The 72089-nt window shown below is 38.4% G+C and overlaps 1 protein-coding gene across 4 annotated transcripts; it reads right to left on the bottom strand.

Moving 5' to 3' along the window:
- Window positions 1–14746: 14746 nt before the first annotated feature.
- spef2 (sperm flagellar 2) lies at window positions 14747–57847 on the bottom strand. 4 transcript variants are annotated; one of them, XM_034034604.3, is made up of 36 exons: window positions 57622–57847; window positions 57079–57181; window positions 56430–56682; window positions 55775–55945; window positions 55277–55417; window positions 54425–54504; window positions 53335–53536; window positions 52599–52787; window positions 51407–51594; window positions 50867–51035; window positions 47101–47320; window positions 46213–46331; window positions 40638–40741; window positions 39939–40198; window positions 39406–39541; window positions 38673–38830; window positions 38010–38141; window positions 37323–37433; window positions 35983–36119; window positions 33322–33449; window positions 32766–32904; window positions 31472–31609; window positions 30005–30165; window positions 28151–28234; window positions 25688–25829; window positions 25013–25160; window positions 24594–24716; window positions 22414–22552; window positions 20522–20751; window positions 19797–19903; window positions 19339–19521; window positions 19091–19177; window positions 18474–18647; window positions 18043–18225; window positions 17508–17630; window positions 14747–14965 (listed from the first exon to the last, which is right to left on the bottom strand). In XM_034034604.3, exons 1-36 carry the CDS (start codon window positions 57677–57679, stop codon window positions 14900–14902), a joined length of 5286 nt encoding a protein of 1761 aa, XP_033890495.3. In that variant the 5' UTR covers window positions 57680–57847; the 3' UTR covers window positions 14747–14899. The 4 variants fall into 4 exon arrangements, with proteins under 4 accessions (XP_033890495.3, XP_033890496.3, XP_033890498.3 ...); XM_034034605.3 differs by lacking the exon at window positions 28151–28234; XM_034034607.3 differs by lacking the exons at window positions 56430–56682; window positions 57622–57847 and having other exon boundaries at window positions 57079–57134.
- Between the last annotated feature and the right edge of the window lie 14242 nt (window positions 57848–72089).

Raw genomic sequence — 72089 nt, 5'->3', positions numbered from 1 at the left:
CCTCACCCCAATCCTGTTCACAAAGTATTATTGTGACTCATACACTGCTTCTGACAAGAGGTGCAATTAGAAACCCATTTTCTAATCAAATATGGACAGTAATCAATGGGTTGAGAATCATTTATTATTTTAAAACAAGAAGCAAAAAATGTCTAGACACTTCACAGAAGCCTTCAACTACAACAAAAATGTGCATGTCCTATTAACATATATTATACTTTTATTGAGTGTGCGACTAGCCCTGACTCCAAAAATAGGAATAATCAATGAGGTTTGCTTGGATCGTTAATTCACCATTACTAAGAACTGTTTTATGACATCATGGAAACATTATATATGTATGCAATTTGGGAATTGCCTGACTGAAAACTGATGACAAAAAAACTAGCTAGAAGCAGAAGTGAGCCCATGTTTCTTAAGGGAAACTTTGTAAATCATGTTGTATTAGTTTATTAGGCGAAAAATATGATTTACTATAACAGCACAGTATCACACACATTTACTCATCCTGAACTGCACAAGTCTGAGCCACATTTTTGGCAGATTTGTAAAAAAGATTAAGACAGAGTTTTAATTTATGCTGTTATTATTTAGGATGTGGAAGGCAAGTTTGTGCAGCAAAGGTGTATAGGCAGAGTCATCGGTTGCATTCTTAACAGCTTGCATGCCTTCATTTCCTGGCATTTAACACACTGAAACCTCATTTAGAAAATGATCTTCTGCAAAATTTGATGCATGAAAGGTTGATCACCTGTGCTGATTACAGATAATAAATAATTATAAGATACCGCTGATGGAACCAATATAATAGTTTGCCATTGTAAAAGCACAGCACAGCACAGTGTAATAAACATGGTAAAGTATATGAACAAACATGGCAAACCAGGGTAAACTATGGTAAATGCAAAGTATAGCCATGGAGAAAGCATGGTGAAACTGCAAAAATATAGTGCAAAAATACTGTGGTCAACTATAAGGGGACCAACGATGCAAGAATCTGTAATTACCGTATTTAAGTTACATTCTAAGTTATAGGTACTGATCCTTTTTTTATACATTCAGACGTTCAAAGTCAAAATAAGAGAGACTAGAAATGTGTTCCTTGAAAAACAACCCAGTTCTATTCTATATCACAGAGTCTTAAAAAAAATCCAAATGTTTCACTGTGATTTATTTACACAACAACCCTGTCTGTAATCGCATTGCATTTTACATTTTTTCAGTTCAGTTTTTGTTTGAGTCAGATCCAGTATGGGTCTGTTTTGACAGTTTGAACAGCATATCCCAAGCTGTTAAGATGATTTGACTCATCAATAACTGTTTGAAAGCAGATACAGACTGAAGCACATCTGACAGTTTCCATGACCTATCTTCAATAAGTCATTTGACACAATAGACATATTACCCATGTGAGATTGCAACATTACTGTCAGTTAGGATCTCTGTAAGCCAAAGGCTTCTTACATTTTGCAGTCATGTAGCTTTATTGTCACTTTCTTTCAAAATAATGCAGCAATCCTCAGTGGTGGAATGACCTTCCTACAGATGTCAGGACTGCCCAGTCCCTGACCACATTCCGCGCCTCCTTAAGACTCACCTCTTCAAAGAGCACCTGTAGAACTCCTCTGTTTGTATCCTGGGACACTATCACCCTTCATGTAAATATGCTTTATTTTGCTCTTATCAGCCCCTATTTTACTGCATTTAATCCTGTACTTCAGAATACTGTAATCTGCCAAGTTTTTAACCTGTAGTACTTTGTATTTAATCACATCCTGATGTAACTATCACTATTTAATCATATCCTGATGTAACTATCACTATTACCTGCTGTATTATTGAATTGTGGTTTGTCAAACTTGTACTTTACTTGAACAAAAGTTATTGTATTTCTTGCTCTTATTGTATTACTTGTATTGTAACGCTTGAAATGTTTTTGCCTACGATTGTAAGTCGCCCTGGATAAGGGCGTCTGCTAAGAAATAAATAATAATAATAATAATAATAATAATCTTACTTTAGGTACAGTTTTACACTGCTCATGTTTCCAATGATTTCCATAGAACAACAGATTGAACTTTGCTATAAACAACGATAAAGAATAATAAAAAAGAACAAAATATATATATTGTTTGAAAAATATAGTAAGTCTTTGTAGACAGTTTGAGACAACTTTTTCTATAGCAGTCAATGAGACTGTACTGGTTATATTTGTTCTCATCTCTAATAAACTGCAACTCCTGTTGCCGCTAAAAAAAAAAAAAATGAATGCACACACCTTTACAGTTCATTTTAGAATTATATTATATTATTATTTGTTTATTTAGCAGATGCCTTTATCCAAGGTGACTTACAGAAACTAGGGTATGTGAACTATGCATCAGCTATAGAGTCACTTACAACTACTTCTCACCAGAAAAACAGAGCACAAGGAGGTTCAGTCACTTGCTCAGGGTCACACAATGAGTCAGTGGCTGAGGTGGGATTTGAACCGGGGCCCTCCTAGGTACAAGCCCTTTTCTTTAACCCATGGACCACACAGCCTCCTATACAGTCACATTAATCTTCCACACTGTTAACTGAGTCACATTATACAACACAAAGCTTATTGCATGTATTACAATGAATAAGAAACTTGAATCCTGTATCACCATAAATTAGTCATGTGACGCAGGAGAAAAGGAAATATGTGAATAAAATGGGACAGTTTTGATCCAGTTTATTTTTTATCTGGTTTTATAACTCAACATTTTGTGGCACCAACTTGAGACTAGAGAAAATCATCTGTCCTAAATTAAAAGAGACCTGACAAGCTATCTGACAAGCTACTGGTGGCTCCAATCCAATTTGGAAGACATATTCATGGCATCTCTTTGCAGCTGCACACTGAGGACAGGAGGAAACAGGGCAGCCATTTGGGTCTTATTAGTGGACCCACTCTCTGATAGGCTGTCACTCTTCCTGGGTTCCACAGTGGAAGCCCTGCTTGACCCTAGGCTTCGACGTTCATGGCAGTTTTGAGTACCAACAATCCCACTTCTGGAGCGATACCTGCCTGGGTTCTGCCCTGAACACAACAGAAAGAATGTCAAAGCATGTTCAAACTGCTAACAATGGGGGGATGCATGTCTAATGCATTGACATGACTAGAGAGGAAGTATTTGTTTAGACAAAGGGTATACAAAACGTTTTTTCCTACAGGATTTCTAAAGTGCAACTAGTTTATCACAGGTGGATATAAAGATGACATCTGAATTCAGGAAGTGTGAGTCAAATACAAAGTCAAATACAAAGAGTCTGTGGTGTGTCGCAGAGAGATGTTGGTTCACGGTTCAACACAGATACAGACTCAAACATCCAAAACAGGTTTGATAGGAAGCTTGCCGCTCTAGACTGTACCATAACTAGACAGCATGTTCATTTTGTAAATACAAGTTACATTATTTTTGCTTATTCTTTAAAAATACTATAGGAGGTTTGGACTTAATATAAAGCTTGTGAGATTTTCAGGCAGGAGATCTACAGTACAAGTGCCTGGTACATTAATTGGTTAATTTACAAGCCTATTACCGGCAAGTTCCCATCAAACTCAGTCTTGCCGTGCTTTCGAATTACCACCTCCTCCCCAACCACCACCACCTCACTCCCAGCCTTGCCCGGAGGGGTGGTATGTATGATGCTCCTCTGCCTAATATTTTTGTTCACCGGGATAACAATAATAATGTGATATCTTGTAACAATTGTAAGTTGCCCTGAATAAGGGTGTCTGCTAAGAAATTAATAATAATAATAATAATAATAATAATAATAATAATAATAATAATAATAATAATAATAATAATAATAATAATAATAATAATGAACACATTGCATAGATTTATTATTTTATTGTTTGTTTTTTAGCAGGCAGCACCGGGATGCTCTGAAGGATGAGGCTGTGCTTCAACTATTTTTGCTGTATTTATTTTTCTTGACCCATTGTTGGGTCAATGTTTTTTGGAAACCTATAAGATTTTGTATTCTAATAAAGGTGGTTATTTAACGCAAGCTTGTCCTGACTGAATCGCTGAAATAGGACTTGTGTTTTGTTTCTACTTCTGTCTCCTTCTGAATGCTTTATTTTTGCATTTTAAAAAATGTAATCAATTTTCCATTTTTCAGTTTCAGTTTTTTTTTTTCTTCTAGGTGCAAAACATTTGAATTGCACCCAAGGTGTGGGTTGATAGGAAAATAAATGGCCAATGTTTTTTTTTTTTTTTATGTGTATCAGTAGACATGGAAAGAATGAGTTCTGTTAATTACATGCAAGTAAGGAAAATGCTGTCAGTCAGCAAAACGATCAGCAAAGTTAGTTTAGCAAAATGCTGGCTTTGTATCGAAATACCCCAGGTCACTTTTAAAGCCATTGCTATACAGTACACACATTAGCAGTAAACATTTAATTACTGAGCCTCCCTGAGGATGGATTTAGACCTGATTTATGTCTATACCCCCCACTTCCCTGATAACAGATACAATATTATTGAAATGATATTCTGCTATGAAAAACCTAAACTTAATCTCAACCCTATGTTTTACCTCTTGCAAGATTTTTCTTAACAACACATGTTAACTTTAAAGTGGGGTTCGAGGGCAGGAGCTGGAGTTGCTCTCCTATTTTTCTCCTGCCTATCAAAGCTATCTGCCTATTTAAGCCACGTCACAATCTATGGTCCTTCTCTTGCGTTTTGTTTTTTCTTCCTCCTCCCTCCTTCTCCTCTATATTTCAGTTGCTGCATTGCCTCTGCGCCAGTCTCCTCTACGGGGGGATAGTGAGTCTCACTTTGAGCCCTCAAGTCAGCCGCAGCTACTCATGTCTTTGTTAAAAAGGGGGGTCCTCGCCACAGCGGGTCAGAGGGGACCACCGGCCACACTGTTCTTTCGCAGCTCATGCGCTATTTCTTGTCTCACTCAGATACTATCGTTTCTCTCTCACTGTACCAGTAGGAGTGGTGTTATTCTACAAGTCTTAAATACTAAAACCAAATACTAACAAAACTTTATCTTTCAGATACCCCTGCAGGCACACTCCAGTGCCTGGCCTTGGAGGACTCGCCTCACTTCTTTGAGGGCGGCTCCTGGAGACAGGGATTCTCTTTCCTTCCTTCTTTCCAGGTTATGAACCTTTCCGTCCTCTGGGGGCATGGCCCGGTCCACGAGGCAGCGCCTCCAGGATTCTCTGCAGAGTCAGAGGATTTCTGTTTTCAGGGGGTCCCGGGGGCCCATGGGGCTGGCCTCTGCAGTAAGAGGTTCTTGCGGTATAAAGTTCGGACCCTGTCCTTTGCCCTGGCCCGAAGGCCATCATCTCAAGCACTCCTGGCCCGCAGGCCAGCATCACTCCCTCGAGGCTAAGCCTCTAAATACTAACTCATATTCTTCACGCAACCCTAGCTCCCGCCCGTGAAATGTCAAATGTCATTTTACTTTTACTAAATAACATTTCATTTACTATGCACCCGTTAACAAATCACTGGTCCCCAACCCCCTTATGAAGATTTTCAAGTTCTACACTTCAACAAAAAAGTGTAACTTTCTTCCTCCTGTTACCATACAGTATACAAAAACCATATAAGGTAGCCCCCTGCATCTGGAATTATGTGTTATTGTATGCTGCCGTTTATTGTACCAAATCATGCCAAAACATGTTTGTTGGTTCAGGTGTTAACCCTTTAATACTGACTGTTATAAATCACCTTTACTTTCTGATAGGAAAAACCTACAGTATTTAAGCATCAAGACTATTTTATGGAGTATTTATATAGAAACTGGATCTGAATTCCCTTTTTTTGACAAATCCTGTCATTAACCAAGGCTAGGTCTGCCATCCAGGGATACAAACATACAGTAAGGGTACCAAGAGCGTCCGCTTTTTTTGTGTTGATTTTTAAAAGTATTCTAATAAAATGAAAGGTGCAATATGTACTTAAGCACAGCCTTCTCTGCAAGTCTTGTAAGCCTGTAAAGAAGTCCTCAGGTGGTACAAAGGAGAAATGCTTCTCTTGGCGCTGATGAGCTGGGAAAAGTTTCCTAATTATTTCTTGGCCTTGGCCTAGGCTTCCTGCCAGCTGCCAACTCCCCTCTAAGGAGCTTCCCTTCCAGCTGTGGCTGTGTTAACTGGGGGAGACAACTAGTCAGAAAGACTGGGGTACAAACCACCGGGATGAGTTCCTGCAGGTGGACTGGAGAGGCACTGCACCCAAAACCGGAAGCGATCTGGGCTCTGCAGAGTGTACAGCCCTGTACCTCTTGGTCTGGCATCAGGCATCCCAATTCACTTTTCAGGGAAGTCCTTTTCCTTGGCTGCCTTTTGAATGTTGTGTGTCTCTTATTTTGCACAACTCAGATTATTGCTCCACTGCTGTATGTTTGTTCTGGAAAATCTTTTTTTTTCTCTTCTTTATATGAAACTCAAGACTGCAAGAATGAAGCAATGGTGGCCCTGTGCAGCTAACAAAATAAATGAAAATGTAATGGCCGTGCCAAAATATTAATTTTGGTTAGCAGTGAAACATCTCAATAAATATCATGTTTCACTTGATGGCTAGGACACGTAAATGTTTCAATTACAACATGTATTAAAAAAATTACCAAAATCTTGATATACATTTCCCCAGTTAAGATCCCATTGTGTCTGCTGTATGTCTATCCTGGAATACTGTATATATAAAAAAACTAAAAATGTTGATATTCTAATCATCTATATACATGCTGTATTGTACATTACAGAACATTCTGTAAATGGACAGTCACATCGTAATAAAAGGCACAGACAATTGTATAAACCCGGCTTGAACAAATTATTTGGTAATGTATAGCTTTAAAGTCAAAACAGGCTGGTTTCAATTCTCATTGCTGCATTTTCATGTTTGATGATGCTTTTATAAATAAAAAAAACCCTATATAAAAAACAACAAATCCTATTTCCCCTTTTTAACCTCCACCCTTACCACTTGACGCATTTTCATTTTAGTTCTGTTTTTATTATCCAAAGAAGTAAAGGATCCCTGCTTACTCCACTTTGCTTTGCTTGATAATCTGTAACAAGTTTATGGATTTTGCTCCACGTAGTCTGCCTAACTGTTTGTCTCGCCTCTCTATTTATTCCCCTTCTATCTGTTAACAAACCTGGGGTTTAAAGTTGAACATTGGCCTTTCATTATTGGTACAACTTCAGGTTTCAAACAAAGCAGGAACTTTTGTTAGTCCTCATAACAGATTTGATTCACAAATGTGTTTTCTTTAGAGTCCCATACCATACCTCTTTCTTATTGGGGCCCAGTTTCCACCTGATCAGTCAATGCATGCAGATTTGATCTTTATATGGTGAGGTGACAGACATGTTTTTTTTCTGTGTTGCGTCATATGCATGGTCGATTCCACACAAACAGTCAATGTAATTGTGATAGAAACATGTATGTCAGTAAAACACATCCTCGTCACTGCTGTAAATCCAAAAGTAGAGATATCAGAATGTTGAAAAAGTCAATGACATAGATCAACGATATAAGTTCTTAGAATCATGTTTTATAAACGTTTACAAATTATTTGCAGAATGACAGTTGGAGTGTTTTTGGTTTCTGGTTAGGAATAGGGCACAAGATGACAAGCAAGCACTGGTTCTGCTGTCAGCTCACAACCAGACAGGTCTTGGTATTTAGTTTACTGTATGCAATTACCGATGCAGAAGGCGTCTAACAAAAATTTTAAAATTCATTTTATTGAGTTAATTCATCCCAGATGACAATGCTACACGTGACACCAGACAAACCTTCTCCTTGCAAGCTCAGTAACTGTCTGTAAATCGTTAGCTCGGGAGGACTCTTGTATGAAATCAATACATGCATCTGCTGACTTTTATGGCGGTGCATCTGCTACTACCTGATAGAATGCAGACACTAATTTAATGACTGTAGCCAAAAATGTAAATGTAAACAACCAAGCTTTGGGATAGTTTGGAGTTTCCCAAAGAAGTTAAACATGCCAAGAAAGTACTGAAAGTTATTCCAAGTGCTCTGGGAAGATTGGAAGCAGCAGATTAAGTTCCAATACATCTTACAGGTATTGTTATAATGTATATGGATGTGATACTGGCTGTTTAATATACAGAGCATCAAAAGAAACTTATCACTATTATAACACATTTATTTTCGAAAAAAATAAGGTATATAAATGATGGCCATTGACGAAATGTTTTTTTTTTTTTTTTTTATCACTTGATCATTCATCCTTGACCATGACACGCTTGAGTGACTATGACTGAAGCATATGCACTTAATCACCTAATTAGTGAGACAGTTGATTGGACCCTGGATATGGAGTGATTTCAGCTGTTGAATTGCAAGCTTGAATAAAAGCAATAAAGAAAATCACAGGAAAAATCCAATATGCCACGTCTGTCAAGCGAGCAGTGCCTTAGTGCAATCAGCATGTTGGAGGCTGGAGTGGGACAGCGTACTGTGGCTCGTCATATTGGGTGCTTACAGCCAGCGATTTCAAACCTGGCGAGATTGTATAATCAGACACACTCTGTCAATGACAGGCCAAGAACTGGGAGACTAAGAGTCACAACACCTGCCCAAGATCGACAGCATCTTCATGATGTCAATTGTAATCAGCACAATAAAAAGGTCACTGCACCTGCTCTAAAACAGGAGAATGAGTTTGTCATTTTTTGATCACATCTAGTGAATTTTATCCAAATATAAGTGATACGTTTCTTTTGATGCTCAAATATAACTGATACATTTCTTTTGATGCTCAAATATAAGTGATAAGTTTCTTTTGATGCTGTATATAATTACATTTAAGGAGTTATTCCGTTGTTTCCTTGCATTACCTGTTGGGGGGACCACATTGTTGAGTCTTAGGGGCCCGTGTAGCCCACAGGCATCAGGTTGCAGACCCCTGTTTTAGGTAGATATGCAAAAAAAAAAAAAGTTGTTATTTAAAAAGTTGGGTTTTGAAATTGCAATCAGGTGTGTTAAAACAGCTTACTTTGGAAGATGACTTTTTTCAGATGACTGCAGCATATCATATACTGTATCACTACAGTGTTTGTGTTGACTTTCATGTCCATACAATTGGATAACAGATATGAAGTAATCTGTAACCTGAAATGAAACCGAAAGACTAAAAGCTTAAATAAAATAATAAAAAAATCAGTTCCTGTGACTGTACTTATATTGATCAAGCACTTACGCTAAAAGACAAAAAAAAAAAGAAAAGAAAATGATTATATAATGACATCTGCAGGCTGTGTTATTCAGTTCATTTAAAACATATGATGCCTGGAGTGAGTCCTGGGCTTCCTGGTGCCTCTTAGAAGATCCCTAATTCCAATACCTTTGAGTTGTCTTATTGTATTGAATTCATTAATAAACTACTTCCACTATTACAGGACTTTGACAATCTGAAATGCAAAAATTTAGTTAAACTGGGTTTATGTTTTGGCAGTCCCCACACAGAAATGAATATTCATGCAGGGGCGTGTTTGTTCAGATACGTTTACATGGGAAACAATTATTTGAGTGTAACTCAAGGTATGTGAACATAGATTTATATCAGCAAGTAACCAGGTACACAAAGTACTTAACATAAATAACCACCTTAGTAAGATACTATAAATGCTGTAGAATGTAGAAAAGGATGTGCGCAGTTTCACTCTGGACTGATAGCATGGTCACCACTTTGACAGTGTGTGTGGTTTCTCACCATAAATCCAGATAGTTTACAATTAAGCTTAATAATTCATTAGTTTACAATTAAGCTTAATAATTCATTATTATGTAAAAATGAAACATGTCAAGGTCTTTACGTAAGAGTGCAGCTTGTACCATTTGTTTATGAGCCCTATTACTAATCTTTAACTCACATGTTATTCAAAGAACATTCTAACAAAGATTGTTTTGAAGGATTAGATAAAGTTTGCTATTCATGGTTGGAAATGTTGCTTGTTTAACAGTTGCTTTAAAATGTAATACAATGATGAAAAAGATCTCCAAACGGACATTCTTTAAGTAACATTGGCTTGGTTTACATGCACTTGAAAATCGACTCTACAGTCATGACTGTGTGACGTTGTCAAGGCTCTACTTCAAGCAATTGGTTGCGCAACTGCTCGCACCTGGTTGCAGGGACGTCCACATATAAGCGACTCGGTTGCATGCAAATAAGTTGCGCAACTGGTCGCTCAGTTGTGGACCCAGCTTTAAACACCATCAAAATTAAAAATAAAGACAAACTATTGGATACAACTCAAATGTTTTATTCAAGCACATCACAGCCGAAAAGCCATATTTAAATGAACAATTAAACATAAAATAGTTTATTTTCTAACTTACCGTATATAAAGCACCACTTCAAAAAATGAAAAACTATAATAAAATAAACATTTCAAAAGAAGCTAGTGTGTAAACAGGTATATGCACATACAGAACTGTAAAAACAAAAGTAGTTTTTAATCTAAAACTAAAGTAACATATGATTTATCTTGCATGTGTGTCACTCGCAGCACAGAATCCAGGTTGAGCTGCTGCAGCCTGCAGCTTTGCAGTTTTCTGATCGAAATGTTTCTGCTGAAGTGCTATGGCTAGCTTCAAGATCAAATCTCTCCTACCTTGTACAAAACTAAGGAATTGATGGCTGCCAGGTTCAGTAGAGATAACAACAGGCTTGTGTGTGTGTGTGTGTGTACATATATATTGTAACAACCCAAGCATTTGTGCTGCAAAAAGGACTTGGTGACTGTCCTGTTTGTTTGTCCTTTTATGTTTGTTTCACATGTAGTACTGTTTTGCTGTGCCACACCATGAGCTAACAAGGAGAGGGGGGAGTGTTGCTTGTCTGTCCGGCCTCACCAATTCTGGACATACAGTGTGGAGTAGTGGTTAGGGCTCTGGACTCTTAACTGAAGGGTTGTGGGTTCAATCCCAGGTGGGGAACACTGTTGCTGTACCCTTGAGCAACGTAGTTTACCTAGATTGCCCTAGTAAAAACCAGGGGTGGAGAGTTGGAAAGTGAGTTTGTGACAGATAGAGACAGAGTGTAAGACAGAACCGGAGGTTGCCTGAGTGAGAGTGACAAGGAGATAGGTTCAATTACTTTATTTTACTTGCCGGGGTTCACGACAGACAGTGGTCTGTATTTGTTACCATGTTAAAATAAACAACTTGCTGAATCGTCCTACCTGTGCGGTCAGCTTTATTTTACACGCAATGCTACAACATATATATATATATATAGTACTGTGCAAAAGTTTTAGGCAGGTGTGAAAAATGCTGTAAAGTAAGAATGCTTTAAAAAATAGACATGTTAATAGTTTATATTTATCAATTAACAAAATGCAAAGTGAGTGAACAGAAGAAAAATCTACATCAAATCAATATTTGGTGTGACCACCCTTTGCCTTCAAAACAGCATCAATTCTTCTAGGTACACTTGCACACAGTTTTTGAAGGAACTCGGCAGGTAGGTTGGCCCAAACATCTTGGAGAACTAACCACAGTTCTTCTGTGGATTTAGGCAGCCTCAGTTGCTTCTCTCTCTTCATGTAATCCCAGACAGACTCGATGATGTTGAGATCAGGGCTCTGTGGGGGCCATACCATCACTTCCAGGACTCCTTGTTCTTCTTTACACTGAAGATAGTTCTTAATGACTTTCGCTGTATGTTTGGGGTCGTTGTCATGCTGCAGAATAAATTTGGGGCCAATCAGATGTGATGGTATTGCATGATGGATAAGTATCTGCCTGTACTTCTCAGCATTGAGGAGACCATTAATTCTGACCAAATCCCCAACTCCACTTGCAGAAATGCAGCCCCAAACTTGCAAGGAACCTCCACCATGCTTCACTGCTGCCTGCAGACACTCATTCGTGTACCGCTCTCCAGCCCTTCGGCGAACAAACTGCCTTCTGCTACAGCCAAATATTTCAAATTTTGACTCATCAGTCCAGAGCACCTGCTGCCATTTTTCTGCACCCCAGTTCCTGTGTTTTTGAGCGTAGTTGAGTCGCTTGGCCTTGTTTCCACGTCGGAGGTAAGTCTTCCATGAAGGCCACTTCTGACCAGACTTCTCCGGACAGTAGATGGGTGTACCAGGGTCCCACTGTTTTCTGCCAATTCTGAGCTGAATGCACTGCTGGACATCTTCCGATTGTGAAGGGAAGTAAACATGATGTGTCTTTCATCTGCTGCAGCAAGTTTCATTGGCCCGACCACTGCGTCTACGGTCCTCAACGTTGCCCGTTTCTTTGTGCTTCTTCAAAAGAGCTTGGACAGCACATCTGGAAACCCCTGTCTGCCTTGAAATTTCTGCCTGGGAGAGACCTTGCTGATACAGTATAACTACCTTGTGTCTTGTTGCTGTGCTCAGTCTTGCCATGGTGTATGACTTTTGACAGTAAACTGTCTTCAGCAACCTCACCTTGTTAGCTGAGTTTGGCTGTTCCTCACCCAGTTTTATTCCTCCTACACAGCTGTTTCTGTTTCGGTTAATGATTGTGTTTCAACCTACATATTGAATTGATGATCATTAGCACCTGTTTGGTATAATTGTTTAATCATACACCTGACTATATGCCTACAAAATCCCTGACTTTGTGCAAGTGTACCTAGAAGAATTGATGCTGTTTTGAAGGCAAAGGGTGGTCACACCAAATATGGATTTGATTTAGATTTTTCTTCTGTTCACTCACTTTGCATTTAGTTAATTGATAAATATAATCCATTAACATGTCTATTTTTGAAAGCATTCTTACTTTACAGCATTTTTTCATACCTGCCTAAAACTTTTGCACAGTACTGTGTATATATATATATATATATATATATATATATATATATATATATATATATATTGTGGGTTATATTTAAAATAAAAGCATGTATTGTAAAAGGCTGTTCTAGTGTTAATGTAAAGTAGCTAATGCGCAGCGTAATTCAGAATGTGCGCGACAACACGTGAATTAATTTCTCTTGATAAACGTTTTTATCTTCTTGGCAATGGATAACTGCAAAGCATACGACATTTAGATTTCCAGAAAGCATTTGACAAAGTCCCACATAAAAGATTAATCCTCAAACTGAACACAGTAGGGACTCAAGGAAATGCATGCACATAGATTAGGGAGTGGTTAACATGTAGAAAACAGAAAGTACTGATTAGAGGAGAAACCTCAATATGGAGCGAGGTAACCAGAGGTGTACCACAGGGATCAGTATTAGGTCCTCTCCTATTACTAATCTACATTAATGATTTATCTTCTGGTATAGTAAGCAAACTTGTTAAATTTGCAGACGACACAAAAATAGGAGGAGTGGCAAACACTGTTACAGCAGCAAAGGTCATTCAAAATTATTTAGACAGCATTCAGATCTGGGCAGACACATGACAAATGACATTTAATAGAGAAAAGTGTAAGGTACTGCACGCAGGCAATAAAAATGTGCATTATAAATATCATATGGGAGATACTGAAATTCAAGAAGCAATCTAAAAAGACCTAGGTATTTATGTTGACTCGGAAATGTCTTCATCTAGACAATGTGGGGAAGCTATAGAAAAGGCCAACAAGATGCTCGGATATATTATGAAAAGTGTTGAATTTAAATCAAGGGAAGTAATGTTAAAACTTGACAATGCATTAGTAAGACCTCATCTAGAATATTGTGTTCATTTCTGGTCACCTCGTTACAAAAAGGATATTGCTGCTCTAGAAAGAGTGCAAAGAACAGCAACCAAAATTATCCTGGGTTTAAAAAGCATGTTGTATGCAGACAGGCTAAAAAAGAATTGAATCTATTCAGTCGAACAAAGAAGACTACACGGTGATCTGATTCAAGCATTCAAAATTCTAAAAGGTATTGACAACGACCCAGGGGACTTTTTCGACCTGAAAAAAGAAACAAGGACCAGGGGTCACAAATGGAGATTAGATAAAGGGGCACTCAGAACAGAAAATAGGAGGCACTTTTTTACACAGAGAATTGTGAGGGTCTGGAACCAACTCCCCAGTAATGTTGTTGAAGCTGACACCCTGGGATCCTTCAAGAAGCTGCTTGATGAGATTCTGGGATCAATAAGCTACTAACAACCAAACGAGCAAGATGGGCCGAATGGCCTCCTCTCGTTTGTAAATGTTCTTATGTTCTTATGTTCTAATGTGATGTGTTGCCAGATGAATTTGTTCACTGAGAATCGCAGAAGAGGATTGGATGGCAGCGGTTCGTTGACGGACTGGTGGGTGGAGCCACTGACACACCTCGTTGCTACGAGCCAGGACCATATACCAGTCTGTATAATCAAGAAAAGCCTTTCTGTGTGGTTAGCAGCCAAGAAGCTTTTGTTTCAACCTCTGGACCACCGTGTGTTGAACAAGTTTATTAAAAAGGAAAAATATATAAATGATGTACGTCTGTGCGGTGTATTAACGCCAAGTGCTACCTCCATCTGCCATTGTTTGCCCAGCTAACAACCCACACCTTATCCTTATCACACTCCCTCTTCAACCGCATCTGCTTCTCGGCAGCTCACCTCATCAAAGGCGTCTCTCAGAGACACGAAGGTGGGGCCCCGGCTAATTCCATACAAAACACTCAAGTACAAAACCACCCAAGTCACAGTCCTATCTGACACTTTGCAGACATTGTGTCTGCCCACAGCTATTTAACACCTCCTGGAAAACACATTAAACACCAGACAACAAAATGAGTTACATTTTTCATTTTATTTTATTAATTTCCGTTACAAATGCTACTTTTGAATAAAGCAAGACAATATGTTTCAAGTAATAACTAAATAATCAAATACATTTGTATAATATTGTTTGTTTGTGTTATCCCAGTACTGCTTCTGGGCTGTTTAACATGCACTTGAAGACTGGGTCACCCCTTCATTCTGCTGGATTTGCAGAACTCTGTGAATATCCTGCAACAAAGTAAAGGAAATCTCATCTGTAGTTATCAAGCATTTGACTCAAATGCACTAGTATGTTTTAAATGAAAGAAAAAAGCTGCAGCATAACAATATGGAAATTGGGGAAAGAGAGCAGATTTATTTAAAATTCCACATTAGAGAAAACATATATTTTGAGGCAACTGACAAATTAAATGTAGTTTATTTGTATGTATGGTCATGAGATCCCAAAAGAAATGACAGCATGCCATCTGTAGAAACTAGTAAACAACTGCAGTATAAATAGAGCTTTTAAGTACAATGTACAGTCTCTCACATTTATCTCTACTTTCAAGCCTTTAATAAACTTTCTGTGGTGTTGTATGTGAAAGTGGGAGTCCAGCTCTGAAATCGTTGATCATTATGGCTAAAGAGGGTCAGAACCTTTTGTAATGATTTTGTTCCAGCCATAATGTTTTTGTTCTATCCATATCAGGGAGTAGCGTTTGTAATTACATTTTTGTGTGAACAATAAAAATAGCAAAAAAATAGCAATAAAAAAAGAATAAACCACTTATATTTAAGTAGTACTTTGCTTATGAGAGCAAAGGCAGACATATTGCATTGGTCTGACAGCCTCCTGTGGTAGTGTAAACTGTTTATGTAGAGGGAATACACAACTATAGGCTGTTAAATGAACCCAGAAATTGGTAATATATTGAAAAACATTTGATTTGAAATACAACTTTCAATTAAAGATATCCAATTAATATATGGCAAGCATCTGGGCTTATTTAGAACATGTTTTTTACACATTTTTGTATAAAGGACAGTGATTTACTGTCAGAAGTAGATGCTAGTGGTGTTAAAATTCCCTTGAATAGGTTACTGCTGAGAAACATAATTTACAGTTCTGCATGCACTTCTACTTAACTGAAATATGTGTGCAAATTCTGAACCCTTAAACCGCATATGATCACATTTGCTTTCCCTATCTTGCAGCAGATCTTAAAACAACATCAGTGTGGTTTTAGATTCTTTTCTTTTTATCTGCTAAGTGAAACCTATTGGGATTTTTTTTTAAAGTCAGGACCATTTTGTTCTATATTTTTGTTTCCTTTCGTGATAAGGGAAGTACATTTCATTGGATGATTTATTATCAGTATTGTAAAGTACCTGTAGACCACTACCCACATGTGGTAGCTTGGTGCCACCTCAGGTTTGCATTCTGTATATTTGTTCTAGACGTTGTCTGCTAATGTTGTCTCTCTAGTGATATCATTATACCTGCTTAAGGTTTTGGTTAAATATGTGGCACCAAATATATTAAATCTAAAACTTTAAAGTGTGTGAAGGTTGCATTAGTATTGTTGTTATTGTTTTTGTTATTGGTGTTATAATTGTTCAAACATAACAACAGAACAATATTGATAAACCAAAACATTTTCTTGCAATGAATGTGAAATTACTGCTGGCTCATTCTTTTATTCTGCCCCTGCTGTTTTTTATTGCTTAAGGTCAGTATACTTGTCAAGCAACTTGTTGAAAAGAGGACATCAAGCAATTTTCACTACGTTGCTCGAATCAAGATTGTTTAGACTTTGTCTTGATCTATTCACATGCTTCATAAGTTGCCAGTTAATGTTGCCCGAAAGTAGCCTTGTATTTAACAGACTTTAGGAGCACTGGAGTGTGTGGGTGTATTTCTTTGTTTCTAGCAGAGGCTTTAAGGATAGGACTTATGGTATGGGACAAATTGACACATTGAGCATGATTTTCAAAAGGGGCAAAATATGAACGAGGTTGCAAAGTGATTTCTAAAAGCTGATTTGGGCCACTAAGTATATGGCTTTCAAAATTGTGTATTCACTTGTCAATACTTTAAAAATATTAATCAAGTGACATGGTTACATTAATCAGGTTTTAAAAATCACTTTGCGACCTAGTTCTTATTTTGCCCCTTTTGAAAATCTTGCTGTTTGTATCCAACACCATGGCAACTGATGTCTCATTGAACTGCTGACAGAATACAGTAGAGCAAAAGAGCTCATCTGGGAGAGGCAGAAGGTCGATGAAGTGGCCAGTGTGTTACTTGACCATCTTTATTCTTGGAATAACCACAGTACTCAACAGCTATTTGTGGAGTTTCTTCTGTATATCTGTCAACGTGCATATTTATACAGGAAATATTTTGACCAAAATAGCAGAACATAAGTGATGCCATTTATTGTCTCTGTAAAAGACCACCAATTGTTATGTACTAGTGAGATTCTAGGTTAAGATAATAAAAACACACACAAACAATTCGAATAAATGTTTATGGTGGAATAACAAGACCAGAGAAAGTTATTCTTAGAATTTATTTTTAAATGACACAGTAGCTCCTGGCCTAATAGATAAAACAGCTAATAAAAACATGCAAACCTTGACATAAAATTGTATTATGTTTGGTATAATTAACTCACCAAAACACCCAATGAATTCCAACAATTATCTAAAATATATTGCTTTTATTAGACTAATCATTTCATTTATCATATTATTTTACTGTTTTATTTTTTTAAGAAACACTTACTGTGAGTTTGTATCGAAGGTTGTTCTCAATCAGGTCCAACATGAATGGATGCTGTGAAAGGATATTATATGGAATTGCTTCCGAATCCTCATATCCAAGCTCTTTGTAGATCTGACTGATGTTCTGATTAAGAAAAAAAAAAATCTTAACATGCTGTAGGTTATAGGGCTACCAGATTTGCATAGTATCAGACACAGGCTTGTTCATAATTAGTTCATAACTATATAACTTGTAATTTAGTTATGTACCTGTACATTTCAAAGAGTCAGAACACAAATACCCTTTTGTTAAATCATATACAATTTCTATATTATTCTTATGAAGCTTATACATCAAAACAAAATATTTAAATCATATATACCCAGGGCTAATTTGTAAAGCCTATTCATTAGAAAGGAACACATCAGAAATTCTCGGCATACAATAAATCAGCAGGAAATATCGCCTGGCAGTGAAGGGGAAATAAAAATGCTATATTTTAGTCCTAAGATATTATTAAAAGAATAAATGACACAAAAGTGTATTTTTAGCTTACCTCATAGTATTCAGCCAGAGTCTTGTCCTGTGAATGAAATCTGTTGTGATCTCCAGTCTTGAAGTCCCCATGACAAAGAGCTTTGAATAAAGCACCAAGTGACACTCTCCCTCCATCCGTTGCAGGTGGGGTTTGACTCCCTGGTGGTTCATCTGAGGGTATCTCATCCATGTTTGGCACTGACTAAAAACAGCATTAGCATGGTTCATATTGTGCTGTTCTTCATACAGAAAGACATTTAAAATAACATTGTATAACATTAATAAAGGATAAAGGTGTCTGCTAAATCACAAACAATTAACATGAATACATAAATATGTAACAAAATGTTGAAAGTAACTGGGATGTGATTAACAGAGATCGTCAGTGGGCTTCAATGTGTCGTGTATTAAAACAAAAAAGGTATTTAAGAATATTTGCATTCAAGGTACCTTAAGGAGGTTAGAACTGGTTTTCCTTCCAGTGATGTATTCTCCTGTAGTGACACTTAGTGCTCTGTAGAACCCTTCAACAGGATCAGGATGTGCAGCAAAGTACAGCAGCATGTTTACATAGTCAAGCTGTTTCACTGAGGTTTGGTGATCAGAAAACAGCATGAAGAAAAACTGCAACAAACGTTTTTTTAATTAAAAAAAAAGAAAATGATTTGTGTATTATTACAAGATATTGATACAAATTGCAAACAAAATCCACACTACAATTGAGATGTCAATGATACTTATTCTGAACAAGAATATCAAGAGGCCCTCTAGATTTCAGACTAAAAAACATGTAGAAAATATACCGTATATGTTAGATTATTTTATCCACTGTTTATCAGTACATTTGAGTGTCCTGAGGATTCCTATACACAAAAATAGAGATATAAATGCATATTTTATTGAAATAAAACCTGTACTTTTGGAAACTAAACAAGTAATGCAACTAAAACATGAGGCTGCAACCTCTTGCTTTCATATGCAACCCCTATACATATTTATTTCTACAAAATAATGTATTAGTGGTATGTTGTTGCTGAAGATTCTAGTACAGTATTTACCATCCATACCTTTTTCAGATTTTCCATTCTGTCATAAGGAATTGGTTCTGTTGGATCATTAAGGATTTGAATGTCACTTGTAAACCATACATCAGTCTGCAATGAAGGAACATATAATGTACCGGTAGATTGTACAGTAAGAAGGCATGTGACATACTTGTTCATACAAGACAAGCTGTTTGAACAAGATAGGCTATACACATCCTTACCAAGGACATAAACAACACAAAACAACACTTTTCATGAAAAAAACCTGCCTTGTTAAATTGTTCTTCTGTTACAAATCCTGATCCATCAGTATCGAGACCCTTGAACCTCTCCAAAGTCTGAAGGAGCTGTCTCTGAGAGGGGTATGGCCATGGCTGAGCTGCTAATAACAGGAACTTGTGCCAGTCAATGAGCTCAGAGTCCAGGGTTAGCAGTGCCATCAGCTCCTGTATCTGTTAGAGGGGGAGCACATCTTAGTAAATCACTCTGTATGGCCTGGTTGTTGCAGAAAGGTGTTTGTTTGAATACTGGATGGCCAGTTTTATTCTCGGCAATTCATGAAAGATTGACATCAAGCAAGACCATAAAATAGACACAGCTTCTCAATATGAACACAATTACTGGGGTATAACAAATACACAGAGTATACAAATACAAACCATGTAAAATGTACTGTATTCAATATTTATTCAATATCCTTTGTTAGAAAACAGTAAATTACACATGCCTGTGTTGCAGAGAGGTGCATCCAGATGTCAGGAAGTAAGTCATTCCCCAGGCTCAGAGTCGTTAGCGCTTGCAGAATATCTGTAAAATCTTTACTGGACACCAGACCTAGAATAAATTTGAAGGGGCTGATATAGTGGATTCATATGCAGTGTTATTTGGCTGAACTGATTTCACCATCTTTTATACCAGACATGAATGAGCAGCCTCCAAAGTAAACAATTCCTAAAGCAGAATACCTGACTCAGACTGATGCAAATGCTACAGACCAATAGTAACTAATTACACATGCTGCATGTATGTTCCTGATTGGGCTTGAATGACTAGCACAACTTTTCATTTGCTTTTGGAATCCCAGTCTTACTTGTTTTGTGAGAAGCCAAAATAACACTTAAAAATGTGTTTTCGCAACAGAAAGCATACTGTTTTCTGGGACACAAAGAGTCTATATGAATATAATTAAAAGAAATGAATGAACAAACATATACATAGCCTAATAAAAGTTTACCACAGTATTTCCCCATGGTTATACTGTGCATTTACCATAGTTTACCCTGGTTTGCAATGTTTTGGAATTCATTACCATACCTCGTTATTCTTTACAATGCTTACCTATGCCTATGCTTTACCATACTTTCGCTGTGCTTTGTTACACTTTGCTATCTTTTTACTATGGTACACTTTTATAAGGGTAAAACTGAGCAACAGTTAAAGTCAGATACTCACCTTTTGGTGCTGCTCTGCAGAACTGTTCATATAAAGCACTGAGCTGTAGGATAGTGAGAGTACTATCAACCTGAAACTCTACAGAAGGAGGTCGCGGAGGAGTCACAGGGTCAGGGAACACTTTCAGATCTCCATTGATGTAGAAATCCATACTAGTGAGAACAAGTTCGTTCTGGATCTTTGCTGCTGTCTCTATGTGATGGCGGATTATTTCAGTGATTTGGTCAATACTACAGAAAAAAATAAAATTTGCATTTGCTTCATTTATCTACTCTTGCTTGAAAGGGTAGGAAATGGTTTAGAATTGACATAGGTTTTGTTTTATGTTGGATTTTTATTTATTTTTAATATTGTGTCTATTTATTACATACTTCCACTAAATATATAACAAGGGATTTCCTCCTATGACTGTCAGGCACTACTGCTGCAGTATTTTCAGTATGACACACTAGGTTCATTCTGACGAGTACGATTCTTCCAACCATCTAGATGTACAGTGCAACTATCCTGCTTCTGAACAGTGATTCCATAATGTCCTATGATAAGCAAAACCTGTATTGGTAATTGTGGCAGTGTGGCAGGGTGAAAGCCTTGTCGTTGCACACCCGATCGGCACAGCCCGTTGCAGCAGAGCTCCTGTGCTTAAGCGATCCGCCAGCCTGAAAGCTGGTGGGCATCTCTGCCTACTACGATGGCCAGAAATGGTGCCTTGCCTGTGGAGAGCTCAGGCATTGTATGGTGTACTGCCCCCTTAAGGATGAAGAGGGGGGGCCACCATGGTCACTGTCGGAGTGCCCCACACCACTGGCAGCATTGCCGCTGCCAGCATTGCCACTGCCAGCGTTGCCACTACCAGAGTACCCAGTACCACGGAGTGCCCCTCGCTGTGGTCAGCATTGCAGCTGCCAGCGATGCCACTGTCGGACTGCTCAGCGCTGCTGGCACTGGCGGAGTGCCCCGCGCTGCTGTCAGCATTGCCACTGCCAGCATTGCCGCTGCCAGCATTGCCACTGCCGAAATGCCCTGCACCGCTGTCAGCATTGTTGCTGGCAGCATTGCCACTGCCAGCTGCACGTTTGGAGGAGCCAGCATTTCCGCTGCCAGTAATGCCACTGCTGGAGTGCCCCGCACCTCTGTCAGCATTGTGGCTGTCAGTGTTGCTACAGCTGCGTGTCTGGAGGAGCCAGCATTTCCGCTGCCAGTATTGCAGCTGCTGGAGTGCCCCGCACCACTGTCAGCATTGCTGCTGCCAGCGTTGCCATTGTTGGAGTGCCCCGTACAACTGCCAGCATTGTCGGTATTCTGCTTTACGGGAGGTTTCTGTCCTTCTGAATGAGGTACCTCCCCTCATGTGTGCAGTACATATGGCTGCCAACTGCCACCTCCCCCCCTAAAACACCAACCCCCTCACTTCATGTCCATCTTTCTCCACATAGATTCTGATGGGTGGGTTGGTGATCGGGTCTGTGTGAAGGCTAAGGCTTGAGGAGGTACCTGTGTTGAGGGGAACCTTAAGAAAGGTAATGTGTGTGACTTTGGTCACTGGTAAATGGCTTAGCCGTCCGGTTATAGTTAAGAACTTGTGCACTATAGGGCTTTCACCCTGCCACACTGACACAGTAATTAACAAGTAAATGGTTTGATAGCACATCTTGTTCAAAATACTATTGTTCTAAAGTGTATTTATTCATCCATATGAAGCAAGTGTAAAGGTTATTGCTTTGAGCCCATATGGCAGTGATATTTCTATACCTGGAAGCAGTATGTTATGGACAGAAAAAAAGAACTAAATACTTTACTTCCAAACAGAGATAAACCATTTAACTTTGTTAATTATTTATTCTATAAAGGTTTACAGCTACCACATTACTCCAGTGTGTTCAAAACATTACCTTTTCATTTCTGCCAGGAACCTTGCTCCAAACCACTCCTCAATTTCTTTGTAAGCCTCTTCTGCTTTTCTTAATAAGTCTCGAACAACAGCCAATGACTTTGACTTTATCAATTCAAGGCGTGCCTTTACCATGTATTCTGCCAAGACAAATATATTAGCAGTTTGTGTTCAAAACATTTTAACTCCTATGAGTGATATACAATTTATGACTTGGTGCTACCCCTTTAACAGTTTTCAGTGTTAATCTGCTCTGCTCACTCCACTGAAACCGCCCTCCTGTCTGTCACCAACTCACTTAAGTGTGCCCGAGCTGCCTCTCTCTCCTCTGTCCTAATTCTCCTCGACCTCTCTGCTGCCTTTGACACTGTTGATCACTCTATTCTACTATCATCTCTTGCTGACCTGGGGATCTCTGGCACTGCTCTGGCCTGGTTCTCCTCCTACCTCTCCAACCGCACTTACCAGGTAACCTGGCGTGGAGCAACCTCCACACCTCACCCTCTCTTAACTGGAGTCCCCCAAGGGTCAGTCTTGGGTCCTCTCCTGTTCTCTCTCTACACCCGCTCCCTGGGCCCCCTCATCGCATCCTATGGTTTCTCAAACCATTTCTATGCTGATGATGCTCAGATTTTCCTCTCCTTCCCCACCTCTGACTCCACCATCTCCTCCCGTATCTCTACCTGTCTGTCTGCTATTTCCTCCTGGATGCACTCGCATCACCTCCTTTTCTTTCCCTATCTCTGTTCCTCTGGAATCTACCACACTCTCTCCCTCTTCCTCAGCTAAGAACCTTGGAGTCACCCTGGACCCCTGCCTCTCTTATTCCCAGCACATCTCCACTCTGGCACGCACTTGCCGATTCTTCCTGAGCAACATCCGAAGAATCCGACCCTTCCTCACCAACTATGCTACCCAGCTCCTGGTCCAGGCCCTGGTACTCTCCCGCCTAGACTACTGCAACTCCCTCCTGGCTGGCCTCCCTGCGTCCGCCACCCATCCGCTCCAGCTCATCCAGAACTCTGCTGCCCGCCTGGTGTTCTCTCTGCCTCGCTTCGCCCACGCTACTCCACTACTCCGCTCGCTCCACTGGCTCCCGATCACTGCTCGCATCCAGTTCAAGACTCTTGTACTAGCCTACAGATGCCTTGACCAGACTGCACCCAGCTACCTCCAGACCCTCATCTCTCCCTACACCCCCACTCGACCTCTCCGCTCCGCCTGCACTAGAAGACTAGCTCTACCTCCGCTACGCTCCCCTGCATCCAGAGCCCGCTCCTTCTCCACCCTTGCTCCGCAGTGGTGGAATGACCTTCCTACAGATGTCAGGACTGCCCAGTCTCTGACCACATTCTGGCACCTCCTTAAGACTCACCTCTTCAAACAGCACCTGTAGAACTCCTCTGTTTGTATCCTGGGACACTATCACCCTTCATGTAAATGTGCTTTATTTTGCTCTTATCTGCCCCCTATTTTACTGCATTTAATCCTGTACTTCAGAATACTGTAATCTGCCAAGTGTTCAACCTGTAGTACTTTGTATTTAATCATATCCTGATGTAACTATCACTATTTAATCATATCCTGATGTAACTATCACTATTATCTGCTGTATTATTGAATTCTGGTTTGTCACACTTGTACTTTGCTTGAACAAAAGTTATTGTATTTCTTGCTCTTATTGTATTACTTGTATTGTAACACTTGAAATGTATTTGCTTACGATTGTAAGTCGCCCTGGATAAGGGCGTCTGCTAAGAAATAAATAATAATAATAATAATAATAATTGTAATTTAGCAGTTTGATGAGGTATTTCTTTAAGCTTGCCTAAGCTTCAATATTCTTTCAACTTTTCGAACAAGTTTGGAACGGATTGACAGAAGGCGAATGCGTATATAAAGCCCAGTTCATGCATTGCATTTGAACAGATATTGTATAACTTGAACTTTGAAACATTTTAACCATGAGATAATACTATGAATATTAAAAAAATACATATACCAGACTGCGTATGTACTCATTTTTGGTCACATCAAAGCAGGTTCTGATAATCTGGAATTTATAACATCTATTTAGCAGAAATGCTGAGTAAACATACACATAGTATAGGCAGTCAGTAAATACATTATAATTGACTGGACACATAACATATTACATACAGTCTTTTCTGAATGCTTTACCTTCATGTTCTAGTGCACTAAAATACTCCTGTCTCATTTTCGCTTTCAGCTCCCTCTTCTTTATCTCCTCAATGTCATCTTCTGATGGAGGGGGTGGGGGTGGGGGTGTGGGAGATGAAGCTCCTGAAATTACAACATTAATGGTATATAAACACTTTTGCTCTTGAAAAACAACTTGTATGATTTGTGAAAAAACTGAAAATCTTACTACATATATAGGTATGTGTTTGTTCAGGAAAGGAAACAGCTATTGATATTACCAGTTGTCGATGTAAGTAAGGCAATAACTCATGGCATTGAAGAAGGTGGAGACATTGTTTTTTTATTTGTGTTTTATTGGTGTAATATTGTATTATACATCTTCTCATTAAGAAGGTAATCCAGAATGCTCTGAGGGTTCTTAATTACATTTACATTACCTTTCTTTTTAGCAGACTTCTGGTCCTTTTTCTTATCCTTTCCACCTGCTGCAGCTGAAACCTGGGAAGATCTCTGCCTTTCCCCCTCTTCAATCCGCCGCTGCTCCTCTGTCTCCTCAGTCTCCCTTTGCTGGACCTCAGCAGCAATCTAGAAAGTCACACCATCATTCATTTCAACTGTATTTTTGAAAGACTATTTTCTAACATTGTCATGTCAGGACAGCGACAGAAGTTACAATTTAAAAACAGTACAAATTATACTATTCAAAAAGTTCCTGCAACCAACCAATTTTAATACCCCTTTCTACCTTTAAGGGCAACTGAATAAAACATTTTTTTGGACAAAAACTGTGAAACCCAATTGGTAGTCCAAATTATACAATTTTAACAAGATAGCTGTGATAATTATATAGAACAGCCTAATAAAATCAGTCTCACTATTAAAACTAATCATCTTTTTGATGTCATTCAAAGAGATGCTTTCCTTAACTGCTCTTTAAAAAAAAAAAAAAGTCCCTTGTTGAGATCTGAAGACCTGCCTTCAGCTTTTTCCACTCTTATCAACAGCTACGATTGCCTCGACAAAACCATTTAGAATATATACTGGCAGCTTTTGTTGTACTTCTTGAATGTATTGCATTTAAATAATAAAAAATACAAAAAACATGATCTCACCATATTGGAAACTGCTGTTAATGCTGCCTGCCAGATGTCCCTGACAAGCATCTCATCTTTACTCTCAAGATTTGCTGTTCTGTTTTTTATTTTTGTTCCACTTTGATCAGATGACAAAGGTCTTCTGGGCACCAGAGGGATTCTGGAAACACGGAATAAATGTCATTGTTTTTTTTTTTATAATTAATATAAAAATGAACAATAATATGTATAGTAAAGAAAATGCTTGATCATAACTACCTATACCCCCAGTGTATCATTATTCAAATTTGGTCCTTTAGATTTATCACGGTTTCTCCACAACTTGTCACAGTATGCTGTGTCATAACCAGAGCTGACATTCAAGCTATAGCTGGTATTGCTTGGTATTACTTTTCAACCTCCAAATCTATGTTACACGGCAAATCAACAGAGCAAATTATGGAGTCTTTTGTACTTTAGCAGAATTTTTACATGGGCATCAGCATTGACGATGCAAAAAAACAACAGAGGACACGACCTCGGTGTGCTCATAGCTAGTTATGGCCATGATAGTATGTAAAAGCTTTTTCACAAGACTGTTGGGTTTATTTTGCTGCTCTTTTCAAAAGTTACTTGAAGATTGTCTTCTTTTTGCCACTCTCCTTAACTTGACATGATATACAGTGGCTCTCAAAAGTATTCACCCCCCTTGGACTTTTCCACATTTTATTGTGTTACAACATGGAATCAGAATGGATTTAATTAGAAGTTTTTGCCACTGATCAACACAAAAAAAGTTCATAATGTCAAAGTGAAAAATAAAATCTACAAATTGTTCTAAATTAATTACAAATATAAAACAGAAAATAATTGATTGCATAAGTATTCACCTCTTTTGCTATGACACACCTAAATAAACTCTGTTGCAACCAATTGTCTTTACAAGTCACATAATTAGTTGAATCAAGTCCACCTGTGTGCAATTAAGGTGTTTCACATGATCTCAGGTTAAATAAACCTGTCTCTGGGAGGTCCCACAGTTGGTTAGTACATTTCCTAACAAAAACTACATCATGAAGACGAAGGAACATTCAAAGCAAATCCGGAATAAGGTTCTTCAAAAGCACCAATCAGGGGTAGGATATAAGAACATTTCCAAGGCATTGAATATCCCCCGGAACACAGGAAAGTCCATTATTAAGAAATTGAGAGAATATGGCACAACTGTGAACAGGCCGTCCTCAAAAACTGAGTATCCGGGCGAGAAGGGCACTAGTCAGGGAGGCCACCAAGAGGCCTATGGCAACTCTAAAGGAGTTACAGTCTTCCACGGCTGAGCTGGGAGACGCTGTGCATACGGCAACAATAGCCCGGGTGATTCACAAAACTGGCCTTTATGGGAGAGTGGCAGAAAGAAAGCCATTGTTGAAAAAAACTCACATCAAATCTCTGTTAGAGTTTGCCAGAAGGCATGTGGGAGACTCTGAGACCAAGTGGAAGAAGATTCTATGGTCCGATGAGACCAAAATAGAGCTTTTTGGCCTCAACGCTAAGCGCTATGTTTGGCGCAAGCCTAACACCGCACATCAACCTGAGAACACCATCCCTACTGTGAAGCATGGTGGTGGCAGCATCATGCTATGGGGATGCTTCTCTGCATCAGGGCCTGGAAAGCTTGTGAAGATAGAGGGCAAAATGGATGCAGCAAAGTACAGAGAAATCCTGGAGGAAAACCTGCTGAAGTCTGCAAGAGACCTGGGACTTGGGAGAAGATTCATCTTCCAGCAGGACAATGACCTCAAACACACAGCCAAAGCCACACTGGAGTGGCTTAAAAACAAAAAGGTCAATGTCCTGGAGTGGCGCAGTCAAAGCCCGGACTACAATCCAATTGAGAATATGTGGTAAGAGTTGAAAATTGCTGTTCACCAAAGGTCCCCATCCAACTTGACGGAGCTTGAGTAATTTTGCAAAGAAGAATGGGCAAAAATTGCAGTGTCCAGATGTGCAAAGCTGGTAGAGACTTATCCAAATAGACTCATGGCTGTAATTGCTGCCAAAGGTGCCTCTACCAAATATTGACTCAAGGGGGTGAATACTTATGCAATCAATTATTTTCTGTTTTGTATATGTAATTAATTTAGAACAATTTGTAGATTTTATTTTTCACTTTGACATTATGGACTTTTTTTTGTGTTGATCAGTGGCAAAAACTCCTAATTAAATCCATTTTGATTCCATGTTGTAACACAATAAAATGTGGAAAAAACTTTTGAGAGCCACTGTATGTCTGAGCTATGGACACCTTGATGTTTCAATCACAAACCAAACAAAATTTACATTTTTATTTCACTTAGTGAACTGATTCGCTATACTGTATTGGTTTTGTTTGTTGGGACTTGATGTATTACCACAAAAACTAAAAACGGTGTTTGCTGTCTGTGTATTTTGTCTATCCAAACTTGAATTCCTTTGCGGTCCTTGCTCTGAATTTTTACATACTTTTTAATTTGCTGCTTCTTGTCTTCTCCTTCTGTTTCCTTTTTGGCTGCACTTTTTGTTTGCCTTTCAGATTGGGCAGATCCACTGGAAGAAGATGATACGTGCAGAAGGTTCAAAGTTATGCAGTCCCTGGGTTCTGGGTTTTGGAGTTTCCAAAACGTTTTTATAAGTCTATAATAATGGATTTATTTTTAACTCATTTAGCTATTGTAGAATATCTTCAAAAGTATATAGAAAGGTGAAGTTATCTAATCCAAAACATGTTAGATAAATTGTGAACATACAGTACTGTGCAAAAGTTTTAGGCAGGTGTGAAAAAATGCTGTAAAGTAAGAATGCTTTCAAAAATAGACATGTTAATAGTTTATATTGATCAATTCACAAAATGCAAAGTGAGTGAACAGAAGAAAAATCTACATCAAATCCATATTTGGTGTGACCACCCTTTGCCTTCAAAACAGCACCAATTCTTCTAGGTACACTTGCACACAGTTTTTGAAGGAACTCGGCAGGTAGGTTGGCCCAAACATCTTGGAGAACTAACCACAGTTCTTCTGTGGATTTAGGCAGCCTCAGTTGCTTCTCTCTCTTCATGTAATCCCAGACAGACTCGATGATGTTGAGATCAGGGCTCTGTGGGGGCCATACCATCACTCCCAGGACTCCTTGTTCTTCTTTACAATGAAGATAGTTCTTAATGACTTTCGCTGTATGTTTGGGGTCGTTGTCATGCTGCAGAATAAATTTGGGGCCAATCAGATGCCTCCCTGATGGTATTGCATGATGGATAAGTATCTGCCTGTACTTCTCAGCATTGAGGAGACCATTAATTCTGACCAAATCCCCAACTCCATTTGCAGAAATGCAGCCCCAAACTTGCAAGGAACCTCCACCATGCTTCACTGTTGCCTGCAGACACTCATTCGTGTACCGCTCTCCAGCCCTTCGGCAAACAAACTGCCTTCTGCTACAGCCAAATATTTCAAATTTTGACTCATCAGTCCAGAGCACCTGCTGCCATTTTTCTGGTATGGCTTTTTGGCCGCAAGTCTTCCATGAAGGCCACTTCTGACCAGACTTCTCCGGACAGTAGATGGGTGTACCAGGGTCCCACTGTTTTCTGCCAATTCTGATCTGATGGCACTGCTGGACATCTTCCGATTGCGAAGGGAACTAAGCATGATGTGTCTTTCATCTGCTGCAGTAAGTTTCCTTGGCTGACCACTGTGTCTACGGTCCTCAACGTTGCCCGTTTCTTTGTGCTTCTTCAAAACAGCTTGGACAGCACATCTGGAAACCCCTGTCTGCCTTGAAATTTCTGCCTGGGAGAGACCTTGTTGATGCAGTATAAATACCTTGTGTCTTGTTGCTGTGCTCAGTCTTGCCATGGTGTATGACTTTTGACAGTAAACTGTCTTCAGCAACCTCACCTTGTTAGCTGAGTTTGGCTGTTCCTCACCCAGTTTTATTCCTCCTACACAGCTGTTTCTGTTTCAGTTAATGATTGTGTTTCAACCTACATATTGAATTGATGATCATTAGCACCTGTTTGGTATAATTGTTTAATCATACACCTGACTATATGCCTAGAAAATCCCTGACTTTGTGCAAGTGTACCTAGAAGAATTGATGCTGTTTTGAAGGCAAAAGGCACACCAAATATGGATTTGATTTAGATTTTTCTTCTGTTCACTCACTTTGCATTTAGTTAATTGATAAATATAATCTATTAACATGTCTATTTTTTAAAGCATTCTTACTTTACAGCATTTTTTCACACCTGCCTAAAACTTTTGCACAGTACTGTATCTTCATGTCATATTGTTAGGAAATAAAGTTCTGTTCTATTTATACCTTTTTGGCACCTCAAGATCGCCATTTTGATCCATATTGATAATGTCTACTAATGGGATGCGTGTAAACTCCTGACTGGCTTCAGGAAGAATGTTCTTTTCTATGCCTTTGTAGTAGTCACGGAGCAGACGTAGTGTGTCCTGGAACCGGTCCACTGATACCTGCAAAATGGAATATTCTGATGCTGAGACAACAGTCTTTACTGCTGTTTTATTTACAGTGTTAAAACATTACACCAAAGAGTAAAACTTGAAAGTTCAAATTAAAATAAAAGCACAGAGCAACTGAGCATGGCAGACCATTAAAGAGTTTAAAGTGAAAGTCCTTTCTGTAAACATTAGACAGTAAGTGACGTGCCCATTAGAACCTATTAGCAGCAACTGCACAGAGTGATGTTCAGCCTTTGGTATGTCAATGACAGTCAGTACACTTAACATTCTATATAAGCAGCTTAAATAAAAGACAGTACTTAGCTACTTACAATGCTAGATAAATAAAGATTATAAAGTTTTATAATAAAGTTTTATAATTATAAAAAAAAAACCTTTCCTTTCACAAGGATTCAGATAATTATGAAAACTGAACCATGTCCTCTTTCTGAACTCCAAAAAGTTAGAATTAAGAACCTCCACCTTTTTAATGTTAATAACAATATGTTTAGAAGTGTTCCAGGACTCAATCATCATAATTAGAGTGGCTTCTCTGCACAAGAAGCTGGACTAATGTGATTAGGGGTAGCCACAGAACACTGCAAAGTAGGTATTTCTTAAGAACATGTATCTGATAGTGTTTCATTATAGGTTTGTAATACAAGGGCGACTGTGTGATTGGTTACAAAACATTTTATTTAAATAACTCTATTCAATTTCAATAGGATTAAAAAAAAACAAAGTAGCATTTTTCAATTTGTTTTACTTACAGAAAAAAAATGAACCTACGCGCTTTGTATAATAACAGGTTAAACACTACCAGCTGTCACCTATAATTTATTACACTGATGTGAATACAAGCCTCCAACTGACAAAACGGTGTTGTAAATCACATCTGGTATGGGAAAATATATATAACCACATTCACAAAGGCATACTGAAACAAATTGACACTTTTTAAAACCACTAATGTTGGGCCATCAGATATGGAGAATAATGGCAGGATGATAATTGACGGTAAAACCAAGTAAATCAGATGCACATGAGATCAACTTAATTTACAGGATGTAGTAAAATTTCGTTAAATATTCTGGAAAGTTGTTTTTCAGTAAATATGCCAATTGCATCTGCTAAGTATACTGTGTCTCATTTAATGGTTATTAATTAGTTGATGAACCTTCTATTAACATAATCAGATTCAATAATGTACAAACTAATGTTCCCAGTCATTCAACAATGAAATAAATTAGTATCAGACTAAATAGCCCTGTGCATTTTCTAATGTATTTCAGAAACACTAGAAATGTTCTTCCAGTACCTGCATCATTGAGGAGTAGTGGTTTATAAGGATCCCTGTGTGATCTTCTATCCAACCATCGTTTATAATATTATTACGTTCTTGTGCTGCTTCTTCCCTTCGATTATCACATATATCCCACAGTCGCTCTCTCAAGTCCTGGGAGAAAACAAGAATAAATCTGTTACTTATCACTGCTATGTTGTTGTTTTTCATCTTTCAGCTGTTTTAATCATTTGTCTTATTTTGATTAAATCTTAAGATTTTTTTTAATTTTTAGTAATGGCCATGTAATTAACAATTCAACAGCATTCCTTCGTTATAGTTCTTAGGCAATAAAAAAATGATCTATTCAATGGCTTTCAGACATAGGTTAACACACCAAACTCACCTCTGCTATTCAAATAACTCTAAAGTCTTGTATTAACATTTAGAAATAACTGAAAACATATAAATAATTCTCCTCTGCATTACTGGATTGAGTGCCGTCATTTAACAGAGAAATAATGCATGCAGTATTTGCTCCAGAGACTCTTCCCTTCACATGCTGCCATTTTCTCACTACAATGTTTCAAAATACAGCACTCTTCCCTCTATATTTCATGATTTGATTATTCATTAATTCACTGTTTTTAAATATTTACAGTCAAATATACTATTTTACAGTATGTGCCCTTCACTAATTCACTATTTTAAAGGAGAAATGTATAACAGAAAAATAAAGTATATTTACAACTTTTGCCTTTCTGTGACCAGTTTCTAAAACATAATCTATTGGAAAAGTGAACAGAAACAGTAAAAAGTTAATTGTAATTCAAATGAAGGAAAAGGTTTTGACACACCACTATAACTGTAACATTATGCAATTCAAGTTTTGTAGACCACGAGATTGCAATATATAAACAAAATGTAAATGACTGAATAATCAGATGGATTGGACTATTAGGGGCAGCAGTATGGAGTAGGGATTAGGGCTCTGAACTCTTGACCGGAGGGTAGTTGGTTCAATCCCAGGTGGTGGACACTGCTGCTGTACCCTTGAGCAAGGTACTTTACCTAGATTGCTCCAGTAAAAACCCAACTGTATAAATGGGTAATTGTATGTAAAAATAGTGTGATAACTTGTAACAATTGTAAGTCGCCCTGGATAAGGGCATCTGCTAAGAAATAAATAATAATAATAATCTAGTATCAGTGGGTATAGGGGTTTCCTGAGGATGTTGCTTGCTCAGTACTAAATAAGGTAAACAAGCGTTTTTTGCCAAAGTTTTCTTCCATGGTCAACTTTGTATCCAAGCATTTTAAACTCACGTACGTCAGCTCTCTGGTGCAGTTCTGCTTTTGTCTCCTCATCTTCTCGCATGTCATCAGAGATGCAGTTGTACTCATGTTGCCATTGAGACAAAAATTCTTGCTTGTGGTCAGGGCGTTTAAGATACTCTTTAAACTCTTTTCTGCTCAAGTGAAGTTAAAGTTTAGTTAATAGTAGAGTAATCATGATGGCTTGAAAGACAATAGTATACTATACATCTTCATTTGCTATACATACTATACATCTTCATTTAGGAGACTTGAATAGCTTTAGTACTGAAAATGTGTTAGCAGCAGTTATTTGTGGTAGCTAGGGGCACCTTAGCTATTGCCCTTAGCAAAAATGTGAACTACTTTTATCCCAGATCTCCAGTGGTTACAATGGCTGTTGTATCTTGGGTACAGTTTTAGTTCATAGTTCTGTGACATCTCGAAGGGAAATCAATCATACTGTCAAAATATAAAGTTGGAGCAATACAAATCCTATTTTCTTATTGCACCTGCAATTCAATCCAGGATAAAAATAATTTGTGTGCATTGACAAAAGAAAAAAATCTCACCTGATATTGAACAAGTAATGGATGATTAAGTCCTGTTCAATCCGTAGATTGTGCATCACAGCCTTGGTGTTATTAATGTAAGTATCGCACACATTCTTCCAGTATGGGACCAAATATTCAGCTATTTCCTGTTAAGCATACAACTTGTAATGCAATTTTGTATACTTTAATTCAATACTGTACAAATGCTACAGATTAAAAAGATTAGTTGCTGCAGCTTCCTAGTATAGCCCCTAATATTTACTTGTGCGGTAGGTCAATTTCACTCCAATGGTCAAGCTAGAAACAGACCATGTGATATATATATATATATATATATATATATATATATATATATATATATATATATATATATATATATATATATTACAACATGATAAAATCAGCTTTCTGGATAAATATGGGGGTAATACTGGAGGATTCTGTTAGCTGTGAATGCTAACAATTAAATTACTGTTACGTTTAATCAAGTTAACCTGTGTCAGCACTATGTAAACGGAAAGCATCCTATTGTAACTAATTCATTATTCACAAAGATGTACAGAAAATAAAGTAATGGATTTCTTGAGATATATCACCATTTTTTGGCTCCAGTCTTTGGTGAAAATTGGTAAAACTGACCAATAGCTTTTCTAAAACCTGGAGATATATATATATATATATATATATATATATATACACACACACATATACTGTATATAGTGCCTTGCAAAAGTATTCAGACCCCTGACCAATTCTCTCATATTACTGAATTACAAATGGTACATTGAAATTTCGTTCTGTTTGATATTTTATTTTAAAACACTGAAACTCAAAATCAATTATTGTAAGGTGACATTGGTTTTATGTTGGGAAATATTTTTAAGAAAAATAAAAAACTGAAATATCTTGCTTGCATAAGTATTCAACCCCCACACATTAATATTTGGTAGAGCAACCTTTCGCTGCAATAACAGCTTTAAGTCTTTTGGGGTAAGTATGTACCAGCTTTGCACACAGTGTCGGAGTGATTTTGGCCCATTCTTCTTGGCAGATTTGCTCCAGGTTGTTCAGGTTGGTTGGACGACGCTTGTGGACCGCAATTTTCAAATAGTGCCACAGATTCTCAATGGGATTGAGATCAGGACTTTGACTGGGCCACTGTAGGACATTCACCTTTTTGTTCTTGAGCCACTCCAATGTTGCTTTGGCCTTGTGCTTGGGATCATTGTCCTGCTGAAAGGTGAATTTCCTCCCAAGCTTCAGTTTTTTAGCGGACTGAAGCAGGTTCTCTTGCAGTATTTCCCTGTATTTTGCTCCATCCATTCTTCCTTCAGTTTTAACAAGATGCCCAGTCCCTGCTGATGAGAAGCATCCCCACAGCATGATGCTGCCACCACCATACTTCACTGTAGGGATGGTGTGTCTTGAGGCATGGGCAGTGTTAGGTTTGCGCCACACATAGCGCTTTGAGTTTTGGCCAAAAAGCTCTATCTTGGTCTCATCTGACCACAAAACCTTTTCCCACATCGCAGCTGGGTCACTCTCATGCTTTCTGGCAAACTTCAGACGTGCTTTCAGATGGTACTTTTTCAGTAACGGCTTCTTTCTTGCCACCCCCCCATACAGGCCAGTGTTATGCAGAGCTCTTGATATGGTTGACTGGTGCACCATTACTCCACTCCCAGCTACTGAACTCTGTAGCTCCTTCAAAGTGATTGTGGCCTCTCTGTGGCTTCTCTCACAAGTCTCCTTCTTGTTTTTATCCAGAAAATGTGACAGCAACTTTAATGGTTCACAGGTGGAGGCCAATGGTAAGGTAATTGTGTCCTCATTAGGGCAATTTCTTTCATCGGTGTAAACTGGGAGCTTCCACAGCACAGGGGTTGAATACTTATGCAAGCAAGATATTTCAGTTTTTTATTTTTCTTAAAAATATTTCCCAACATAAAACCAATGTCACCTTACAATAATTGATTTTGAGTTTCAGTGTTTTAAAATAAAATATCAAACAGAACGAAATTTCAATGTACCATTTGTAATTCAGTATATGACAGAATTGGTCAGGGGTCTGAATACTTTTGCAAGGCACTGTATATATATATATATATATATATATATATATATATATATATATATATATATATATATATATATATACATATATATATATATATATATATATGGTTTAGAATTTGAATACAGTGTACTCCTCTTAGAGCAGTGATTCCTAACTCCAGGCCACTCGCAACGAATGGCTTTGTTTTAACCAGTATCATAATATTAATTTAAATCTGCATTGGTTTTATTGGTTTACTGCACATACCGTACGCAGATGGATTAGACTATTATTGGTCCGCAGGTGGCATGTTTAATTTTGTACACCAGCTGATTCCGCACTGTTTTTCATTTTTAAATCTATGTTAGCAATTACACATTAGTGTGTCAAACCTGTTTATTTTCAATATATTTTGCTGTCCATAAACTGCTTGCATGCATGTGTGAAAATTACATTTTTAATATCTATTAGAAATGTCCTTGCCAATTCAATCCTCTGTTCTGGTGACAATCACAGTGGAGATGTCTGTTTTGAAATAACTGAGTGATTCTACTGAGCAGATTGAACTGTATTGCGATCAGCTACAGGTACATTGCAGTGGTTATACTTGCAAAACTACTTACATTCGGGACTGTTTCCTCCACATAAACCCATTGATCTGAGCCTGGCTTTGGAAGTGGTGGTTCAGTAGGTGTAGGTTCAGATGGTACCTCTGGGGTTGTGGGTTCAGATTTCTTTCCTGATCTTCCTCTGCCTGAACCTAAAACATGAAAAGCGCACAATAGCTGCATACTTGTACAAAGCAAATACAATAACAATAAATAAATACATTGATACCTGCTGCCAACTGTTCAGCACAACATACATGTATGTTTTACACAACACATATATATATATATATATATATATATATATATATATACAGTACAACAATTTATATAGAGGTGGTGTACAGGTAGTGGACAAAAAAATGGAAACACCAATGTAAAGTCACTTAATAGGGCGTTGGGTCACTATGGTATCCCGCTCTATGGAGTTCTCGGCAGACCATTTTTGATGAAACTGGCTGCTTGCACCCCAGGTTGAAATTTGCAGTCAGTTGATCTGCAGTTGCTCGCCTGTTTTGCCTTGCACTTTGAATTAATGCACGGATACCACGATCCTGGAGTATGTGCTTACGCCCACTGTTGCCCTTTGCTGATGATGTCTTTCCCTCGGAGTTCCATGCCGACATCTCCTTAGACACCGTTGCTTGTGAAACATCAGCAAGTTGAGCTGTCTTAGTCACTTAAGCTCCTGCCAAACGTGCCCCAAAGATCACCCCTCTTTCAAAGTCACTGAGGTCTCCTCTTGCAGCCATGCTAGCCATAATTATAGGAAACCAGGCCTGTCCAGCATTTTTATACTTGACCTTAAGCATGCTGGGATGTTATTTGCTTAATTAACACATGAGCCACACCTGTGTGGAAGCCCTTGCTTTCAATATGCTTGGTGTCCCTCATTTACCCAGGTGTTTCCATTTTTTGTCCACTACCTGTACCTGTTATTGCAGTGTATCCCATGGCAATAACAGGGTAAAGTCAAAGTATAAATCAGTCCTATTGTGTGCTGACAGCCATCTAGCCTAGGAAAAATGATACAGTACCAAGGAATAATAGAAACCTAACAAACCACATGTTTATTCTCCAAAATAATTGTACTGTACCACTACTCAAAGTGGCACAGCAAAACATTATTTTTCACAAGCTTGCTTATCAGCCCAGGTAAAAATGTATTTACTTATGTGGATGCTTAAAACATTGTTCTTGAAAAAAACACCTTGGGTGTAACTTGTTTTTTCAACCTGAGAAACTAACACATTCAGGAGCTTTACTATATAGGTGACAAGCTTGATAGGTAGTGCAATATGAGGCCACGGCATGGAGCAGAAAGACACAAGAAAACCCAAATGTTTAATCTTTACCTGAGCGACTAGCTCCAGACTTAGAGGACTTTCTAGATGGCTCTTTTCCTTTAGGTGATGCAGGCTTTCTCCCCTTTCTGTCCTTGGCAGAGCCGGGAAGACTTTGTGATTCTGTTAGAGATTATACATTATTGTGTCAGATATTTCTAGCATTGCATAGGCAGTTTTTGTACACATTCAATAGCCCACCCCTCTCTGCAGATCAACTTGATTCAATCAACCACCTTACCATTAACATCACTGTCTGTCCTCTGTGAAGTCCACAGCACATACAGGTACATAAATTAATATCATGTACTAAACCCCATATAACTTTAAATATTGCAAAAAAGAAAAGCACACTAATGACATTTGAAGCAGAAATGTACAGGGAAGCAGCACTGACGATCACAGTACATTTGCAGTTCGACAGTGCTTTTCCCATGCATACGCCATGTGTTTACCATGCTGTTATATGGTTTATCATGTTTTGTTTGTTTTTTTACAATGCTTTTCCATGCATGTCTATGATTTACCTTTTTACCAGTACTTTAAAATAATTTCACTGTGTATTGGCTCTGCTTTACTACAATTTGCATGGCTTAGTAAACTTTTATAAGAGCCATTAGTGGGGGCTGAAAACAGAAAGGGGTAACAGTATATATTTTTTCCCTATCTGTAGCAAACATGTGGGCCATTGAGACTAACCTTTGGGAGATTTGGATCTAGGCCGTTTCTCTGCTGGATGAACTGGGGTTGCAGGAGGGGTAGGAGCAGGAGCTGGTGCGGGTGGGGCAGGGATTGTTTCTTTCTTTTCTTCTTCAATTGGTAGTTTCTTACCTAAAATATGATTCAGTGCCCAAAGCATAATTTACTCCAGTACAAGAAAACCAAAAAAAAAGCTTTTTCTGTTTTGTAACACTGTTCCACTATTTACAAAGCTCAGGAGTTATAATGTTTTTATCACTGACTTCATGAAACTGTCACATCTGTTCATTGCAATTTTTGTAGAACCGGTTTGTACACATTTTATGACAATGTACTGTATATGCATTTAAGACATCAAATGATTTATGGCACTTACGTATAAAGGTTATGAGAAAACCATAACCTCAGTATACAGGAGTCTATCAAGGGCAAAGATTTTTTTTTTCTGACAATGGTGTTTTGATTGGTAATAGGATCATGTGTTCCAGGCTTCAAGTGAGTCAAGCCACAGGATTGTTACACAATCATAACAGATTGTGTAATTGTTACATAGATTCAAATCATAAATACTAACAATTAGTAATTTGTCATTGTAATTATACATTTTTGCTACACTATTACCAAAGCACACTACAGTATATCAATGTGGTGGTTTACAATTACCTTTCTGTTCCTTCTGGATCATTGCTTCAAACAGTATAGATTCTACTTTTTTACACACTATATCTTCTTCCATCTCCGCATTAACCTTCACAAGAATGTTCTGCCGTCCTCCAAACCAATCTTCGAGTTTTGGCCAGGTGTCGAGAAAACCAGTAATCCTTTCATATAGAAGAGATATTGAATTGATTTTAAAAGTTCTAGTAATGTATCATTTTAAAACTTGATATATGGTGCTAAACTTGGATAAAAAAAAATATCTGTTTGCAAGCCATGCTTTCTGTTTTACATGCCTGATCATTTCACCTGGGTGGTGAAATTCTCTTCACCACTTCAATGGCTTCTTTGCTGTCATTAACCAACCAGCTGCTTCCCCTATTTACTGACATGCTTTTAGTCAGTAACATGCTTTGACTTAGAAGACACTGAGGTGTTGCACAGATTAGCGGTGAATCTGTCTAAAAGATTAAGGCATAGAAACTGAGAACTTGCTTTTACCTAAAGTAGTACCAGATAGCATGTTTTAAATTGAAAACACTAACATGTGTTTCTTTTAAAACTTCACATTTAAGACTAGTTAGGAAGAATATTTAAATGTACTGTTCAAGATAGTAAAAATCAATAAAATGTACCACATATCACTGCTTTTGTTGAAGCCATTTATTTAAAAGGGCGAGGGGGTGGCTCATTCTTTTAAAACATACAGTATTTAAAACAGTCTGTACCCTTGACTTACCTATGTTGTATTTGTTCCTGTCCATGAGATAGGTCCTTTACTGCAGCAACCATTTCTTTGCTTCCAACACCTGTGATAGATCCTTCTGGGGGTGGATTAAACTCTTCTTGACATAGGTCAGAAGATTGTTGTCCACCTGGAAAAAAATATTCTCATTCTACCCAGTTTACCTTTTTTTTTTTTTTTTTACACTTTGATAAGTGATATTTTCCATATGGAGTGGGAAGTTGTACTTTATTCTAAATAGTAGTCTGGGTAAACTATTTCAGGTAACCCCTATCAAAAATATAAAGAAATAGGCAAACATTTGGAGCAATGCTTATTTCCTAATCTGTTGATTGCCTGGTTCCAGGGTCTCTTGTTTTACCTATTGCCAGTCGATTCTTATTGGTAAGTCTTTTTTTGATTATTGAGGTGTGGGTAGAGTAAGTAGCTATGTTCACAATGATGGTATACAGGTATGCAAAAGTATATGCAATAATACTTATTTGTTTTTTTAGCATGTTTCTCCATGTTATTTCATTATTACATACATGTGCTTCCTGCAGCTCGTCTCAGCACCATGTTGTCAGACACATCAAATAAGACTGCCAAATCCAAAACAGGAGGAGGAGAAGGTGGTTCTTTTGGAGCTGTTGGGTCTGTTGTTAACACTGATGTTTTACGTTTTTTCATCTTTTTTGAGATTGCTTTGTCAGGGTCAATCCCTGAGAGTGCTTTCTCCAACAGTTTTGCTTGATTTAAATTCACTGGAAACCCATCCAAGACCCATCCAGATTCTGCAGGAAGACGGCTAGAAAAAAGAGTACTGTCTGAATATACTGTATTCCTAGTGAATATACATCATATAAAATCTGTTAAACATTACAGTGTCCGGACAACAATCATTTCAGAACACAAAGTCTCAAATAACAACTTATTAAGCAGTTGAGTGAATTCTAAATCACAACTTTGGGAGGAAAATGGTATTGTGTGCCAAACAGACTTTACAAAGCTTTACAAAGCTTTAACCTGCAAGTTATTTTCAGAACACATTTCAAGTTTAATGGATAGGGCCCAATATTTAGAGTACCTGAAAAGAGAGTTATCCTTAAAAGCACAAGGGGTAAAATGGTTCAAATAGACAGCAGAGATCTTTGAAAAACACTGCACTGCAAAGTAACACGGTATGTTAGTGATTGTTAACCACACTCAGTAGATCCTTTTAATGCAAGGTTTACTAAAGTATTTACCTAATTGCCTCAACAATGGTATCAACAAGCTGCTCATCCGGGACACTCTTTCCTTTTTTAAGGATCTTCTCCAACACTGCACCAAGTTGAGCACGAGCTGTTAGCTGGTAAATAAATCAATGATCATATGATTGGTTATTATATGAACATTGATTGGTTATTATATGAACATTGGTTTTTAAATTGTAGAGTTTAATGTTAACAAATCCCTACTCCTATTATAGTGCAGTATACAAAATATTATGAATTACAATAACTAGTAATGCATCATGACAAAAAGAAAAGATAATTGCAGGTTTTATTACTATTTATTACTGTATATGTTTAGTATTGCTTAAGAAGAAAACTTTTCAGATGTTAAGTTTTAAACCAATAAAATAATCTTTAAGCATACTGATTATTTCCAGGCCTGACTGCCTTCAACTTTTCGTCCTGTCAACATAATATGCTATGGCCTGCACTGGACGGAGCGTATGGAGCTGTCACTCTCTGTCAGACTGGTTGACATGAAATGCTGAGATAGTCTTCGGCAAAAAAGCAGGATTAGTACGGAGCGTAAACTTTGTCCTGGCTTCTGCAAAAATGAAGCAGGCTTTCGCAATTGAGAATGCCTGCAACTCACTCACCTGCTTTACGGAGGTGATTGCAAGCAAGAAAGCCACTTTGAGCGATACAAATTTCAGCTTAGCTGAATGCAAGCCTTCAAATGGAGGCTTCATGAGTGTATCAAGCACCACATTAAGCCTCCAGCGACGAAAAATATCCTTGAAAGCCTCTGAGCTCCTTTCAAAAATTGCGAACTCCTGGGGAGGCCAAGTCAGTTTTGACATGGCAAGCTGAAATAGGTGCCAGATAGACCTCAATGTAGTGGGGGATTTCCCCTTGTCAAACAGGTCTTGCAAAATTGCAGTATAACTGCCATGGGACAGGTTGTGGGATCGAACCCCCGAGGCAGGCACCACGTCTGAGACGCCTCACTTGTACCCATACTGGGAATGCGTGGATGCTGCTCTGGCATTTTGCAGGGTGTCAGTAACCCTATTGGACAGACCCAGATGGCTCAAATGCAGCCATTCAGGGGCCAGACCCAGATCTGCAGGCTCGATGGGTCGGGATACCATAAGGTCCCCCGCGTCTGACTGATCAGGTCGTGGCGCCTGGGCAGTCTCCATGGCTGGCCGCTCAGAAGCTCCATCAGGGCTAAAAACCAAAGGCTCCTAGGCCAATAAGGGGCTACTAAGAGCACCTTGGCCTGGTCCTGCCTGATTTTCTCCAGACACAGCGGGAGCAAGGCTAGCAGTGGGAAGGCATATAACAGTTGGCTCGGCCACTGGCTTGCCAAGGCATCTATTGCCAGTGGGTCCCCGCCTCCTGTTATGGAGAATAAGAAGGGACAGTCGGTCGATTCCTGCTCTCCCGAATCTCTGCCAAATGAGGGTGAAGCCTCCATTCTGGGGTGCTGGGAACTCTCCTTGAGAGGATGTCTGCTGCCCAGTTTGTCACACCGGGCAGGTGTACTGTAGGGGTGCTCTATAATACCGATATAACGGTATATTGCGATATTCATCAGGCAATACAATAACCGGTATTTGAACAACAATACCCGGTATTCTTGGTTCAGTTGATTCAGGGAAAGGCTACTGGAAAATGTCAGCTATTACCTCACAAGATAATCACTTCCCACGAGAACTTGTAATGCGAGCGGTGCCAACACAGAAGAAGATATGGCAGGAGCACACAGAGATTTTGAGCTGCTTAAATTCCTCAAAGCAAAGTCACGTGTGGAATCATTTCTTAATAAAAAAATCTAAAAAGGATGACTGTAAAGCATCAGACATTGCGTGCGGTATGTACAGTGGTATAGTCCTACATTTTAAAGTACCAAAACGGCAATTAAAATATAGATTTTTTAAAACAAATTACACAAATTCACGTTTTTTTTTTTTTATATATAAATTTAATCGTTGCCAATTATTTTAATTATTTTCTCCCAATTTGGAATCGCCAATTATTTTATTATGCTCAGCTCACCGCTACCACCCCTGCGCTGACTCGGGAGGGCGAAGACGAATACACGCTGTCCTCCGAAGCGTGTGCCGTCAGCCGACTGCTTTTTTTCACACTGCGGACTCACCATGCAACCACCCAAGAGCTACAGCGTCAGAGGACAACGCAGCTCTCGGGCAGCTTACAGGCAAGCCCGCAGGCACCCAGCCAGTCTACAGGGGTCGCTGGTGCGCGGTGAGCCGAGGACACCCTGGCCGACCTCGCCCTCCATCCCCCCGGGCGGCGCACGGCCAATTGAGCGCCGCCCCCTGGAAGTTCCTGTCCTTGGTCGGCAAAGGAATAGCCTGGACTCGAACTCGCGATGTCCAGACTATAGAGTGCATCCTGCACTCTACGTGGAGTGCCTTTACTGGATGCGCCACTCGGGAGCCCCACAAATTCACGTTTTACTTGTACATTGAACTTGAGGTAACATTTAATAGGTAATGCATGCGTCTCTCGCATGTGACTTTTAGGCTACTCCCCCTTGATCAGTGCTGCCAGATTGGCTGGTGGTTTTCCAGCCAAATTTGGCTTGTTTTGAAAGCGTCTAGTGTCTTTGGTGGTTTGGTTATTTTTTGGCTATTTTTATCATGCATGTTTTTTTCTATTCCTTTCAATTATGAGGTCATCTCCAGCGCAGAACTTCAATCACCACGATGCCCTGTATAGTATAGCATGTCCTCCCAACCATCTTTTTTCTGGAGCTCTGCATCCAATAAAATTACAAATTACACAAACGCTCAGTTATTTTTTATTCGTCACCAATTTAAGAACTGTATCAGTAGGGCCCTGCGTTTTACGCAACCTGCTTTCTTAGGCTGCACTTCATTCCTCCCACCGCAAGGTGGTCATGTAGTCTGCTTAATTAAATCACTTATTGATTAATAATCTCCCGAATCCTTTAATCATCTCAATTAGTCATTCTATTAATGCTCATTGGCGTGCTGATTAGGTGGCAGCAGCAGCTACGGACATTTATTTAGTCATGCATCCCTTTATTACTAAGACGTCTTATTCAATATTATTTCTTAGAATATGTAAATAAATAATTGAAATGTTTCAGTTTACTAGTAGAAACACATAAAACAGCACTGATTCCCGGAACAATTTATATAAAATACTGAAATCATAACATCATTGCTGTAACATATCTATTACTAATATAACATAATAATAATAATAATAATAATAATAATGCAAGGTTGTTCGCAAGCAGCACGTTAAGTGTCACTTACAGTTTCATGAAAGAAAATGTCCCATGCATTAAATGTTGCTATTAAACTTAAGCATCGTCAGTTGGTTAACCCTGCCTTCTTTCATAGATTGACGTTGTTCTGTAAAAACTTGGCCATAAGAAGAAACACTTCTTTCAGCATCTACAGAATTGGTAACAACTGACAAATACACTTTAGCCTTTCGTGTTAAATTGGGAAATAATTATTCAGCTTTAATCCAAAATTAATTCAAAGTCATTCAACTGCCATTTTCTTTTGCATATGTTAGGTATTTGACCATTTCTGATTTACAGTCAGCATCAAATCCTGGAATAGAATATAATGGGAGGGCTTCCAGATCCAAACTACACACTTCTTGTGGGTCGAATATCCTTGCTGCCATCAGAAAGTTATGAGCTAGTTGAAAACAACGCGGTTTCTATTTGCATTGATTTGGGTTGTAGTAATTAGTCAGTATTTCAGAAACCTCATGGAAGGTTTTTACACATAGTTTGTTTATTGCGGTGTCTGAGCTGTGTACTTCTTGTGCCATTGCTCGTATGTATTTATTAATTCTGCAACTTTATTATATGTTTGATGGACTCTCACTTCATGGCTTTCAAACCACTGAATCAGATCCACCAGTCCCTTGGCAGCAAACTCCTCAGGTTTCTGCACGGCTTCTGTTTTGGATTCTTGATGGATTCCCGAGCGCGGTGAGAGCGCTGCAGCATCTCGTCCACCGCAGGACCAAAGGTATGCCCTGGTTTAATAGGGGCATGCTTTTCCCCATCAGGCACACATGCCTGAGAAAGCTGCCTGTGTGCATGTACAAGTGCAGCCAGGTTTCTACCTAGAGCCTGCCCATTCAGTTTTTACAGACGGAGCAGGTTCTTATTAACCAGGTGCAGCTCATCCAGCTGTGGTGGTGAGGGCCTGTGGCTATTAGAGAGGGACCTCACTAAATAAGACTGGTAGGCAACCAGAATATTATTAAAGCTGCCCAGCCATGTGGCGAATGCACTGGCTGAATAGCACTTTTGACTCTGCATGCACCGTTCCTTGATAGGAAACACAATAAATGCGAAAATCTATAGCAGAAAAGGTAACAAGTACTTGTCTGAATAGGATCTCCTGCAGGGTTGGGGTCAATTCCGAATGGAATTGGAATTTGTTGGTAAATTCCAATTCAATTCAAGAATTTGAATTTGAATTTGAATTGAAAAAATCTTCAGGATACAGAATTGGAATTTAAATTGGAATGAAGGGAAATAGAATTTAATTCCATGAAATTCCACTCATTTTAAAAAGTCAAATGCCACATGTATTGTATACTATATACTTTATACTTTTACATTATATCAATATAAACAATACTGATTGCAATAGCATTCATATACACTTTCAAATACTGTATTTTAAGCATGGCTGAAAGCTTTTCACTCCTATGTCATTTTAAAAATGAGTGGCATGTAACAACATAGGAGTGAAAAACTAAAGGATTAAATAATGGATGAATAAAGAAAAACAAATAATTAAGGACTGCTGTAGCTCTTAAACATCTCATTACAAAAATGCAAAAAACTAAGTTTTGAAAGCTTTGAGCCATGCTTAAGATACAGTATTTGAAAGTATATATTTATGCTGTTGCAATCAGTATTGTTTATAGTGATGTATAAAATAAATGTGGCATTCAACCTTTTTAAAATGAGTGGAAAGTCATGGAATTAAATTATATTTCCTTTCATTCCAATTCTGTATCCTGAAATTTTTTTCAATTCAAATTCAAATTCCAATTCTTGAATTGAATTGGAGTTTACCAACACATTTGGAATTGACCCCAGCCCTGCTCTCCTGTCAGGTCAGTTCTTGAAAGGAAAAATGGTGCCTAGATCTGTGCGCACAGGCATTTATACCTTCGGGGGCGAGCATGACTGCATCATAGAGTCAGCTGAGCAGTTTTGTTATATCTTATTCAGTTTTTGGGTCTACATTTTGTACATGAAAGGGAACTACATTTTATGTAAACTTGTGAAGACATAGTGGTTTCTAAAACAAGTAGGAGAAGCTTGATAAAAAAATAATAATAATAATAATTGGGCAGCTGCGCTCATTTTAGGTATGTTCTGAGTCTGGTAACTTGATCATAAACCACAAGATGATATGAACATGTCATTTGGTTTTAAAATGCTTTAACAGAAGGATGGCATTTATAAAGCGACACACCATGGGGTATCACATTTTATTTACACGGCAAACGGGAAAATCATGTTAGTTTGAAACGTGTAGGAGTATTTTTGTACACAACTGACCTGGTTTTCTTTTCTAGTTTCCTTCTCTTCTGTTATGATCTCTGCCTCTTCACTGTCATAAAAGGCTTTTACAGCTTCCTGAACTAGGCAGTCAGCAGACAGAATCTGGATGTGGTGAGCTGATAAAATAACAAAGATCATTTTGTTTATCTGCAGCCCCTTTCCTTTGAAGAAATAGGCATGTTCAGATGCTTCAGCAAACAGGGATCTATACGTGATTGATAATGAAAACCAAGCAACGCCATGAAACAGCAACAGCAATGTATGTTTGATCAAAATTGTCAAGAATGAGGGTTATTAGTAATCAAGTGAAATGAGTAAAATGACAACAAGGTGGGATAAAGAGTGTATTCAGTAATATTGCTTATACATAATAGTAATCTGTAATGTTTCAGTATTTAGAAAAGTCTAATAGCTATGTTTCAGTTTACTATTTGTATTTTGTTTTACTATAGTTGACTATTATTTACCATACATTCACTACAAAAATGACGGGACTGTGTACACTTAACTGTACAGTTTTAGTCATGCATTCAGCTTCCACTTGCCCTATTGAAGAGTTTTGACCTTATAAAATCAGTATCAATTTAGAGGCGGTGATGGCTAGAGTGCCTCAACCACCAACTTGAAATTTAAAGAGTTGCAACTTATCAAAGTTGTTTTAGACATACTCACCTACAGTAAACAACATTATAGAGATCTGGCCTGGTTCAAAAGGTGATACATTCAGAGTAAAGGCATAGAGAAACAGTCAGTAGAATCATGTGAAAGGTAGTGACGCTGATTTATGTTTCTTACAAATTGGAGGTTGTATTGGGACAATTAAAGATCCAAACTATACTGTGTGTCCTGTGTCTTATTTTTTTTAGGAAAATGTTTTTAGCATACCTCTTGCTATTTTAGCCAAACAGGTGGATTTGCCAGCAAACAGTTTTCCCATAGCACATGCCTTCAGTGAGAAAGGAGGGAATTCAGGAGGTGGGGTTGGTGGTCTGGGTGGATTTATGATGTCAAACAATCTGCGAATCACATGACCCAGGACGTTGTTGTTTGCCGGAGGTTCTTTTACTTCACACTCTTCAGATGGGGCCCATTCCCCAGTCATGGTCTAAAATAAGAATAATATTTTTGTAAGTAATAATAATTTGCACAGTTTAACTCATTTCAGTGGAAGTCAAGTGTATGTAAATACTGAGTTTAAAAGTATTTTTGCCTACCAGATTACAAAGTGTCTTTAAAATGTTACATTTTATGGAAACAGAACAATTGAGACAATAGACCACATTCAAGTTATTGCAATCAGGGAAACTGATTCCTATTTATGTCTGTAACCTTCACAATAAGTGCATTTAAGTGCTTGCATATATGTGATGAATACATTTAAAGTGTCTACATTGACATGATCATTTTTATTCAATGTTTAAACCAAAGCTCAAATAAAATCTACAACCTGTGACTCCTGCTGATTAAGTATAAAAAAGGGGCTTAGTTCTTCCTGTCTCAGTGCCAGTACCTGCTTTTGCAGGATGTGGGTGAAAGGTACATAAGCATTATGTGCTCTGCGGTGAACGTGTCATACCAAGCAGTTAAGATGTCTGTTGTAAATGATCACACTTTAAATACTAGGGTCTTTCCTGGGCCCCCAAAACAAAAGTTTGAGTGTTTTAAGTCTGAAGCTAAGGTTCTGTAGGAATGCTTGTATATATTATATATGTACTGTATGTGTATATAGGTTTGTAATAAATATATATGCAGTCAAAAATATTTAGCAAATAATACAAGGATAATACACAGCGCTTTCTTATGGAATGTTGTTTTTATTTTTTTAATTGTGTAACGCTGTATCTGGGTTTTTGTTTTTTTTCATTCTGCTTTCTTTATTTATATATACAACAGTTTCTTGTGCGTAAAATAGAGAATTAGTACAATAATGGAATGCAGAGCTGCAAGCACTCCACATTTCTGCGCTCTAAATGGGATTTGGAGTTTTGTTGTTATGTGTTCGCTATTCTTAATTTATATTTCACTGATGATCTTTATCATTTAAAAAACAAAATCTCCAAAAGCCGTGAAGATCCTGTTTGTGACGTAACCCTGTGCAACTTCCTACTATAACTAAAGGCCGTACCAAGCAATCCTTTATTATCTGAGACCTGGAAGTAGCCCTAGCAAGCTTCTTTGACAAAACAGGAAAATATAAGCATGCAGTACAAGGGGTTTAGAGACCTCTTCATTCAGTATTTTTAAAAAATATATATATTATGTGATACCATTTATTCAATGTTTCAGATTGCCATTTGACTCATATAAAGTGCTTTTTAGTTAAGTTGTTTTATTAAATTAATATAGCTGCAGGTTACTGACAGCACCAGGCTTGAGCAACCACAGCTGAAGTAAAATCTCTTAAACCTAAGATTTGGTTTTTACTGGAGCAATCTAGGTAAAGTATCTTGCTCAAGAGTACAGCAGCAATGTCCCCCATCTGGGATTGAACCCCCGATCCTCCGGTCAAGAGTCCAGAGCCCTAATCACTTCTCCACACTGCTACCCGTGAGAAATGTGGGCGAGTAGGATAGCCTATTGTAGATTTACTACCAATATTTTATTAAACATTTTGACTGGTTAATTAACCTAAAGTGCTGGTATTTTAGTTCAGTTCGTAGACTGTAAGGATCAGAATTGCTGAAGCTACGGTTCTGTAGGAATGCTTGTATATATTATATATGTACTGTACATGAATGACCTAATGTACATAATGTACTGAATGACCTTCCTACAGATGTCAGGACTGCCCAGTCCCTGACCACATTCCGGTGCCTCCTTAAGACTCACCTCTTCAAACAGCACCTGTAGAACTCCTCTGTTTGTATCCTGGGACACTATCACCCTTCATTTAAATGTGCTTTATTTTGCTCTTATCTGCCCCCTATTTTACTGCATTTAATCCTGTACTTCAGAATACTGTAATCTGCCAAGTGTTTAGCCTGTAGTATTTTGTATTTAATCATATCCTGGTGTAACTATCACTATTATCTGCTGTATTATTGAATTGTGGTTTGTCACACTTGTACTTTGCTTGAACAAAAGTTATTGTATTTCTTGCTCTTTTTTTTTTTTTTTTTTTTAGTCGTCGCCAATTATTTTTTTACCCCGGTTTTCACCCCAATTTAGCATGCCCAATTATTATCTGTATCCCCGGCTAACCGCTCGCAACCCCCCCGCCGACTCGGGAAACGGAGGCTGGAACACGCGTCCTCCGAAACGTGCTCCTTCCAAGCCGTCATTTTTCGCACTGCAGATCCACAGCAATGCCACCAGACCTATAGTGCCGGAGAACAACACAGATCTGGCGGCTCTGCTGCAGAGCCACAGGCGCCCTATCGGCCACAGGGGTCGCTGATGCGCGGTGAGCCGTGGATTCCCCTGCCGACCTAAGCCCTCCCTACCCGGGCAGCGCTCAGCCAATTGTGCGCCGCCCCCTAGGAACTCTCGGTCACGGTCAGCTGTGACATAGCCTGGATTCGAACCTGCGATCTCCAGGCTATAGGGCACATCCTGCGAGGAGCGCCTTTACTGGATGCGCCACTCGGGAGCGTATTTCTTGCTCTTATTGTATTACTTGTATTGTAACACTTAATGTATTTGCGTACGATTGTAAGTCGCCCTGGATAAGGGTGTCTGCTCAGAAATAAATAATAATAATAATAATATGTGTATAATAGGTTTATAATAAATATATATGCAGTCAAAAATATTTAGCAAATAATACAAGGATAGTACACAGCGCTTTCTTATGGAAAGTTGTTTTGATTTTTTTAATTGTGTAACGCTGTATCTGGGTTTTTTGTTTTTTTCATTACATTTTTTTGGTGGCCAAATGAGGCAGGCTGCACTTGTGGTGCTTCAACACAACCTAAAAACATAGTGGACTGAAAACTGCACAATATCAGTTTATTTACCAGTTTAAGTAAATATGTGTTTCTTATAACATTGGGATCTTAAATATTATTGTTTTTGTCTGCTGCATGTGAGATTTTTAAAGTCGACGCCTATGATTATATTGATATTTTATAATAGTGGGCTACATACATTTATTTTGCTCACTGAAATGTATTGTACTGTACAGTTAACTGCATTGTTTATTATTATTATTACACCCAGGGTGCAATTTGATGGAGGGGATTTCTCTGGCTCTGCTTTTTTTTTTTTTAATCCATGGGACTGCACTTTCAGTTGTCATCCCAGGGCTGCATACATTTACCCCCCTCCTGGTCATCCCCCTCCTCCTCAGAATTATCTTCATCTCCCAAACCTTATCTTTTTTTCTGTCTGCTTTTTCACTTGTTGGCTCTCCCACAATAGAGGGGGATTGAATTAAAGTAATTTGCTGATGCCCAGTTTATTTACAGGGCACTTACCCTCCCTCCCCCTCCCGAGCATCTCTTTAAAGACAAAACAGTTGTTTACAAGAAGCGCTAGAGGGTAAAAAACACTTTGTAGCAGTAGCATTGATCACTTTTAGCTTTAGTTGACTGTAGCAAACACAATTATTATAAAAAATTATAATAAGATAAATCAATACAAAAATTTCAGTACAATAAATATTCAAGTCTAAACACATTATTGGAATAATCAATTATCATTCCAACCCTACCTGGAACTCCTCATAATCCTGGTCATCCAGGATCTGCAGCTTTTCAAGTTCAAGCAGCTGTTCAGGGTTTGGCTCAGATGGGATTGGGTCAACAGAGGCTTTTTCATACAGTGGCTTTCCGTTATAAAATAGCTCCTTCCACTCACGCATCAGCTTAGCTGGTAATAAACTATGGAGATAAAAATACAAATTCCCCTCCTTAATTCACAGCAAACAAGCTTTAGTTTACCAAATTTCACATATTCTCTTTTTTACTTGTGAAACCGGGTAAAAGTGAGAAACCAGCAAAATATTCTGTTTAGCTGAAAGGTAGTTTCAGACAATTGTATATTATTGTGCAACTATCCAAAGTCAATTATACAATGTCTTTCACACAAAATATACTGTATGTTCAAACTAAAGCCTATGCTAGTATAGAAATCCAACTACACTATGGTTATGCTGGATGAGTTTAACCAGGGTAATGAATGAATTAGGAGTCTACGCTTGGCAGCTACGTTGAATTATTTCATGCTAATTATAAATACAGTAAACACTTACTTGTGAGTCAGCTCACGATACTCTCCAGCTTTGGTAACCAGGTCAATTATTTGATTCAAAACATCCTGGCAAATATCAAAATGTTTTCTGTAACGAGCCTCTGCATATTCTGCAGCAATCGCATCATGAAGTTCAATTTCCTTACGAGTTTGTTCCATGTAGTCAATCTTTTCCTGCTTCGCCAGTGCCTTAGAAGAGTACAAAATGTCAATTAACAAACTATTGTTCTGAAACAACACCAATTAGATTTCCATTTCTACTTGTTTTCAAATATGTTTGTTAAAATTGAGACGCTATTGACAGATAAAAAGTATTTTGATGTATTCTTAAAACTTAACCCTAACCCTATTACGTATAATTTGATTGTACGATGTGTAACAATGTTTGTTTTTATCTGAACAGGTTTTAAATCACACTGATGAATGAATGGGCCAAAACATTAGATTACTGGACTGGACTAGAAAACAATTGTTAATCGCTTGTTCTTAATTTAAAAATAGCATCTACTTACAAAGCTTTAACAACAAATAAAACACAGAAACAAGTGAAATTAAGAAAGGTCCTTACCTAGAAACAAGTTAATATATCTTTTTGGTATTTGTTTTATTTAATTCCAGGAAGCACAGAGCTTCATGTAGCAAGGCCACCTTCTATTCTTCAGTGAGAATGTGCTCTACATGTAGCACCCAGACCTGGATTATATTTAAGGGATAATGGTATTGCTGTGGCATGTTACAAGATAATAATGACATTTCCGAGTTATTAAACAAGGGAATTCCATTATCACAGAAGAAAACGTCACAGCAATGTCATTACACTTATTATACTAAAAGTTCTTCATTTAACTTAGTTTTTTCTGAAATAATCATTGTAGTCCACTGAAAGAGTTATTTTTTGAGAGCAGGGCTCAAGCTTTCATGGCAGCAAGTGTCAATAATTGAAATGTCACCTCAGCTGTGCTTTACATGACATACATAGACAATTATGGGGAAGCATAATTGGTTTTAACTCATGTGTTATGACACACCTACAACTGGCTATGAATTTCCCGACTTGATCACTGATTTCTAGTGCTTAAGTCATTTTCTAAAGTATATAAACCAGGTAGAAAAAATAAACTTTATTCTGCTGTTTTTATGTTTTAATCAATCACAATGTTGAAATAGTGAATAAAACCAGCTTTGAAATGTACCGCTTCTCTGTCGAGGGCTTCCTGAAACTCCAACAGCCGCCTCTCCTCATACTGTTTTTCCCTCATGATGCGGTTCTGCCTGATGATATCCTTCTCATGACGAGCATGCATGAGCTGCACTGCCATTCTGCGCTCCTGCTGGGACTGTCTCATTAAGCGGTTAACAAGCTGCTCCTCCCGATATGCCTCCTGAGAGAAGAAACAGAATTAGAAACACAGTCAAACATATTTTCACTGTAGCTGCAGGTTGCCTAAAATGTCCAACCACAAACATGGGCTGCTGTTTGTACTTTGTGAATTGTCAGGGTAGCCTGCATGCAGGCATACCATAGCTTTAATGCCAGAGTTTTGGAAGCCAGTAGGAGAGATCCAATTAGCACTGGTTACCAAAGGAAAATATGAATCTAAGGAAGGGGTTACCTATCATTGTTTTTTTGATATGTCCTTGTGGGTTTACCTAAATCGGTAGGAATTAGCTAATTTCACATGGGCCCTTATGAATATGACAAGCAACCAGGACAAATATCAATCTGGAAATGTCCAAATTTCAGTTTAAATTTTACACTTTTTTTTTTTTCTGCAAGACATTACACATAGCCACAGATTAATGCAATGTATAGATGACATATTCAGCATTGTAAAATAAGAAAATATAATCTGAATAGGGATCAGGATGAGATCTGATGATTAATATGGAAAACTGGTCACAATCCTTCCTCTAAATCCAAGACATTACCTCTTGTGCCTCATGGGCTTTGAGTTGCTCCAGCAGGACTCTCCTCCTCCGCTTCTCTCGATGTTCTCTGGCAGCTGCATCTTCCTCCAGCCGTCTGTGGATCTTCTGGATATATTCTTTGTAAGCATGAGTCTTCTCCTCAGGACTGGGAGAAACATACTTTGAGCTTAGCCCTTCACTCTGGAAGGATGTCTGCAGAATGCTAAAAACCAGAGAAAAACACACATGCAACTACAGTATAAGACCGACTTCTGTTCCATTCTTTATATTACTGAAACCTATTAGTTAGTCAAATGGTCAGTGAATTCATGTAATGGATTACTTGAAGTTCATAAGTTTGTTCATTTACCAAATTTGAATACAGATTTCACACAGGAGATTATTGATGGTCTGTTTATTTTACATATCTTTATATTTGTCTTTTAAAAAGTGTGTACATGTGGATGTTCATTTTTTAAGAGTGTGATTTGCCTTGAAAAGCAACAACTCTGGACCCAGGCTTGTATTCTGATATGTAGTGTTTGTATTGACTACTGAAACCATCCTAAATCTGTATTAACAATTCTTAATACAACAGGTGCTGAGAAATCTATCTTGAATATCTTTTTCTGAACATTCATGGGGTATCCTCTTTCTATTTTATAGTTTATAATAAACTGTTTAGGAAAATAATGATTTGTTTATGGTACAAACCTACTATATTTATTGTCTGGATGTACAGCTTTTGAAAGGACCATCCACAAACTAAATTCTCAAGTTCTACTACTATTACTACTATGGTGGCATCTTGAAGTAATGTGGAATGCAAACAAGTCATTTTTATTGATGGCACATTTGTTAATTTCTATTAATGTACTGTAATTAGGCTTGCAGCACCTCTCATAGCACCCGGGATCAGAAGGATCTTAATAAAATCCAGTACATACAATATGGTTTAGTCTGTACTTTATTCCCCTGGCATGCAATTAGAAAACTGTATTGCCTTAAATTATGGCTAAATGTTCCCTTTGTAAGGTGTGGACATTTATATATTTTTTTCACACCTGAATGAGAGCATGAAAGTGGTCTTGCATATAAAGTATTCACTTACCCCTGTGCAGCATTGCTACCAACAGAGGGAGACAGCCTCTTCCTCATTTTCTCAAAGTGGCTAATTTCATTGTACACTTCCTACAATATCACAAAAAAACCTGATATAGTATGGGGTAGGTAACTGAACTGTTTGGGTGAAAGAAAACTATTAGACACTTATGGGCTCATAAATTATAGGAAACGTACTGGCTGAAAAACAACTCAGGTTCTTCTTAGTTCTTATTATTGTATTTTGTACACATTTGGCCCTTCTTTATAATGTACATGTTTAAATAAACATAATGTACAAAAAGACCAGTAATACATGTACTGTAAACTGGGAGCTTTGTATCACTTTGTAGTTGGTATTCTGATGAAGATTTCTCATGGCGGTCACATATTTAAAAAAAAATAAATTAATTAATTATGGAAATAAATTACATAAAGCAGATTAAACACCCAGAATAGTATAGGATATCAAAACAAACATCCATCATCAGAATTATCAGAAATACAAATCAGCAGTTTACAATATATAACCTTCAACCAGCCAATTATGTGTCAGAATGCTTATCAACAGACATTCACAACCTGCAAGCTGTTTTAATGATACTGTACAGAATTTACCCAAACAAGAATAATCTTGAAAATCATGCCTAGTAGGTCACCATGACCTACCATTATTAACTCTGAATCAGCTGATACTATACAACATGTAATTAAAATGTTCCACGACGTGTGTGTTTTCCTGAAGACAGGATAATTGAGCCAACAGTGGTGTATATACAGCTGTTCATATATCCATTGGTCAAAATCTAGGGATAGCATCAAGTAGTTACTTAATGTGGCTGCTACAAATAAGTGCACTGACCTGAGCCTCCTGTTTTTTCCTCTGCTGTTTCTGTGCTGCAATAGCTTCCAGAGTGCGGTTTGGTGGGGGTTTAGGAATCTGAACAATAGCTGCCTGTATCCTTGCCATCATTTCACCCTGTCTTCTTTTAACTAGGCGATGCTGAAACAGAAATTAAAAACTTATAACGTAATGCTGAAAAAGCAATATCCTCTTGTGATCCAAGTTGTGATTGAAACCATTTTATATTTATAGTATACTGCAATGAGAAATATTACGTTTTCTTCACAAGTGCATTATGCCTATTACTCAGAATCTGTTTTGGTATTAAATGTTGCATCAGTCTAGTTTTTGAAATCTTAATCAAAACTTGTTCATATTTTACAATATATAAGCTTTTACATGTTCTGGTAACATGACAAGTTAAAATGGCCCATAAGAACAAATTTATAGTTTGGAAATGTCAATTATTAAAAAGGAATGTGAAAAGATGCATGGGGTGGCTGTGGCGGTTGTTACCTTTTCAATATCCTGTAAACGTAGATCTTGTTGCATTTTCTGGATTTTCCTTAGCTCTTCATAATGAGCAAGGTTAACCTTTTCTTCAGTCTTCTTCCTTTTCTGCTCATACCTCTGTGACACTTGCTTAAGTTTCAGATCTGCCTCTCTGGGAACTATTTTTTTTAAGAGCTAAAGGGAGAAAATAGAATAGTTACTGGAACAGGTATATTTGACATATACTGTATTTATATTAAAGATTTTAGATTTACACAGCACTTCTGTTGCAGGTGGAAGAGGGGGTATGCTGGTTTAGTGGCTAGGCAATATAAAACAACCCTGAAATAGTTTGGGGAATCCAAGTTTGGCAGGTTTGCTCTTAGGTTAACCTTTTCAGTGTCTAGGAGAACCTGAACAATACAATATTTCATTTTTTTATCTGTTTAAACTATGTGTAATCTACAAAAAATATATATGTAGACTATTCCTGGCCACAAATATTTAACTGATACAACAATACTTCCTCTACTTTGGCAGATAGGTTGGTATTACCGCTAGCAATTTTCCTGCATTAACTGAACCACTACCACTCATCACTGCATAGCCATGTTATTTACGGATGTTTTTTAGATGGTGTTTTCCAAGTATTTAACTTTACTAATCATTCCACACCCACCTCTTTATAGATACCACTTTCAATGGTCTGAAGGTTTGCTGGCGCTGCTGGTCGCATAGCTTCCATTGCCACTCCAGTTAATCTAGCTTTTTTCTTCCTCTGCAGTGCAATGTAAAGCTGATATAGGAGCCGAGTTGCAACTCCATATTGCTCTGTCATGATGGTTTGGGCAATGTTCAGATCAAAAGGAATGTCCAACAAGTGGAGTGTTGGTTCCATGCGAGAAAAATTATTGAGTTTGGAATCAGCTGCCCTGTACATGAGATAAGAAAGACTAGTACTACTTTGCTTGGAGTTATCTTATAGTAATATCAAGCAGTGGACATGATAACAAATTACTAGTGTCAAAAGCATGCCAAACGTCATGTGGAAAAGAATATTATAATAAAGGTCCATAGTCAGGTTCCTCAGATTTGGTTCAGCAGCTCCCATGAACATGGACATAATCATTTGTTGTATTTCTGACAGACCTACAGTCATAGCAACCTACAGTCAATGTTATTACAAAGCAATAACAAGCTAGCAAATCATTTAAGTACATTAAAATAAATAAATAAATACATTACAATGTGATTAACCCAAGCAAATACAGTAACAGATTACATTAAGAATATAAAGAAGTTCATATTTGTCGTTTCAGATCTCTCACCTGCTTTTTGAAAACCTATCAAAGTCGTCTTGGAGTTGGTACTTGTGAAGAACCTCCCCAATCAAGAAGCCTGTGGCAAAGTCTTTTGCAAATGAGTTTGGTTCTGGATGGGAAAAAATAAATAAATATATACTAGTCTGGGTTCTATAAAAAATATTCTATTGTATAACAGAATATCTTTTGTTCTACAGGTCGCGCGTACACAACATACAGTGTATATATCATACATACCATGTGTGACACTGTGGCTGTACTACGAGGTTGTACTTTGTAGGTTAAATATAAGATTAGTGTTTAAATAGTTAAAACAATTGCAATCAAATAGTTTAACCGACCTTTTCTTCACGCCTCCATTCATAAACTTCCATCGACTTTCAATTGATATAGTATGCATAATTTAATTAACAAGTAGCTGAAATTGTTAATTATTTTAAAGTAACGGACTTAACGATACCAAAAAAAGTAATTAAATAAACATAAACTTTGCAATTCATTGCTAAAACATTTGTTTAAAATGCACTGGCAAGATTTAAAACAACTCACCAACGTATGTAGAGATTTTGAGCTCCACGTTGAGCCACTGACACAATATATCCGACATTTTTTTTATATACAAAAGCTACCAGACAAAACCTAACGGTACGATTTAAATTTTATTTGAAAGAACAAAAAAAAGAAGTTAGACACAAAACATTGTGAACATTGATCTATCAATAACTGCACCACTGCAGCAGAGTAACAACAAAACAGGCCGCGTCCCGTTACCTTGGTGACCTGTCAACTTAGCAACAGTTTCTACGGGTGGAACGGAAGCCCCAAAACACGTCACAGAAATGCAAAGGAGCAATTGGAAGTGACCGATTAGTCTGAGTTCTATAAGAGATATTCTATTATATAATATAATGTATTTGGTTCTACAGCTCACACATACGCAACATACAGTGTCGATATATCAGCACAGTATCCCTTTTACCTGGTAAAGCTGAAAATATATATTTCACCAATAAAAAAAAGAAGAGATTATCATTGCTCACGCTGGTGACCAGCTAATAATACGAGAATCTGGAAAAAAAAAAAAAAAAAAAAATTACTGGCCACGTACGGCTCCCAGGTATATAAAAGTCAAGCCAGACAAACTGTATAGTAAAGAGAGTGACAAAAACGGTTTAATTTTGAACTGCTTATTTTTATTTATTTATTTATTTTGACCAGCTTAACCAAGTCTGCTGAACCAGTCTGAAGTCCAGTCCTGAAAAGTGGCAGCCCCATGGTGAGGGTCTTTAAATATTTGATCAAACATACTTAAGATGTATAATACAATACTAGACACGGTTCTGTATGAAATGTGGTATTGTGTTAGTTAACATAGAATCTACTTATTATATTGTATTTCTAATACTAGGTTCAAACTGATGTAATAGACCTAAAAATGTGTTCTTGCCGTAAAGATCATGTTATTTTAAACACAGATGCCACCTAGTGGACAATAAGAACATAACAAGTCTCTAAACTGAACCTATTACTGTATTTAAATAACCGGTAACATGCTGGATTGGAAACACTTTATTATATATATATATATATATATATATATATATATATATATATATATATATATATATATCTTAGCAGACGCCCTTATCCAGGGCGACTTACAATCGTAAGCAAATACATTTCAAGTGTTACAATACAAGTAATATATATATATGGATGAAGGCTATATTTGCATCCTGAGCCATTCGAGAAAAAAAGGCATAATACCACAGAAGTGATGTCAAAAAGTGATAATTCCTCTAGAGGAAAATATACGTGAACTTTGACCCATTCAACTCCTCGAGACCATCACTTTCAATTCAAACACAAAATGACTCGTTTTCAATCACTCGACAACACCCACAGTACAGAAATGTTCATTAATGATCAACAAAATGAGAATAAGTTAAAAAAAAAATAAAAAATAAAAAGATGTAAAGCTGGTACATTCGTATCTCAGAAAACTGGAGAGGAACGGGAAATTAAAACAAGGTAAAGGTAAAGGGCAAACATCCAAATAAAGCTGAAGCACTAACGGATAACGACATAGAACGTCTGTACAGCACTGAAACACTATGTTTAAAAACCCCCAACTGTACTGCTGAACCTCATCTTCTTTAATATTAGCATCACAAAGGTATCCAAGTATTACAAAAAAATAATACATGGATACGGTCTTTGGTCTCGTAATTTATAACGTCACAGAAACCCAAGATGGAATTATTTTCCTGTAACTCAATGAAACCCTTCTATTATTCTCATTCTCTCTCTCTCTCTCTCTCTCTCTCTCTCTCTCTCTCTATATATATATATATACAGTGCCTTGCGAAAGTATTCGGCCCCCTTGAACTTTGCGACCTTTTGCCACATTTCAGGCTTCAAACATAAAGATATGAAACTGTAATTTTTTGTGAAGAATCAACAACAAGTGGGACACAATCATGAAGTGGAACGAAATTTATTGGATATTTCAAACTTTTTTAACAAATAAAAAACTGAAAAATTGGGCGTGCAAAATTATTCAGCCCCCTTAAGTTAATACTTTGTAGCGCCACCTTTTGCTGCGATTACAGCTGTAAGTCGCTTGGGGTATGTCTCTATCAGTTTTGCACATCGAGAGACTGACATTTTTGCCCATTCCTCCTTGCAAAACAGCTCGAGCTCAGTGAGGTTGGATGGAGAGCATTTGTGAACAGCAGTTTTCAGTTCTTTCCACAGATTCTCGATTGGATTCAGGTCTGGACTTTGACTTGGCCATTCTAACACCTGGATATGTTTATTTGTGAACCATTCCATTGTAGATTTTGCTTTATGTTTTGGATCATTGTCTTGTTGGAAGACAAATCTCCGTCCCAGTCTCAGGTCTTTTGCAGACTCCATCAGGTTTTCTTCCAGAATGGTCCTGTATTTGGCTCCATCCATCTTCCCATCAATTTTAACCATCTTCCCTGTCCCTGCTGAAGAAAAGCAGGCCCAAACCATGATGCTGCCACCACCATGTTTGACAGTGGGGATGGTGTGTTCAGGGTGATGAGCTGTGTTGCTTTTACGCCAAACATAACGTTTTGCATTGTTGCCAAAAAGTTCGATTTTGGTTTCATCTGACCAGAGCACCTTCTTCCACATGTTTGGTGTGTCTCCCAGGTGGCTTGTGGCAAACTGTAAACGACACTTTTTATGGATATCTTTAAGAAATGGCTTTCTTCTTGCCACTCTTCCATAAAGGCCAGATTTGTGCAGTATACGACTGATTGTTGTCCTATGGACAGAGTCTCCCACCTCAGCTGTAGATCTCTGCAGTTCATCCAGAGTGATCATGGGCCTCTTGGCTGCATCTCTGATCAGTCTTCTCCTTGTATGAGCTGAAAGTTTAGAGGGACGGCCAGGTCTTGGTAGATTTGCAGTGGTCTGATACTCCTTCCATTTCAATATTATCGCTTGCACAGTGCTCCTTGGGATGTTTAAAGCTTGGGAAATCTTTTTGTATCCAAATCCGGCTTTAAACTTCTCCACAACAGTATCTCGGACCTGCCTGGTGTGTTCCTTGTTCTTCATGATGCTCTCTGCGCTTTAAACGGACCTCTGAGACTATCACAGTGCAGGTGCATTTATACGGAGACTTGATTACACACAGGTGGATTCTATTTATCATCATTAGTCATTTAGGTCAACATTGGATCATTCAGAGATCCTCACTGAACTTCTGGAGAGAGTTTGCTGCACTGAAAGTAAAGGGGCTGAATAATTTTGCACGCCCAATTTTTCAGTTTTTTATTTGTTAAAAAAGTTTGAAATATCCAATAAATTTCGTTCCACTTCATGATTGTGTCCCACTTGTTGTTGATTCTTCACAAAAAATTACAGTTTCATATCTTTATGTTTGAAGCCTGAAATGTGGCAAAAGGTCGCAAAGTTCAAGGGGGCCGAATACTTTCGCAAGGCACTGTATATATCTAGGGTAGGCAGCTCCTCCCCCTCTGGCTCCCGGGTAGGCTGCTCATCCCTCTCTGGGCACTGTCTCCTCCCGAGGGTCCACTGCTGCAGTCGCCTCCATAGGGACCGCTCCTGCCCAGTCCTGCACTGCCTAGGGCTGCAATCTCACCATCGCCAGGGTATGCCTGCACGTCACCGCCGGGAGATGCCTGAACGTTACCGCCTGGGGATGCCTGCCCGTCACCACCCGGGGATGCCTTCACATCACCGCACGGGGATTTTCTGTTACTACAAGAGGCAGTTTCGCTGCCAGACATTCTGTGGCTGTAACCATTTCACTGCGCTGGAGTACCCTGAGTTGCTGCCAGCACTGCCACTGCTGGAGTACCCTGTATTGTTGCCAGCATCGCCAACAGCAAGCCTGGGGCTTGTGCTACTGCCGAAGCAGAGGAATGTGGCTAGGTGGGAAATGAATGATTAATTATCAATCTACTCCTGGCCACACCCTATAAACGGAACAAAGGAATGAATGTTTGGGGTGGTTGTGTAGGACAGTGTGGAGCAGAGAAGAAGAGCAAGAAAGAAGACTGTGAGAAAGATACGGTGGTAGCTGTGCTTGGGTGCTGTTTTGTTTTGATCAGTTTGAAGAGTTCTGTGTGTAGTGTTTTGTTCAAACTATTATTTTGCTCCTGTGTTTTGTTTGTGTTGTGTTTATTAAAAGTGCGTGGAAAGTGCTGAACTACAGTTCATGTGTACAGCAGAGTTCCATTTCATACATTCACTAAACTGGCAGTGAATGCATGCAAACACACACACACACACACACACACACACATTATAAAGTGCCTTGCATAAGTATTCACCCCCCTTGGACTTTTCCACATTTTGTAGTGTTACAACCTGGAATTAAAACTGATCTAATTAGGAGTTTTTGTCACTGATCTACACAAAATAGTCCATAATGTCAAAGTGGGGAAAAAAATCTACATATTTTTCAAAATTAATTATAAATAAAAAACTGAAAAGTCTTGATTGCATAAGTATTCACCCCCTTTGCTGTGACACCCCTAAATAAGCTTTGGTGCAACCAATTGCCTTCAGAAGTCACATAATTAGTTGAATGGAGTCCACCTGTGTGCAATTAAAGTGGGAGACACAGCAAACATGTGGAAAAAGGTTCTCTAGTCTGATGAGACCAAAACTGAACTTTTTGGCCTTAGCACAAAACGCTATGTGTGGCGCAAAGCCAACACTGCTTATCACCCTGAGAACACCATCCCCACGGTGAAGCATGGTGGTGGCAGCATCACGTTATGGGGATGCTTTTCATCGACAGGGACTGGGAAACTGGTCAGGATTGAGGGCAAGATGGATGGAGCCAAATACAGGGGAATTCTAAAGGAAAACCTGTTTCAGTCTGCAAGAGACCTGGGACTGGGCCGGAGGTTCACCTTCCAGCAGGACAATGACCCTAAACACACAGCCAAAGCTACACTGGAGTGGTTTAAAAACAAGAACCTGAATGTCTTAGAATGGCCCAGTCAAAGCCCAGACCTCAATCCGATTAAGAATCTGTGGCAAGACTTGAAAATTGCTATTCACCAACAGTCCCCATCCAACTTGACAGAGCTTGAGCAATTTTGCCAAGAAGAATGGGCAAAAATTGCAGGATCCAGGTGTGCAAAGCTGGTAGAGACTTACCCAAAAAGACTCACAGCTGTAATTGCAAAGGTGCTTCTACCAAGTATTGACTCAGGGGGGTGAATACTTATGCAACCAACAAATGTCTTTTTTTTTTGTTTAATTAACTTTTGTGTCACAATAAAAAATATTTTGCACCTTCAAAGTGATAAGTATGTTGTGTAAATCAAATGGTAAAAATACCAATTAAATCCATTTTAATTCCAGGTTGTACAAGGGGGGTGAATACTTATGCAAGGCACTGTGTGTGTGTATATATATATATATATATATATATATATATATATATATATATATATATATATATATACAGTACTGTGCACAAGTTTTAGGCAGGTGTGAAAAAATGCTGTAAAGTAAGAATGCTTTCAAAAATAGACATGTTAATAGATTATATTTATCAATTAACTAAATGCAAAGTGAGTGAACAGAAGAAAAATCTAAATCAAATCCATATTTGGTGTGACCACCCTTTGCCTTCAAAACAGCATCAATTCTTCTAGGTACACTTGCACAAAGTCAGGGATTTTGTAGGCATATAGTCAGGTGTATGATTAAACAATTATACCAAACAGGTGCTAATGATCATCAATTCAATATGTAGGTTGAAACACAATCATTAACTAAAACAGAAACAGCTGTGTAGGAGGAATAAAACTGGGTGAGGAACAGCCAAACTCAGCTAACAGGTGAGGTTGCTGAAGACAGTTTACTGTCAAAAGTCATACACCATGGCAAGACTGAGCACAGCAACAAGACACAAGGTAGTTATACTGCATCAGCAAGGTCTCTCCCAGGCAGAAATTTCAAGGCAGACAGGGGTTTCCAGATGTGCTGTCCAAGCTCTTTTGAAGAAGCACAAAGAAACGGGCAACGTTGAGGACCGTAGACGCAGTGGTCGGCCAAGGAAACTTACTGCAGCAGATGAAAGACACATCATGCTTCCCTTCGCAATCGGAAGATGTCCAGCAGTGCCATCAGCTCAGAATTGGCAGAGAACAGTGGGACCCTGGTACACCCATCTACTGTCCGGAGACGTCTGGTCAGAAGTGGCCTTCATGGAAGACTTGCGGCCAAAAAGCCATACCTCCGATGTGGAAACAAGGCCAAGCGACTCAACTATGCACAAAAACACAGGAACTGGGGTGCAGAAAAATGGCAGCAGGTGCTCTGGACTGATGAGTCAAAATTTGAAATATTTGGCTGTAGCAGAAGGCAGTTTGTTCGCCGAAGGGCTGGAGAGCGGTACACGAATGAGTGTCTGCAGGCAACAGTGAAGCATGGTGGAGGTTCCTTGCAAGTTTGGGGCTGCATTTCTGCAAATGGAGTTGGGGATTTGGTCAGAATTAATGGTCTCCTCAATGCTGAGAAGTACAGGCAGATACTTATCCATCATGCAATACCATCACATCTGATTGGCCCCAAATTTATTCTGCAGCATGACAACGACCCCAAACATACAGCGAAAGTCATTAAGAACTATCTTCAGCGTAAAGAAGAACAAGGAATCCTGGAAGTGATGGTATGGCTCCCACAGAGCCCTGATCTCAACATCATCGAGTCTGTCTGGGATTACATGAAGAGAGAGAAGCAACTGAGGCTGCCTAAATCCACAGAAGAACTGTGGTTAGTTCTCCAAGATGTTTGGGCCAACCTACCTGCCGAGTTCCTTCAAAAACTGTGTGCAAGTGTACCTAGAAGAATTGATGCTGTTTTGAAGGCAAAGGGTGGTCACACCAAATATTGATTTGATGTAGATTTTTCTTCTGTTCACTCACTTTGCATTTTGTTAATTGATCAATATAAACTATTAAAATGTCTATTTTTGAAAGCATTCTTACTTTACAGCATTTTTTCACACCTGCCTAAAACTTTTGCACAGTACTGTATAAGAAAAAGGTAATGTAGGTACCCAAACGTGTATAATTGTGTTTTGTATTATGTAAATCTCTCTCTCGCTGTGTAGTGTATTAATGTTTATTTTAAATCTTACCTCCCTTTTTAAAATTTTTTTTACTAATTTATGATTAACAATGGTTGTTTAGTTCAGCCAGTGGCAGAGGAAGGAAGACATATATTTATATCTTTATTTATATTGCGCCTTTCATAGTGGACCACCATCACAAAGCGCTTTACAGAGGTAGGCTGTAAACTGTGCATTATATGCAGAGTCACTTACAATAGGACATTGATTTAACTTCTCATCCACAGGATGGTGCACAAGGAGGTTAAATGACTTGCTCAGGGTCACACAGTGAGTCAGGCAGAGGCGGGGTTTGAACCGGTGACCTTCTGGTTACAAGCCCTGGACTTTAACCACTGGACCACACATTGATAAAGACTTCTCGTCAAAATGTTTGTTCATTAATTGTATTTGTTCATTTTGGTATGTGTACAAGCTGCCGTGTGCAGCTCCTTTGGAATGCAAACTAACTGGAAATGTAACCTGCACATGTGGCTGAACTGTGGAAGAATGTTGGCCACTGTAATTATGTTGTAGCACAAAATGGAACATGATCAAAGGAAACTTCACCTCACTTGCTTGAGAAAATAAAACACATATCTAATAAGTGGAGGTTGTGTATTTCAATATGGTGAACATTTTAGCAGACTTCGGTTGTTGACAAGCAAAAACCTTGCTATAGTTGTTTATGTGGAATAGCCAGTCAAAAGGTTCTCAATCAGCTACTAAATAGATTTAGTTCACAAGGTTGTGTGGTCTCGGTTTTTGTTTTATTGAGCTTGACCAGATTTACATTGCATGGACTTGTATATATGCTTTCAGTTGTTTCAATCGGATAGTTCACATTATGGTGAACTATTTTTGTGTTACTATTTTTGAATCTGTTGATATGTTACAGTCTTTGGTTATTTTCACTGCTTTGGCAATTTGTGAGCTTTCTAAAAGAAAAACTTGCCATCAATGTGTACAGTATATCTGCATTTTTGTTTTAAGACTAGGAGACAATTTATATGGGAAAACTACAAAGCGGGATGTAATTCAATATGTTAACGTTATGAAGCAAAATGAGTTAATTCTATTTGGCCATAGCTGTAAGGGATGAATTCTTTCAAGTGTGTAAGTGTTGGATGATGCAGCAGTCTTGTCCTCTGTTCATTTGTATCTCTTGTTACCAATGTGCTCTTGATATCTGCCTTGTGATTTCAGTGCCTGACAGCTGCTGCATGTATCGCGTGCAGCAGGAACCTGGGACTTCATGAAAGCTACCTTCATATGCTAGGTCAGTCCTTCTTAAATGTTTATGTAACACATCTGACTGGATAAAAATCTGAGTTCATTGCAAGCTAACTCGTGTGTTACGGGATTAGTGCATCCATCAGCTTGGATCTAAATACAGCTACACTGAATCCTCCCTGATCTGCCAATCCCTCTCATATTAAGTCTAGTTGCTGCTGTCACAGTTGTATTTAATTATGTTTCTTGAGCACCAGATTTGCAAGTATCTGCTGTGTGTAAATAATACGGTTAGTTATAAAAAAATATCCCAAACTTTGAACATCCCCCGGAGCACCGTTAAATCCATTATTAAAAAATGGAAAGAATATGGCATAACCGCGACTCTGCCTAGAGAAGGCTGTCCACCAAAACTCAGTGAACAGGTAAGGAGGGCATTAGTTAGAGAAGCAACCAAGAGGCCAATGGTAACTCTGAAGGAGCTGGAGAGATCCACAGCTGAAATGGGAGAAACCGTCCATGGGACAACTATAACCCGGACGCTCCACAAAGCTGGGCTTTATGGAAGAGTGGCGAGAAGAAAGCCATTGCTGAAAAAACCCCATATCAAATCCCATTTGGATTTTGCCAAAAGGCATGTGGGAGACACAGCAAACATGTGGAAAAAGGTTCTCTGGTCTGATGAGACCAAAACTGAACTTTTTGGCCTTAGCGCAAAACGCTATGTGTGGCGCAAAGCCAACACTGCTCATCACCCTGAGAACACCATCCCCACGGTGAAGCATGGTGGTGGCAGCATCACGTTATGGGGATGCTTTTCATCGGCAGGGACTGGGAAACTGGTCAGGATTGAGGGCAAGAAGGATGGAGCCAAATACAGGGGAATTCTAGAGGAAAACCTGTTTCAGTCTGCAAGAGACCTGGGACTGGGCCGGAGGTTCACCTTCCAGCAGGACAATGACCCTAAACACACAGCCAAAGCTACACTGGAGTGGTTTAAAAACAAAAACCTGAATGTCTTAGAATGGCCCAGTCAAAGCCCAGTTATTAAGACTCGAACAGGTTTACAAAATAATTGACTTTCACGTTGTATGTCTAAATCAGTATAGGTTCCCCCACCCCCCTCCCCCTAGTAAATGTGGTTTCTCAGAAATAATGAAAAGGCTGGGTTGATGTAATTGGGACCTGGACAACATCTTTAATACAAATAATAGCTTGGTAGCTGTAGTTAAGAGTTTTGCACTTAACCACATATATTATTCATAAAAAATGACATCTGCACATTCAACACATTAAAGTATCTGATCCAAATCTAAGAAGTGAATGCCACTGGTAGAAAATGATCTGCACCACTACAGCTCATCACATTTTGAGGGTAGCACACTGTGGCAAAGTGGATAATCGTGTACAGGTGCAGGTGATTAAAGTACAGACAGACAATTACAATCCAGGTGAAAAGGTTTGTTTTTATTAGTTGTTTTTGTCCAGTGCCTGACAGCGAAACAAACAGGAAATAATAATAATGGTAAGTAATTCAGCTGCGTGTATTACTTACATTTATAATCCCCCAAGCTGGTCCCAAAATAATAGTCTTCTTGTATCCCCACATTAAACACATACACAAGTCCGGTTAGTGCGTGAATTAGTGATTGCGGTGCAATACAGCTTTACTGTGGCACAAGTGAAGTGCTGTCCCAGGTTTGTGCTGGCCTCTGGCGACAGCTCCAGAACGTGTTAGCCGTCTAGTGAATACACTCAACAATAGACAGTACAAACAAACACTCACGATTATTTCACCAACAGTACGGGTCCTTCCAGGTCAACAACACAACCAAAACGAAGGAACAGATAACATGGATTCGACCCCTATTTATACCGTCACTCATGACCCCTTGGTAAATGATTGCAGCTGCTTTTTATTATTTGCAGCTGCCACATCATTTCCCCTCCAGGTGAATGAGTTAGTGTACCGAAACTCCCATCTTTTCTACATGACCGACTTCCTTTTAACCCTCGGAATGAAATGTCAGGCCAAGTAGTCCAGAGTACTCTGTTCCCGTTACTTAGCACCCTCACAGGTGGAGAGGGAGATTTACCACCAAGGATCATTGTCTTTCTGTCACACACACACATTGCATTCTGTTTCTTGATCATCTGAGAAGTCTTTGTAAATCACAAGTATTGCATGTGTCTGGTTCATAAGGGGTCCGACCCATACACAAAAGAATGCTGAACATTTGAAAATATTTCAGTAAATTTGAAATAATCTGAGAATATATGCAGACTTGTAATCCAACTGTGGGGGCCTCACTTTACAAAAGAAACAAGGTGTTTGTATAACACACAATATTTAGTTGCGGTTATACACTGCATATACTTTAACTTTGTGAGTTGTTGTTCTTTTCCAATTATCCAGCCCTGTTGCTATATGAAAGTGTTAGATCTGAAATTGTAATTGTTGCATGTCAATTTGTGGTCATTTATTTATAAACAATCAGTAAATATAACACTGAAGAGTCATAATTGTATTCTATAATAAAATGTATAGTATGTATGCCAAGCATTACAATCGGTTTTCATTATTATAATTGACTGATATTATTGACAATTTATATATTTTCTCCATAGTATAAACCATTTTGTTCTCAAAAATTCACCAAGTATGTCGATTTGGCATCCCCAATACTTCAATCTGCTTCCCACATTTTTTTTAATATAAAAAAGGCAGCTGCAACATACAGTATGATGTACAGTACAGCTTTGGAAACCAAACCGAATTTCCACGTTTTGTTATTGTTATTCTGGAAATATTTAACAGGACAATACTTACAACATGATTATAGCATCGACTTTTATGCTAGCAACCTTCTTAAATTGAACAAAAAAGACAATCACTTCTGACATGCATCAAAGGGTTTGAAAAAGTTCTTCTGGGGAAACAAAGTTAGCCTGAGGACACAGCAGCTGAGAGGCAAAACTAGCATTAGCAATACTTTGGCAGCAGCCCTACAGCCCAGGATGTTTTGTAGGTTTTATTCTTTTGGGAGCTAGTCACAATTCTCAAAATGCATATGCTAAACTCCTCTAAACTGGTCATGGCTTTCAACACTTTAGATAGGTATTAAAACAGTTAAATAATAACAAAAAGCAAGTGCTTGTGCTTCATTTTCATAAAGCATTGATTTGCCTGCAAATCAATGGAACTGCAGTGAAGTTATCTGTGTGCTAACACTTTATGAATACAAACCTCTGTAGAGACCCATGCTACAGTGGGTTTGATAGTTTAAAGGCAGTCAGGTGCATTATGCTTCAACTTGCATTAAAAACATCAACTCATGAGCATTCCCCTGTGATAGCTACATTTCAAAGTGAATTCCATTGACAGTTCTCTTCATTTATTACAGATGTGTACAGCGCTTGGTTGTCGAAATGTGGATAACATTTAGATTTAATACTTTGGTACGTACACTGCTGTAGGTATATGAGCATTAATTTACTTTATGTATTTTTTTTATTAAACCAAAGGTTCAACTGGGGGATATATGACTACTCATTTCACCCAGGAATACATGTGAAAATAAAATGTCAAAATCAACAATGCATTTAAAGATGTGGATTTTAGCTGTTTGATATTCAATTCAACCACATTTCGTGAGCTTTAGTAGTATAATCTTACAGCCTTTACAAGCACAGACGTGTACTTAAAATTGATGCTTTATGTCATCTAATTAATAACAAAATGTAATATTTCTTTTTACCATGCTTACTAACTATTCCAGAAAAAATATTTGCAGATGTATAGTTTTCATATTGTAATCTGCCTGAGAAAAACCTGTGTCAAGGAGATACAGCACCTATCTTAGAATCAGATTTACCTGTTAGTGGTGTAGACCTACATGTTATTACCTGTCTGTGGTGTAGACCTACATGCTTTTACTTGTCTGAGAGGAAGCCTTACATGATTGTACTTACCTGCCTAATAGGCTGATCTATATTGCATTCCTTAGAAGTTGACATTTCCTTAGCAATGGAGGAGCAAACCATGATGAAAGTAATCGACCTGGTTTGGGCATACAAAGCAAATTCGCTAATCTTTTTTTTTTTTTGTTATTTTTTTACATTCCATTGCTAAGGGGATTTATTTGATTAAATCACATTATCATTTTTGGCAACTCTGAACAGGCTGGCTTGTGTGGTGACGTCAGGCCAGGGAGGAGTAGCACACACAGAGACAGCACTTGGGTATGAAGGCGCTGCGGCACGTTTCATTAATAAATGTTTAAACAAAACCGAACAAAACACTTATACAAAACAAAAGGCACATTGGCCAAAATAAATAGACAAATACAAAACAGACACAAAGCAAAACAAGTATCATGCTGGTGTAAACCAGCACGGATAGCACTTGCTTTCTAATAATATTGACACACGTTCTGCCTCTGAACACTCTACCCCCGATCAGCCAAAGCTGCAGGTTTATATACATGTGACCGTCTCCAAATTAGTAATAAATTAATCAATCAGTCAATCTGGAGACGGTCACATTCTGCACAGGGTTAGCATGGACGGGGAAGTTTAACCTCATCCATGCTGCAAAAACAACAACAAAACATTGTGTTTTATACAAATTAAACAATACGTTTTAAATAATGCAACAAATACAAAATAATACACACACACAGGGGCGGGGTGTACCCCATCACAGCAACATACAGTAAATATGGTCTCGCCCCACCCTACCTGGCTGCACTTATCACTTACTATGTTCCCTCCCGTCCCTTACGCTCTCAAACTCTGTTGTCCCTCTCAGTCCCACCCTCGCCCTGTGCCCAATCTCGTTTCCGTTCCTTTTCCCTCCTGGCTCCCCTTCATTGGAATAAACTCCCACTCAATATGAGTCCCCTACACTACGCAGTTTTCGCTCCTCCCTTAAAACACATCTTTTCACCCTAGCCCATCCCACTGCGTGTCCTAGCCCCTAACCCCTGGTCAGGACCCTGCTTGCTTGCCCAACCCTGCCCTAGCCTCACTGTAGCAACACTCTCTACTTCCTCACCCTTGCCCATAAAACATACCTTCTTCCTTCAGCCATTTTCTCTTGATTGTACCATTTAGTTTAAAAATTGTTAAGCGCCTTGGTTAAAGACGCTATATAAATATAAATAAATAAATAGTGTAAATAGACTTTTTTTTCTGAAAGTACAGTACAGAAATAAATCAGATATGCATCCCTTCGTACATTTAAAGCAACATGTTGCCAGTTGGTATTTTTCCTTGCAGATCTAATTGTTTTACATATAATTAGAGAACCACTTATGAGGAAACTTGAAAAGGACATTCTTTAGCACAGCTGGGGAGCACAGTAACCAAAACGTTTGTCTACTTGACTTTCTTATAGTTTCTTATAGTTTTACCTGCCGATCTGTCCCTCAGTACATTTTTTCATAGGGTGTGATGGGGTAAACCCCACCCCTGGGTGTATTTGGTTTATTTTGTATAGTTTGGGTTATGTAGCACAGGTGAGTTAAATGTATATTTGTATGTGGGCACTGGTAGTACACAAATAGTTCACGTGCAGACTGTGTCTGAACTCAATTGAATGATTGATTAGCAATTGAGTCGCTTCACAGCTCTATATAAAGAGACATGGATCGCTCACTCAAGTTTGGTGTGTTCGTAGTGGAGCATGGGAGAGAGAGGAGAGGAAAGCTAAGCTAAAAAGATAATAACAAGGACCAGCATGGTACTTGTTTGGGGTTGGTTCACTGTTTGTTTTGTACATTTCTTTTGGCCATCGTGCCTTTTATTTTGGTGTCTCAGTGTTTTGTTTAAACTGTTTTGTTTAATAAATCCACGCACCAGCGCCTTCACTCTCAGTACTTGTTGCCTGTGTATTTCCTGGTCTGACATCACCCGCAAGCCATCCCTGGTACATAGGGGTATATTGACACATAGGTATGTCGAACCTCTTTTTTTCATGGCATACAGTAGATGATGTTAATGACAACTCTATTGTTTTTTTTGGGGGGGGGGGGGGGGGGTTATGAGGTGAATAATCAAACTAGCAAGGTTGCGCTAACACACACACACACAAATTCACTTAAAAAAAATAAAAAAATAAATAAAGTAAAACAATCAACAAAGATCA

Source organism: Acipenser ruthenus, chromosome 1, assembly GCF_902713425.1.
Source record: "Acipenser ruthenus chromosome 1, fAciRut3.2 maternal haplotype, whole genome shotgun sequence".
In the NCBI taxonomy this organism is placed as follows: Eukaryota; Metazoa; Chordata; class Actinopteri; order Acipenseriformes; family Acipenseridae; genus Acipenser; species Acipenser ruthenus.
This window is presented reverse-complemented; position numbering and strand designations above follow the sequence as displayed.

Bases quoted from the DNA above. Each gene is read 5' to 3' on its own strand.
- spef2 (XM_034034604.3), bottom strand. From the start codon at position 57,679: ATGTCGGATATATTGTGTCAGTGGCTCAACGTGGAGCTCAAAATCTCT. The intron at 55,946-56,429 runs GTGGGTGTGGAA...TTCTCCCTTTAG, and splicing joins AAAGTGGTATCTATAAAGAG to CTCTTAAAAAAAATAGTTCC. The intron at 17,631-18,042 runs GTAAGCTAAAAA...TTTCTTAATCAG, and splicing joins CTCTGGCTGAATACTATGAG to AACATCAGTCAGATCTACAA.